At 37.3% G+C, this 72,089-nt stretch overlaps 4 protein-coding genes across 6 annotated transcripts in view; 3 read left to right on the top strand and 1 right to left on the bottom strand.

Annotated features, from left to right (window-relative positions):
* LOC126600254 (serine/threonine-protein kinase AFC2-like) overlaps nt 1–2,614 on the bottom strand; it is a 3,748-nt gene extending 1,134 nt beyond the window's left edge. Inside the window, exons 1-7 of one of the 3 annotated variants that reach the window (XM_050266837.1) lie at nt 2,427–2,614; nt 1,453–1,645; nt 1,070–1,250; nt 904–952; nt 694–808; nt 335–429; nt 45–201 (exon numbers count right to left, since the gene is read on the bottom strand). In XM_050266837.1, the coding sequence (XP_050122794.1) occupies nt 45–201; nt 335–429; nt 694–808; nt 904–952; nt 1,070–1,250; nt 1,453–1,645; nt 2,427–2,525 (889 nt within the window). In that variant the 5' untranslated portion in view covers nt 2,526–2,614. Of the gene's footprint in view, nt 1–44; nt 202–334; nt 430–693; nt 809–903; nt 953–1,069; nt 1,251–1,452; nt 1,646–2,426 lie in introns of those variants that run through there. The other 2 variants (XM_050266838.1, XM_050266839.1) reach the window with 2 other exon arrangements.
* Nucleotides 2,615–33,406: 30,792 nt separating this feature from the next.
* LOC126600947 (cytochrome P450 736A117-like) lies at nt 33,407–35,510 on the top strand. The gene is made up of 2 exons (XM_050267648.1): nt 33,407–34,406; nt 34,663–35,510. The coding sequence occupies exons 1-2, from the start codon at nt 33,498–33,500 to the stop codon at nt 35,272–35,274; spliced, it is 1,521 nt and encodes a 506-aa protein (XP_050123605.1). The 5' UTR covers nt 33,407–33,497; the 3' UTR covers nt 35,275–35,510.
* Nucleotides 35,511–54,213: 18,703 nt separating this feature from the next.
* On the top strand, nt 54,214–56,302 carry LOC126600942 (cytochrome P450 736A117-like). The gene is made up of 2 exons (XM_050267644.1): nt 54,214–55,237; nt 55,498–56,302. Exons 1-2 carry the CDS (start codon nt 54,329–54,331, stop codon nt 56,104–56,106), a joined length of 1,518 nt encoding a protein of 505 aa, XP_050123601.1. The 5' UTR covers nt 54,214–54,328; the 3' UTR covers nt 56,107–56,302.
* Nucleotides 56,303–69,645: 13,343 nt separating this feature from the next.
* Nucleotides 69,646–70,063, top strand: LOC126600948 (cytochrome P450 736A117-like). The gene has a single exon (XM_050267649.1). The coding sequence runs from the start codon at nt 69,655–69,657 to the stop codon at nt 69,976–69,978; it is 324 nt and encodes a 107-aa protein (XP_050123606.1). The 5' UTR covers nt 69,646–69,654; the 3' UTR covers nt 69,979–70,063.
* Nucleotides 70,064–72,089: the final 2,026 nt, after the last annotated feature.

Below are 72,089 nucleotides of genomic sequence, written 5' to 3'. Positions count from 1 at the left end.
GCTTACAGCTCAAAGACATCAGTACGCATTAAGTTCACACCCACCAAGAATAACCTCTGGTGCTCGGTAATGCCGTGTTGATACAATATAGGTTTGATCTTGACGCTCGTAAGTTGTGCTACCAAAATCAATAACTTTAATAGCACTCGACTTTGGTACTCTCTTAAAATAGGAGCTATCTTTGGGTGATCGAGATGAGCTCTGCGGTCAGTAATAGATAGAACATTAGAGAATTCACACCAGTAAAAGAAAAAGAGGGAGAGATTAAAAAATAAGAGACGATCAAATGCCCAAGAGAACAAAACAAAGAAACTTATAAAAAAACAGCAACCACCTTATTGTAATCAGGAACTTTAATATAATCCTGAGAAACAAGGAGTATATTCTCTGGCTTCAAGTCGGTATGAATAAGACGAAGATCATGCATGACTGCATAGAAACCAGAATATCATCAGAAAGCAGGACAACAAGGGAAAAAAAAAAACCAATCCTATCTTGATTGGTATGCCTATTTACAGGAAAATACTTAAAAGAGCGTATCTCAGCTCATACAGCATTTTTTAATGAAGTTTCAATAGCATTGAAAAAAAATCATAGAACAAATTGATTTATCCCTCTCGACAATGTAACAAAAATATGAAGAAAAGCAATATATATTGATTGAAAGAGACTAGCTTAGGTATAACTACACACATGCTACACATTCCAACAGTTGTCTTCCAATCTCACGGACAAGGTCAATCGGAAATGAGCGGTAATTGTTTTTCTTGAGAAAATCGTATAAGCTTGGTCCAAGCTTCTCAAACACCTGTTAAAACCATTTGAATTCACGAACAAGTTTTAACCCCCAAATTATTTGTGAATTGGGGAAATCAATCCATCACATATTAATCTAATACTTACAATACAGATATGGTTACGATAGTCAAACCAGTTCCGTAATTGCACACAACTGCAAGGAATGAACCCATTTAACAAAGCAACCCAGTAATGCAATAAAGTTTAGGAAAAAGCTTCTTCAAACACTCCATGTCAGTAAAAAAGTTGAAAATTAGAAACAACTACTCACCGATTGCCACCTTTATCATGTTTACCAAGCTGTTGCAGCACTTCGATTTCTATCATTGCTGCTTCGCGATATTTCTTGATGCCACGAACAATTTTTATGGCAACCATTTCCCTTTTTTCTCTGTCCCAGCATTCCAACACCTGACCAAAGGTACCTTCACCCATTTTGCTCTGGATTTTGTCTGAAAAAAGTGAAAACAACAATTAACCTCCACAACTAAAATTGTAAAGTTTGCAAAATACGATACAAAAAAACATTCAAAGAACTGTGCTAGAAAACTGGCCAACACTGATATCCACTGAAACATCAGAAATTCAAGGATTAAATAACCAGACAAAAAAGTCTAAAAAGAACATAAGATTATGCGTTGATTGTGTAATTACAGCGAGTTGTTAAATTCTCTCCAAGCGAAAACATGTAATGCCCATCTTTGTCATCTTCTCTCCATGGGGGGGAACCATTTCGAGTCACTTCCTTATCAAATAGAGAAATAGTACTGGTCTCTGAGGGTGCCATCAAAGATGCATAGCTTGTCACATTCCCAAGCTCTTGTCCACAAAACATTCCTACCTGAGCCTACACACAGCCATCCATTCATGTACCACTCAACATATTAAGTCAAAATTTTGCCAACCCCAATACTGCATCGCAATCCACACCCTTGGGTCCAATAAGAATCTCTTAAATCATAACAAAAACTAATAGCTTATACGAAAGACGAGAAAACAAATTCTAAATGCAGCTATAAAAATACCACACAACATACGATGGAAAACACTTAACATGACCAACGAATGTAACCGACCGTTCCCAACAACAACACACCTATTAATATTATAATCTTGAATAAATCGAGCTAATTGTCTCTATATCAACTAACCAAAATTTCTACATCAAAAGGGGTTCTATGGATTTGCTAGTTTTACTGACAATACCAGATAAAACTACAGATTAATACCTAATATTTCAAAAACTAATCTTTCTAAGACAAAATTACTAGCCTTTAGAAAATTTTGGAAGAAAACTTTCCACAATTTACGAATAATCAGTTCCTAAATAAATAGATTTTCTGGAAATCGAACTAAAAAAAATCGCAAATCAAATTATTAGAATATATTATATCAGTATATCCATACTACGATCTAAAATCTTGAAGTTTACATTTAACCTTCCAACAAATTTACCAAATTTAATAAATTCTGAGACTTTAATATCAGATCTAAAAGAATACAATACAGAAAATCTACCCAACCATCAAATATAATAGCATTAAACGGGAAAAAATCAAGTTATCGGATAAATCCCACAAAAAAAAAAATTTGAATCAGACCTAAAAATTAAAGAACAAGGATAATACCTTTGGGGCCTGAGGAACGTCCCAGCCCAAACGCGCCCTCTTTCGAGGGCGGCGATCCAAGTAAGCGAAAGGAAACTCCGTCACGCGCTCCGTCTCCATGATCGCAGATCGGGAAATCGATGATCTCTGAAAAAAAATTCAACAAAATTGACGAGATATCGGATGAAACTCGAGAGAGAGAGGCTAAAGTCCAACCCTAATTTTAACCTAACAATAAAGCGTAAGACTGTTCGATTGAAATCTAGCCGTCCACGTGGTGCTTTCTTGTCCACTTGTTTGACCGATCCTTTTGCTATTCCAGCTCATCGAGGGTTTTTATTTGACTGTGGTTATACTTTTGGGTTGGAATTTAACCGTCGTTGAGTTAGCTTTATTTAGCCGCGGAATATTATTTGAGGGAGAGTTGAATATACCCTCGAAAAGTAATCATAGTCAAACTAGAAAAAAAGGTGAGAGGTTTCGGGTTCGATGTTTCGAGTTGATGAATTTGTTTGACTATGATCATAGGTAGGGTGAAATCTCTCATAGCCTTTTCGAGCTCGAAATAGGTGGATAATCGTGTCTTACCATCAATTATCTTTTTTTTTTAATTTGAAAAAAAAAAATTTTAACAAAACATTTCTGATACTATTTACTTTTAACGAAAAACCACATTTTTACTTTTCCTTGTATTATTTATTACACATTTATTTGTCATTTTTTATGTAAACTAAAGTTGTTTTTGAATTTTTTGTTATTTTCCTAAAAGAAAACCTAGAAAACGATTAATTCATTTCCTTTCATTCTGATTGCGAAATACGAATTATTTACGAGTTATGGCTCATATGTGTAGAAGTATGAGTACAGGTACTTTTTAAATTTTTTAACTATAATGTATTAATCTTTCTCCATTTATACGATATTACATACTAAACGCTAAATCAACTGGTACGAAAAATAGTTAGATGCTCATATTATTCCTTAAGTCTACGCTCTTCCATTCTTTTATGGGAATACACATCTCTTACTATTCGCGAATAACGTATCTTTATTTTATGAACTCCACGATTAGAATCGTTCAATTTTTAAATCTTCATTTGAAAATCGTTAGAAAAATATCATTGTTTAGTCATCCAAGTATATCAAATAAATACAATACAAAATACATTATTCGCAAAGAGTGACGATGTGTACATTCCTTGTAGACGAAAGCAAGTATATTCTTTTTAATTTTTTGGTGTGGCTCACGTACACAAGCCGAGGATTACCCAGAATAATTAGCTGGTGAGACAATGAGTTCAATGTACTAATACTATAGTACCTTAGTTAGTACGATACTGGTCATTTCAATTCATTCTATTTGGAGCTGGTAGGAGGATTTGTCCTGGAATTTAGTTTGCCATCGCAGGTAATGAGATCGCTTTATTAGCAAATATTGTGCACAAGTTCAACTGGGCATTGCCTGGTGAATTTGTTTAGAGTTGGTGTGTGGAGAGTTTGTCCCACATTGGTGAGAGACAAGTCTAGCTAAGAACTTACATAATTTTAGGATACTTCTCATATTGTTAATTGGTATTATGGTGAAACTTCAATTTTATTATGCTATCAGATTCAGAACAAGCTACTCTCATATTGGACAAGTCTAGCTAAGGACTTTTGGACAAGTCTAGCTAAGGACTTATGTAATATTGGACTCCTCCTCATATTGCCAATTGGTTTTATGGTAACCCTAATTCCAGCGGAATCCACTGGTTTAACACGTTGTTCAATGCGAGGCCATATAGAGTCATCGCGAGAGCGAGATCACATAAAGTCATCTTAGGCAGACGAGACCACATAACACATCGTTCAATGCGAAAACTATATCCAGCCAATGTTGAAGCGTGGCCACAACACTCTCTAAGCGAGACAATAGGACTAAACTAAGATAAACTAAATTAAACTAAACTAATCCGAAACTAAACAAAATAGAAAAAATCCGAGAAGGGAATCACAAGCCGGCATATTCTGATGAAGGAATAGGACTCTGAGACAAGGCAACCTGCAATGACAAGCACCAATAGGACCAGCACCATTAGCAAGTCTTGTAGCAAATGAAGAGACATCAAAGTGTCGAGATTTGAAAACATCAAGCGGTGGGGCCTCCAAAACAGGTCGACCCACATTGGTGAGGGACAAAGTCTAGGTAAGGACTTATATGATTTTGGAATACTCCTCATATTGCTAATTGGTTTTATGGTGGAACTTCAATTTCATTATGGTGTCAGAGCAGGTTACTCACCATATTGGACAAGTCTATCTATGGACTTATATGATCTTAGACTACCTCGTATACAAATTGATTTTATGGTAATTCTAATTCCATCAGAATCCACTGATTTAACGATACCAATAAAGTATCCTCTTAAAGCTGTTACTATCCCATATTCGTGTTAAAAGATAGAGCGATGTACATGTCTCAATATCTTACTTGTTCATAGAGCGTATTCATGTTAAACATTTTCATGCCCTTTGGTGAATATAAGTTGGTGTCCCTAGCAGTACATTTCGTATATGTTAAAGAAAAATTGATGAACTCATCATTCGTCTTCCGTCACCTTTGTTACCAACCATACCAGATCACAAGATTCGGTTCCACGATATTATGAGTGTCAGTGCAAGTTTCTTAAATTGGTTCGGTGTGGAATTCGAACTCATGGTTTCGATCCATGGTAGTGTGTTTGTCAAATTCTAAAGGCAGCTGCACGTTATCTCATGGATTTGACTAAATTGGGGGCGATAGTTTGGATTAACGTGCTAGTTAGTTAATGTATTTTTTTTCTTAAAACTTTAGAGACCGGCTGATATGCAGACGGTTGAACCACAAATCTGTTCTTATTTCTAGCATAATAGTTCTGTTTCAGAATTATAGTTTCGGCTGCAAATCGGATACAAGAATGCGTTTACTTACTCATCGGGGATTTGAAGATGAAAAGATTTTAAGTTTAATAAGCTATGGTTAAAGATTTCAAATGGTAAGGCCTTTAACTTTCTATACTAGTCTCAGGATAGAAATTTCAGTGGTTACAACGAATTCCACGAGCTGAAACAGAAAGATCACCATCAAAAGTGAGGATTGCCATCACTCCAGATTCCTATGGACCATCCATCATTGTAGATTCATCGATGTAAATCGCTATTGTTACAGACCTGTCAAACCAAAATCATGAATAGAGTTATCGATCAAAATCCCATCGACCCAAATTTCCAAAAAGAAAAATTACGAACGTTAATATCTCTTAGACAAACACTCAACTTATTAATGTCTTCACACCGAGATTTCACCGATCAAACCCACATATAAAGCCACAAGTAATTGGCAACAACAATAGCTCATGTACTTAAAAATCAAACGCACTGGAGAAAAATTAGTAGTTGTACAAACTCAATAGTTCAATTCTATCAAATTGAATTCAACATGTAGCCATCATTCATTTGATAACAACTGCAAAAATTACAAAACAATGGACACCTCGTCCTCTCTTGCAAAACCAAAAATACTCAAACTAACAACCGATCTTAGTTCGATATTAAGCGTATGTTTTGTGAGAGCAAAGACCACTGTTTATATGGAAACAAACCTTGTGATTTTCCTATTGAAATCAGTGTAGGAAACTGACATACAATTCCAGTCCAACTATGAGTTCTAAGTATTAGCATTTACTTAAAGTTTCAGTCCCAGACTGATTAGGACAACTTTAAAATCTTCAACAAGACCTTTTCATACCAATTTGAAACATTATAGCCGATATCTAGCAGTAACAATTATACTCATATTCTAACAACAGCAGCAAGAACAATGGTCATAATCAATGCTTGCACAATTGGAAGAGACCCCTCATTGTGGGATGAGCTAGAGGAGTTTAAACTAGAGAGGTTTCTAAATTCTTCGGTGGATTTCAAAGGGCATGACTTTGAATTAATCCCTTTTGGAGCTGGAAGAAGGGGTTGTCCTGGATCCTTCTTTGCCATGGCCCCAATGAGATTGTGTTAGCAAATCTTGTGCACAAATTTGACTGAACATTTCCCGGCAGAGCAAGAGCAGCCGAGTAAGCATGACCGGATGTACCGATCTTGTCATCCATCGAAAAGTTCCCCTTGCAGTTATGGTTGCCCTATAATGTTTATTTATATTTATTTGTAGCAATAAACTTCTACGAAATTAGATTGTCGTTTAGGACTTGGTGTTAGATTGGATTTTGATTTTTCTTGCAACTTCAACGGAACTTCGAATTCAAAAGTTAAATGCTTTGCTTTCCTAAAGCACTTCATTTTTCTATCATTCTCCACAAGAAAATTTACCCAGTGGACTAAGTAAATTTGATAACCTACGTGGCAATTTGACATATGTTAACGTTTCGTTCTCCACCCAATATGTTATATTAAACTATTATTTTATTACATTATTTTATTTTCTTAATTTGTGTTGTGTTTGGGATCCTTTTTTCTTTCACCAAGCAAACGTCTATATAAACCCAAACACAACAAAATCTCGTCAGTTCGAACATTAAGCTCTTTCTCTCTAAAGATGGAAAGAAGATTTATCTTTTTTATTCCTGTGATCAGAGATGAAATGTCTCCAGAAACTCACAAGGTTTCTCATCCATATCCGTACACACATATTCCATAAACATTCATGAATTTTCGTTACCAATTAATTAAATCTTTTTTCATTTCATTTTTTTTAATTCAAATTTCAGATCTCTGTTTTGCCTCTCCATAGCTTCAGAAGCAATCCCAGGAGCCCTTCGTTCTCTATCGCAACTCTATTGTTGATTAACAAAAACGAAAGAGGGATATGAACAGATTGCACATTCAACAATCAACATTTATTATAATAAATGATTAAACTAATAAAAAATCAACAGAAACGTTTAATAATTAATTAAAAAAATCACTTGAAGTTGCTGTTAGATTTGACAGCAATCTCCCTTACTGCCAATTAATGTCATCTCATATAGGATCTGACATTTCTGTTGGAAATTATTAGTGGCTATCTTTTTTTTATTGTTATAACTTATATAGACATTTTGACATATCATTTGGAAATGCTCTAACACATCTAAATCTACACTTTAATAGAACTCCATTTGTCTACCAAAAACCAATGAAATTACAATTATAACCTTTAATACATAACTAAAAAATGTTAGAAAAGATAAAAAAAGTGGGCATTAAAGTAATTTCGTGCAAACAAATTTTTGTTGTTTTTTTTTAAACTTCACAGCCATGTCGCCCTATCACTACCCTCTAAACTCATTCTCTCTCCCTCTCTCTTTCTCTATCCTTAACTGCCGACACTTTTTTTTTATGCCTGCTGTAACTCCTACCATAATATATATATATATATATATATATATATATATATTTGAGAAAGAAAAAAATATTTCTCACACATAGAGTGTATGATCTTTGCTAGTAAATCATGTTTCCATTTCGGTTTGGTAGACAAAAGTTTCTTGCGGACGAAGCAAATGAAGGATAAAGATAATGTCCAAGAATTACTTTGAACTACACGTGTGAGCAAGTGCAGAACACATTTTTTGAATTACGGAATGCTACGCGCGACTTATGACATGCCCGACCTTGATATTCTCCCAAACACTAGGGTAGGCATGTGATGGCCGACACCCAATGTGACGAAGTCATATTAGAATGCATGAGAACAAGAAATAAATCAAACTTATAAATTTAAATATAATTAATATACAATTAAGAAACATGTTCAGAGCATACTACTAATTCTAGACACTAAAAAAGAATAACATAAAATTGAATGAATAAAAGAATGGGTCCTACACCGAGAGGACTCGAAGATGCCGATGCGGGAGTGCCTTGATGCCGGGATTGTACGCCTCGATTCTAAGTTCTGAGGGGGCGCAAAACAAACATAAGTGAACCAAGTTTATATATATATATATATATAATACTGAAATAGTTATTCAACGTACTAACCCCCAAAGTTTATGAAAACTCAATAGCATAATATGTAATAGGTTTTGCCGAAAACTCTAGCATGCCATAAAACCTTTCAGAAATCATATATCGTATATAGTGTGCTAACTAGTGGTATCATCATCGACCCATAGGCCCCTATATCACCCGACCCGTAGGCCAAATATATAAATCTTCGTTTGACCTATAGGCCTCTACATCACCCGACCCGTAGGCCAAATATATAAATCTTTGCTCGACTCGTAGGCCAAATATAAAAATCTTTGCTCGACTCGTAAGCCCTTACATCACCCGACCCGTAGGCCAATATAAGTATCATTACCCGTAGGCAGAACAACGACCACTAGATGCACACAAAACATTGAATATAATATTTCCAAAGATACATGCATATATCTCAAAACATCTTTATAGTATATAGTCATCCATCATATATACTACAAAGAGTGTAAAAACATGTTCATAAATAGTATATATGTGACAGCCCGTCCCGGACGTATATTATTTATCTTCGAGTGCGTGGGAATTTCTATTATACCCATGTTATTATTAAGTTGTGTGTGTGTGTATTAACTAAGGTTTTGGACCAATAGGTTCTATCCCTTATTATTTGGACCTAATTAGAACTAAAAACTTAAGATTTTGGTTGGTTGACTGCAAACTGGACCACACACACATACCCTCTGAAGGAATTATTTTGTAAAACATGTTCATTTGAGCAACATCATATAGCATGCAATTAACAATTAAAAGGCGGAATCATGCTTGTATGTACTCAAAAACAAAACATGACCATGAAATTCAAAGCCTAGTAGATTGGTGAACCAATAATCAACTAAAAAATAAGTGAATTGAAATTAATACCTTTGTAGATTCCTCTTTGCATAAGCAAAGGCTAATCACCCAAAGAGATAGGGCCTTCATTCCTTGCTTCTTAGATCCATGGATTTGGATGGAAGAATAGGTTCTCCAAGTTCCCAAAATTGAGAACCTCTAAGTCTCTACACCAAGGAGAGATTGGATGATGAATGAGTGACCTTGGAGGATTAGATGACTAGCTAATCACCTCCAAGGTGTTGGCCTCTTTAGAGAGAAAATGGAGAGACAATTCTCACCCATTTTCCCCAAAAATAAACCCTTATTTCACTTAATGAATATTTAGTTATAAAGTCATTTATATAGTCACTTCTTTAAGTGACCTAAACAACCAAAACCCTAATTCATTTCATCATGGCCATCCATTTAGGGGATTTTGGGCTTTTGGGCTTTAATGAATCTTTATTCATTAAATTGTCATACAACTTAAGTTAATGGGCTTGACGTTCGAAGCCCATTGGGCCTTAAGGTCCAAAACTATCCCGAAGTCTTTAACGAACTTATTCGTTTGATTAATTAACATATTAATTAATCCTTGCCATAAATAAATGATTAAACCATTTAATCATTCTTACTCATTTCCGTTTAATCTTCAATCTCCACCTTTCACGGTGTGCGATCCATTAGGTTCCTTTTAGCGAGGTAGTGGGCGATTAAAACCATTTTACATCGATTGTAAATTGAAACTATTTTCAATTCTCCCTTTAGTGATTATACACGTTTAGGGCTTCCACAAACCATGAGTGACACCTAGCAGCATATCATGGTTACCCAAGCTAATCAGAAGAGGTTAGAGAACCTATTCAGTTCGAGATTACAAATGCAATACGGTCATTCTCTAATCTAATACTCTTGACCACATTGTTTGGTTTGATAGTTTATTTTCTCATGTCTACTATCCAATGTGTGTCTTGTGCTTATATGATTACCTTGAATGTGATTCGGAACGCATTCCCTAATCTCATTCATACTCTGGCCAGAGATTCAAATCATATCAGAGAGTATTCTCCCTCAAACGGTTTGAAGGTTAGAGATCCCTTGTTGCGCATTCACTTGTCTCCATAGCTAAGCGGCTTGACCCCAACGATGCCGTGGACACCCTCCTGGTGGGATGACTTTGACATAATCAAAGATCAAGGTCTTAACCACAAGACAACTATGATGCCTCAGGTCAAAGGACTACTTTGCATTATCCCAACCATGAGTTCTCATGTGACATGGAATATGAGAACTCTTCGTTGACCGCGTTCAGTGAACTCATTCTCTATTGAGCACCTACCGTACTTGTCTTGATGTCACACACACCAATGACTAGAGACTAATCACTCTCCCTGAGAGAAGACATAGTACGTACCGATCTTGACGGACTGTCAACGCCCAATTGGCAATCCTATGATCAGGAACATTTAGGATGTGTCTACGAAAGAATGGTCTCAAGAATCTAACTTCATTAGATTACATTCTCCCAATCACATATTCCTTGGACTTTATCGTTTAAGCATATAACATTTATATGAGACGGCTCAAACAATAATCTTTGCCCTTTATATGTAAAACTAGATTAGTTTAACATGTGAAATGTCCGTAAAGTATCATCACATGATTGGCTTTAGGGCACATTTCCAACAATCTCCCACTTGCACTAGAGCCAATCAGCTTGATCATCAATGATGATATCTCTTCTGTAGTCATTTCATAAATGGTTGAATAGTAGGCCTAGACAGTGGATATCTATATGTGTTATCCACAGAAGCAACCTTGAGAATAACGACGTCACCATTATACATGATTCTCAATCATGTGGTTCAGTCTCTCATTTGTGTTCGGATCTTGATGAGACCTTGATTCCCAGGCTTGAGCTATCGCCCCATTAGTGTCATACACTTTCTGGTTGGAACCGAATAGAGAGTTCATAAATGAACTTTCCCATCCAAACAACATTGTTGTAAACTTCTATATGGCAATATATCTTGCATTCATAATGGAACACACTAAAGTCATTACTTTAATGTTTCCATCCAAATATCTCTTTAGTCATAATAAAGAGATATTCGTTTATCTCTTCATTCATAATGAAGAAACATCCAATGATGGATTAGATTCATAATCTAATACATTTACGCTTCCTTTACGTTACTTTGATTCTTCCTCGATCTTTGAGGAATTTATCCTTTAGTATTTCTTAAATACTTAAGGACTCACTTGACAGTTGCCATGGTTCTGATCCTGGGCTTGCACTAATATCGTCTTGTACCGTTCTAGGTACAACTCATATCAATGTTTTTCATACAATATGAAATACATAAATCACCTTTGTGCATGTGCATAAAGGATTCTATTTACGCATTATTTCTTTGGGAGTCAAAGGGGCACGTTCCCTTTGAGAAGGGCAACTTGCTAGTCTCACTAGAATCGTCCTTCTTATTGAAGTTTATCATCATATGAGAAACTTCCTAGCATCCATTGTCTATTATTAGGCATTGATATAATCCAATTATATCATGAAATATATCATTATAGATTTCCATCCCATGTATATAGACTATATCTCCCATATACATTCTATCGTTTATAGAATGCTTAAAGTCATAACTTTAACGAAGAAGTATTCTTTTCATTTCCAAAATTAATATATCATATATATTTAAATTTTTAGGAACATGATTAACTCCCACTAATCTTTTGTAAAACTAGTAAACAAAAGATTCATTTACATCTTTATGAGAAATCAAACGATTTGAACCTTTTCTCATAAAATGCAAATAGCTCCCACTAACTTGCTAAGATCCATGATGGATGGATCTCTACAACTTACATGTCTTGTGATTTATAGTTTTAGACATATATTATCAAGACTATCTTAATAATGGTTTCGGAAACCCATATTATGTCCAAACATTGAATCACCATTTAGTTGTAGTTAGCAATCTTCGAATTAATTGAAACCAAGACTATCTCAAAGATGGTTTCTTCAAAGTCAACCATTCTCTTTGATTGTAGTCACCTTAAGCTACCAATTAGCTATGAAGGTTTCATTATTTCGAGTCAAATGGTACTTTACCATTTCCTTGAGTATATATAGTATATGCACTCAATGTAGTCATAAGGATTTTCATTCTTATTTCTTTCGAATTAAGAGGTGCAACTCTATGACATAGTCATAAAGTTCAAAACCATTCAACTGAGACGGTTTATAAATCCTTATCGACTACCTTGGAGCTTGTGGTATAGGAACTAGGTTGTTATATTTGTTGATTACTTTCTTGTCTCTCAAAGAACCCATTCTTCGAGTTCTATCTTTCGTTCATTTGCTTTTAGGCAAATCACATTGTAGAATTACAATGAACTACCCAACAAAACAACATTTGTTAGTTGGTTTATAGAAGCGATATCCAAAAGTTATTTTAAGGATATCCTACAAGATTGTTATCAAACAAATATTGTTTGTTAGCACACAACCCCAAATCTTTAACATGCTTAAGATTTGTCTTTCTTTCCAACTACATCTTATGGAGTCATGAAAATATTGGAAGATCTTCTCATTGACAATCATATTGTTTTTAGAAGTATATATCCTATATATGGGTAATAGATAACATCTAACGAACTAAATCTTATTCAAGTTCGTTCTTCTCCTAATGGAGAAATACATTATCTTATGATGCTATTTTCCTTGATATCTTTCAAGGAAACTCATCTAAAGTGTTACCTTTCCTTGGATCAAATCTAAGGAGGTAAATAATTTAGACGTCTTACTCATCAACTTACATTACTTGAATTCTTTGAAACATTTTGCAAAGTATTCGGACTTGTGTTTATTCAAAATAAACTATAGTCCAACCGAGAGTGATCTTCGGTGAATGTTATCCAACATGAGTAGTATTATGTTTGTGGACAAGTGCCACTAACATCTAAGTGAATTAACCTCAACAACTTTGTGATTCTTTCTTCTTTCCAAAAGAATAAAGATTCGAACATTTCGCCTCCATACAATTTTAACAAGAAGGTATTGGATCCGGACCTAACGATCCAAAGCGTCCATTTATGACCAACTCGTAATTTATGTTTTTAGAGGAATCACAACTTAGTTGGGATTAGTCACTTCCTTGCAACCTTTTGGGTTTTAAGCATCATTATTTTCTAAACAATTAACACTACCATATTATCTCTACTATAGAGACAATTAATTAGATTACCATAATCTAATCATTGATTAATAAAGAACATTGTTTTGTCAAACAAAACATTTATCCATTTCACATAGTGACGGAATTTAGTTCCTTAAAATTGGAATACAAAGACAATCTATGTTTTTCCAATTTCTTTGGTAGTTCATATGAGGAAGTAAGTACCATCTGCTTTCGCAGAGATCTACATTTGATTCACGTTTCCGAATGTGAAGCACTTTCTCTTCTCTCATTAATCTTCTACTTCTTATTAGCCACACTTTTACAACGATTGTAAAAAATAGTCACTAATACGGAATCACGCATTCAAGTAGAAGAACCAACTGTTTTGAACTATTCAAGAACAATTTACAACACCTTCGAAAGGTGTGTCCTTGACACTTGCAAGACATTTCTTGCAAATACCCCTTCCAATGTCCATCCTTTCATAAAGAAAGTTTGTTCCCTTGGAGTTATTTATCTTCTTTATTTGACTTTCACCTTTGACTACATTAGTCATTGTCCCTAAACTCCCACTATCTCTCTTGAAACCTTTTTCAATTGTGTTATACACATCAAACAATTTTGGAGAGCATGTGGTTTTTGTTCACTACATAGTTTACAATAAACTTAGTGAACGATTAGGATAGGGAAACAAAGGTGAAGTCCTTGCCTAGTTTCCGTCTCGTTAAGTGGTTTATCACTTCAACACTTAATGATTCAAAATCATCATAAGTCCATGTTAATGGACTATTTTTGTCAACCAACCATTATGTTCTAAACATAATTACAAACCTTCAAGAGTTGTACAAGGCAACTCTCATTTCTTCATACAACAATTGTAAATGAAGAATCATGGCACATTTAGTGTTCATGCCTTTGTGCTTTCTTCTCAAGTTCTTTGTTCATTTAACAAAGAAATAAGCACTAGTGTTTGCATTGACTAAGAGTTGTTCAAAGCAACTCCTATTTCTTCATACAACAAATTGTAATTGAAGAATTATGACATTAAAAGTGTTGTCCTCTTTATGATAGACCTTTTCTAACATATTCTTCTAATGATACATTATCAATAGTAAGATTGTGAGGATGAGACTACTTTGGTACTTTTACAAGCCATTAAAGACAATCTATGGTTTTGTAGTACCAAGTCCGTAAACTAAACGTTCGGCTTTTATTTGTCAAGTGTTGGATAGCGTTTGCAAATATATTGGTAATCAAATACATAACGAATATAGATTGATTGATTTTAAGCCATTTGATTCGGGTCTTTAAATCAAAATAGCACCACCCACTATTTTTGGCAAATTCCATATCCCTCATAGGAATTCGAGAGTTTTGGATGAAACTCCTAGTAGGTTATGGGAGGCTCACTATTACCAAGCCCACCTCACGATGATACGATGTATAGCTAGCAACAATAATAATGAGAGAGTACGCTTACTCATTTGCAACTAATGCAAGTACCCATCTTATTTGGCCTCTAGAGAATGTCACCTCACAATGATATGATGTTGGCTCCATTTCACTTAGTTAAGTTCTTCCCACCATGCTTAGTGTGTGAAGGGGTTCAAGAATAGCCTCACGATGATACGATGTATAGCTATCCTCGTTGCCTACACTCACCTCATCATATGTATATGGATTCCTCCTGAGTATAAGCATGCACTTTGTACTCCCCCATGATAGGGTGAAGCCGGTGTACAAGTCATAAACGATTGGATCCCACCACGGTGGAAGGCCACGAAGAGATATTCTAAACATCTCTCGCTTATCAACTTAATATTGGTTTGGTTGAGGGTTTTAGGTCTCATCACATATAAACATACATTTTAATCTCTATTAAAACTATTTTGGTCCTATTACAACTATTGGTCCATCTCATTGTTTTAGTTGTACATAATACTCCCACTATGCTTTTAAAACGATTTTTAAAGCAAGAGTATATGATACTACTAACATAAACTTTGCATTCATTTGATGGACTACATAGTTGCCTTAGGGCCTAAGGATGATTATGAACCTTTGTTTAGATTCAACACGAGCCTTGTGTTGAACCTCAGTCTAGGAATGAAGATTGATTTTAGTTACGCGTTTAATCACATTAAGGCGTGTTGTCTTATGGGCGTTGGACCCAACTACTTCATTTTCATGCATATCGTATAAAGCAAGAAAGAAGTACTTCAAAGTAAAGGTGAGCTTATGCTCATTACAACATTTGCATATAACAAATTACTTTAAAGTAAAGAAGAGCTTAAGCCCTTTTACAACATTTGATCAAATCAAATTACAACCAAAATCTAATCTACACATTCCCATGGTTCAAACAAATTTGAAACGCCTTTCACATAGCTCAATTATATTAGGCTTAGGTTCATAATCACCCTTTAATTAATTAACACTTTAACTAATTAATGAATGCAACATTTTCATTTGGTTTTTGTATCCATAAAATTGATTTAAATGGAGCTAAACAAAATGAAAATCCAATTCTCATTTAAAGAGACAAAACAATTTTGTTCTCATCCTATTTGGGCCATCATGCAATTAACCTCAACTTTTGGGCCATATTGCAATAACAAAAACTTTTGGGGTCACTTTGTATAATACACAAAAGTCACAACTTCATGTAAATACAACTAGAACCCAAACTTTTAATAATGCAAAAACATCATTAAAGGATCAAAACAATTTGTCCTTTAGCGTTTTTGGACCTAAACGTAAAAACGTAAACTTTTGGGCCAAAGTGCAAATACACAAAAGTATCAAAACTTTATGTAATTGCATAAAAGCCCCAAAAGTACTCCCTTTGAGGGAGTGGCCTGTTTTAGGGAGAGGATAAGGTTGGTGTGTGTGTTGATTTGTGAGTTTTGTCAAAATTAATCAAGTGGTGTAAGATAAGAAATTCTTATCACCATTATTTCTATCACCTTTCATAAAAATAATATATGTTTTGATGATAGATTTTTCTATTGCCATTTAATCAAATATTTAACACTTTAAATACATGATAAATCATTTGAAAAACATATCACATATACTTTATGAAATAAATCAAAACTTTGAATCAAAACACCAAACCTTTTTGTTCTTGGCAAGAACATCAAGAACAATGAAGAACATCCATGAAAAACCCAAATTTTTCCATGAACTTTTTCCACCCAAAAACATTCCAAAACCATTCTTACTTAAGGGAAATAACATCTAACCAAACTAGGGTACTTAGGGGTTCCAAAGAACACATTAAAACACTTTTAACAAGTCAAACAAGAACCCAAAATTTCACCCTTTGATTTTGGCCGAATTTTCCCAAAAGCATGGCACCAAATTTTAGCTCCAATATTCATGCTCATATGAACAACATCTACAACATTTGAGATAGCAAATTTTCCAACAAAATTTACTTTCAAAGAAGCAAGAATAAAGCTTGTAACAATTACAACTTTTAGATCACAAACTTATGAACTACAAAACACAAAAGGATTCACCAACTACTAGACCTAGGCTCTGATACCACTTGAAGGAATTATTTTGTAAAACATGTTCATTTGAGCAACATCATATAGCATGCAATTAACAATTAAAAGGCGGAATCATGCTTGTATGTACTCAAAAACAAAACATGACCATGAAATTCAAAGCCTAGTAGATTGGTGAACCAATAATCAACTCAAAAATAAGTGAATTGAAATTAATACCTTTGTAGATTCCTCTTTGCATAAGCAAAGGCTAATCACCCAAAGAGATAGGGCCTTCATTCCTTGCTTCTTAGATCCATGGATTTGGATGGAAGAATAGGTTCTCCAAGTTCCCAAAATTGAGAACCTCTAAGTCTCTACACCAAGGAGAGATTGGATGATGAATGAGTGACCTTGGAGGATTAGATGACTAGCTAATCACCTCCAAGGTGTTGGCCTCTTTAGAGAGAAAATGGAGAGACAATTCTCACCCATTTTCCCCAAAAATAAACCCTTATTTCACTTAATGAATATTTAGTTATAAAGTCATTTATATAGTCACTTCTTTAAGTGACCTAAACAACCAAAACCCTAATTCATTTCATCATGGCCATCCATTTAGGGGATTTTGGGCTTTTGGGCTTTAATGAATCTTTATTCATTAAATTGTCATACAACTTAAGTTAATGGGCTTGACGTTCGAAGCCCATTGGGCCTTAAGGTCCAAAACTATCCCGAAGTCTTTAACGAACTTATTCGTTTGATTAATTAACATATTAATTAATCCTTGCCATAAATAAATGATTAAACCATTTAATCATTCTTACTCATTTCCGTTTAATCTTCAATCTCCACCTTTCACGGTGTGCGATCCATTAGGTTCCTTTTAGCGAGGTAGTGGGCGATTAAAACCATTTTACATCGATTGTAAATTGAAACTATTTTCAATTCTCCCTTTAGTGATTATACACGTTTAGGGCTTCCACAAACCATGAGTGACACCTAGCAGCATATCATGGTTACCCAAGCTAATCAGAAGAGGTTAGAGAACCTATTCAGTTCGAGATTACAAATGCAATACGGTCATTCTCTAATCTAATACTCTTGACCACATTGTTTGGTTTGATAGTTTATTTTCTCATGTCTACTATCCAATGTGTGTCTTGTGCTTATATGATTACCTTGAATGTGATTCGGAACGCATTCCCTAATCTCATTCATACTCTGGCCAGAGATTCAAATCATATCAGAGAGTATTCTCCCTCAAACGGTTTGAAGGTTAGAGATCCCTTGTTGCGCATTCACTTGTCTCCATAGCTAAGCGGCTTGACCCCAACGATGCCGTGGACACCCTCCTGGTGGGATGACTTTGACATAATCAAAGATCAAGGTCTTAACCACAAGACAACTATGATGCCTCAGGTCAAAGGACTACTTTGCATTATCCCAACCATGAGTTCTCATGTGACATGGAATATGAGAACTCTTCGTTGACCGCGTTCAGTGAACTCATTCTCTATTGAGCACCTACCGTACTTGTCTTGATGTCACACACACCAATGACTAGAGACTAATCACTCTCCCTGAGAGAAGACATAGTACGTACCGATCTTGACGGACTGTCAACGCCCAATTGGCAATCCTATGATCAGGAACATTTAGGATGTGTCTACGAAAGAATGGTCTCAAGAATCTAACTTCATTAGATTACATTCTCCCAATCACATATTCCTTGGACTTTATCGTTTAAGCATATAACATTTATATGAGACGGCTCAAACAATAATCTTTGCCCTTTATATGTAAAACTAGATTAGTTTAACATGTGAAATGTCCGTAAAGTATCATCACATGATTGGCTTTAGGGCACATTTCCAACACCCTCCCCTTATCCCGTTGACTCTCTCTCCTCCTTCTCGCATTTTCTTCCATGTCTGTACAATTGTACGGACAAACCTTAAACCCTCCATTTCACGCACGAATCGAGCTTGTGGTTAGCATGATCATCTTTATCTCATCGTCACACACTCATCTATACCATTTTTAGAACATGAAGACTTTATTTTCCTGAGAACCCAGTTTTGGTTCACTGTTCATGCACTCGTGTTATCAAAGATTTTAAGAGATTTAAAGCTACTAGTGATCTTTAGGACATCTTCACGAAGCTCAGGGAAGAAAAACAAAGTGAATTGGACGTCGGGAAGTCAAGTTTGGCGAGTTTCAAGTTTGGCTGGATTATTGAGGTTCCTCCGGCGAAATCTCATGGATTTCGAGGCTTGAAAGTGGTAAGGTTTTGTGCCTCTCGTCCTAAGCTTCATTTTGGTACAAATTTCATGAAATTTGGTTGAGAAATGAGCGGGAAATGATGATTTGAAGTTTTTTAGTTTTCCGGCGACTGCATCGGTCACCGGAGTTTGAAGGTTGAAGACGACGGAATATTCCATCAAGTTTGACGGAATATTCTGACGGTGTCAGGTTAGTTTTAACAGAATATGCTGCTTCTTGATGGAATATTCCTTAAAGCGGTTAAAGATTCTGTTAGGCGTGCCAGGCACGTGGGGGCGCGTCTGCCTATCCCCTTGTCGGCACGTGGCGGCGCGTGGGGCATCGAAATTTTTTTCTAAAAATATAGGGGTGTTCCTGAGGTTGAGTATGTCATGGTGGTATATTCAAATGCCCCATTTGAGCATTGTATGAGAAGTTAATTCCTAGTTTTGTGTATGTGCTTTAAACAACATTTATTCAGTTATTTCGCATATAGGTAAGACCTATCCTGAGGACGAGAGCCATCAATCGAGGCTCGAGGGCTACGACCCTTTGACATATCAGTGAGTGGGCTTTTGGTTTTCCGTATATACCTATATACTTGAGATTTTTACTAGAAAATGAATTTGAATGATTATACGTTTTGAAATGCTATGCAAAGTATTTGCCTATTTTATTTATGTATTAGTAGTTGCATATACTTATGATTGGTGTTGCGGACGCACAAGTAAGTGCCAGGTGAGTTCATAATTTAAAGATGTGAGATTACTTCAGTTATGCGAGTTATGATGTGATGTGATGAGAGCTTATAAACTTGCACTCGGTGTTAGTGCTCCCGCCCATAGTTAGGGCACAGTCCTTCACATGATGTTCACCTCCCGCACCGTATGTTCACCTTGGATCCAAGTTAGGTCCACATGCTTGTCGTACAAACCACTTTAGGTGGTTCCGACTCGTAGGTGACCCACGATTATTCGCACAGCCTTCACGTGATCATAGCACTAAAGCATATTTACTTTACACATAGTCTTGTCATATAGACCATTGTAGGTGGTTTCGACTCGTGTGCAGGATTTGATTTGATATGATTTTAGATTGGTTATGAACTATATACTCAGTAGTGCAGTTTGAGTTTGAGAGATTTGGCTGATGCGATATTTGACATTTATATATTTTGCCTGGTTTACTTATAGCATTGCATTATGATACTTTGGCATGGTATACTTCTATGGATTTTCATCTTGAGTATGATTTCTGATTCAGATTATTATTTTCTAGGAAGTTATACAGGTTTTACGGCGAGGGGTTAAAACTTTTGAGAAATGAAAAGATTTTCAAAAGCTTTGTTTTTGCCCACTCACACTTTATGTTTTGCACCCCTCCAGGTTTTAGGTAGAAGTGCTTGGTGGATCATAAGGATTTCGACGGGGGTTCTGACAGAGCATCATAAATGTAAGATCACCCTGGGGTGTTGTATAATTAGTACTTGTCCTTAAGGGTGGGTTCAAAAAACCGAAAACCAAACCAAACCGAAACCGAAAAAACTGAACTGAACGAAAAAACCGAACTGAATTGAAAAAACCGAACCGAACCAAATTCTTTTGGTTCAGTTCGGTTTTAGTGATCTAGAAACCGAACCAAACCGAACCGAACCGAATGAATTAAATTAATTTTTTTATTTAATTATTTGTTTTGGGTATTATTTTCTAAACCTAATTTGTAAGTTAAAATGTGCTAACCCAATGTGTTGCCAAACTTTAAGCTCAAAATATTAAAAAAAGGCCTATAAAAACTCTAAACCCTAACCTATTATTTCTCGCCCATATAAGGTTCCGGAACCAAACCTCTTTCCGAAGTACCTACATCCATCTCTATAGCACTGTCTACTTCTGCGCCAGCTTTCTTTTCCAAATCTACTCTCATATAACATGTAACATAATCCATAAACATTTATTTCGGGTAGATTACTTGGATAATTTGTGATGGAAAAGAATCCAACACACACTAAATAAATCCACCCACGCATTACCTTTACTAATCAAGTTGTCAACATGCAGTTACAAGCAAACAACACTGATCTTTGAACAACATCATACAATTTAACTTTTCTAAGTCATTTGTACGATTTTTGTGTGATTTTTGTGTTGTGAGGTTGTTAGTTTGGACTTTGAAAGACTTGATTGATGATTTTAGTTCAACTTTAAATGTTTATTTTCATTGTCTTTGATTGTAGTTAGAATGTTTATGTTATGATTGTGTTGGATATGTTAAAATTTAAAATTTCAATGTTTTTCATTTTTTGAAAAAAAATAAAAACAAAAAACCGAAACCGAACCGGAAAAAACCGAACCGAAAAAAAATCGAACCGAAAAAAACCGAAAAAAAATTGAACCGAACCGAACCGAACTCAAATTTCGGTTTGGTTTCGGTTTTGGCAAAAAACCGAACCGATTTAAACCGAACCCACCCCTACTTGTCCTGCTTGACTGCACTTAGGATATTTATGCTCTAGTTGTGTATTTCACGTTTAATCTAGCACTAACACTTTATCTTAACTAGTTTTGCTAGTAGTTTAGTTTTTATTCCTTCACAATTCCCTTATATCTTTATTGCTTCCGCATTGTGCACATGGTTACGTCACTCCCACGTGACGGCCAACATGCCCTGATTTAGGTCAGGGTGTGTCAATATAGTCATCCATTATATATACTACAAAGAACATAAATTCGATAAAGTATGGTATTCTAAAATATTCTCAGTAAAGCATGATAATCATAAAGTGTAAATCTAATTTACTCATAAAACGTAACCATTACATCATGCTTTTCATGTATGTATTTCTACTATAAAAACATGCATTTTAGAAGGGGTCCACTCACAGATACTCCGTCTGTGAAATCCCGTTCCTAGATTTCACTGTTATAATCTATGTATTTGCATTATTGAGACTTTATTTTAATTTGTTTGAATTTAGATTTTTTTATTAAACTAGTTACGAAAGTGAAGTTTGAAAATTATTTATTTAAAACTCATAGGCATTTTGAGGTCACAATTTATATCTTTGGATAGAGCTCGATCTCATGAATGCGTAGGCGCAAACCGTTCGTGAAACAGAGGAGGAGTAACCAATGGGGGAGGGAGAAAGGATGGGAAAGGAGAGACCCGAAATGGGTCATTTTTGACCTGCGAACCATCATTTTTGACCCAGCCATATCTGATGCTATGAAAGTTAAGCACTCAAATTAAACCCTCTTTTGACAATTGTAGTATATGTATAAGTAGGGATCGTTCTTAAACCGGGGATTAGGAGGGCTTGCTAAAACCTCTAAACTTACTCAAAAACATAAAAATAAATTAAAAACGTTTGAATAGACTCAAGGGACTCAAAACAGATTCTAAAGACTCAAAACAACTTAAAAACACTCAAAACTGCCTAAAAACAAAGACTAGGCAGTTTCTGACTCTAACACAACTTTGGACGAAATTTGGTTTTTGACTTGACTCAAAACACTCTAAAACACAAACAAAACAGATTTTAACACTTTGAAACAAGAAAGTAAAAAGGGGATTTTGGTTTGGATGAATTTGAAATAAACAAGCAAGTTATAAAACTAGGCAGATTATAAAATGAATTTGAGAAATAAAATGATGGATGGATTAGTTAGAGGTCCGTTCTTCACACATGACACACTTGTATATGAATCGATTTCCAATTGCTTTTCAATTAACTATGATGCTCAACACCCCAAATTAACCGTGATGCACAAATTAACCCTCAGATTTTCCTTTACTCATTGAGTTGGATGAATGCATGAAACAACCCAAATCATTCTCTAAAAGTCCCCTATATGAATGCATAATAGAGATACAATCAGAGATCATTACATTCAATGAAAATCATAAGTGTTGATGAGGCAATTATAACTATGAATGCATGATACATTTGCCAAGAATTCAATTAACGCGATTGTGATAAACAACCTTCACTACTCATGAATATAAACTTGTAACGATTAGGTGAAACTCATTTATATTCTAGCATCTAATTCATGCATGAAAACTAAGTATGCATCCTTAATAAACATACAAGAATTAGTTATGAATAAAATAGATAATTGAATTGCAATCACAACTTATCAAATCATAATTGGAGGAAATCAATTCAAATCTCAAGCATGTTCATGGCTTCAAACTTCCCCTTAACTAAATAGGGGTTTAGCCACTCATAATTGCAACAAAATTAGAAAATAACAAAGTAGACATTGAAAGCAAGAACGAAGTACACCTAAAACGCTCCAAAGTTCCAAGTTTGAAACGCCAAGGACCTTTGTTTTCACCACCTTGTTGTAGCACAAGTGTCTAGGATGTGTATGGATATATGGATGGGATGGATTTATGTGGCTGAATTATGTTTGTGAATTGTTGGATAGGGGTCACGGCCAAAGATATGAAAGTGTGTGTTTGTGGGATGTGAGGGAAATGAATGGATGAAGATGGTATTTGTGTTGTGAATGTTGCTCCCCCCTTTTCTCTCCTTCATACCGTGTATATATATCCCTTTCTGAATTTGTAGAATGTGAGGTAATGATGAAAGGTTGCTGCAACACAAGTGTGAATGATGGTGCTAGCTCATCTTTGCATGTGTGTGTATGTCCATGTAATCATCATTTCCACATCTTCATTCTTCATTTTCTAATTTCCTGCTGCCCATGCCGTGTGTTTCCTTGCATTCCCATGTGTGTGTGCTGCCATCTAGTCATCATTTCCACATGTACAAGCTGTCACACTTGCACACACACATGCTCTTCATTATTTCAGCCACAATTCAAAATATTTCCTGCCCATGCCGTGCCTTTCTTTCCCATGTGTGTGCTTCCATGCTTTCTTCCATGTGCCGTGCCTTTCTTGCTGTTTTCTCCTTTGCATGTGTGTGTTGTCATCTTTGTTTCTCCTTTGCACATGACATGTGCTGTCCATGTTTAGATCCCCTTTGCATTTGCACACACTTGCTTCAACATTTCAGCCACAAACCACTATACTTTCTTTCCATGCCGTGTGTGTTGTCTTTGCATGTGGGTGTCTTTGCATGTACCTTGTATGATGTTGTCTCCATCACATGGCAGCCATGATGTTTGTTAGTTGTAGGTCATACACTTACACACATATGCTGAATTCTAATCTTCCAAAAACGTCCATCCTCATGTCTCCAAGTGCATGCAATCCATTTCATCCCAAAATTGCTCCAAAATGCACCAAAATGCACTTTTCTTGCCATCTTTGTTATTAGGACCTACAAACATACGAAAATGGTTTAAAACACTCTTATAAGCAATAACTAACTAAATAAGTGTAAGAAAACATGTTAACTAAGTCGCATAAATATGCTCCTATCAATATCTTCTTCATCCGACTTCTGTTTTGGCTAATCTTGGTGTCCATGGAAAGCTCTTGACGAGTCCTACATTTATGTAGTGTTGGATTTCCATTTTTCTTTTCCATTTTTCTAAGTCGAAGCCACAAAGTTCCGAGGGTTTTCCGGCGAGTTTTCTCCTTTTACGGTGATTTTGACAATGATTACCATTTATCACCATTACCAATAGACTAACCTCAACCCCTGGAGGAAGGCCCAAGCATTGGATGAGGCGTCGGAGTTCGGTTTGGCAATGAATCAAGGGAACACCTATTTCTAGGGTTTCCGGCTGGTTTGGATGAAATTGGAACACTTCCTGGCCAAATTGGGCTTTGTCACGAGTATGAAAATTGCTCCCCTCACTAAGATATACTTGCTTGTAAGATTTGGTAATTTTTGAAAATAGTTGAATTTTCCGGCAAGCCCGGGCGGCCAACCGCCACCCACGGCGGCGCGTGCGGCGATGCGTGGCCAATGGGCCGATAATGTCCTCTTAAGTTCAATTAGATGCCCTGATTCCATAATTGATATATGTATGACATAATTTGATTGTTTGAAGTTAGTTTCATTACGATACATTACTTGGTCAAAATATGAATCACCAATCTGACTGTTGGATCGTCACCAAACCGTACTGTGTTATAGAATATAATATTTGAGGATAATTGGAACTAACGGATCGGGAATCCGATGTATGGATCTTTCCAAATTAGATTTCTAAGTTAGTAAAATTAATTGTTAACCGCCACCTAATTCTAGCAATTGGCGGAGATCTGACCGTCAGATCGCGATAAGATTTTGGTATGTTTTTCTTTGAGCATAATGTGTATCTTAGGAAGTTACGGATCTAGATTATGATGTGCGGATCTTCTGGATTAAATTGCTAAGGTGTGGACCCACTGTTGACGTTTGGTCAACTGGTCTTGAACCATCTGAATTACAAAAATTAGTATTACTGAAGACTCAGTGAAGCTTTGCGGACTTGTCTCGGTGAGTGACTTTAATATATGTGATATGGTGATTACCCGACTCTTATATCAATATCCTTTGTGGATATGACATGATTTTATAAATGTGTTTTATGTTAAAATGTGATTCTTTTATAATTGGCCATCGATCTATTTTTATTAAATGTGATTTGATTCATGGATTGGTAAAATTTGTGAAAAAGTGATTCGAATTGCATATTGAAATGTTTTGTAAATTGAGGGCTAGTAGGGGACTATGACCTTACTTGGTTAATCCGCATTAGGGGGTCACTAGTGGTCCTGCTTGGTTAATCCGCATTGGAGGACCATACTATATATGGATCACGCTTGGTTAATCTGCCTTAGGCCATCCTTATGGCCATTTATACTGAGGGGTGATCATGCTTGGTTAAACCGCGTTGGGTGATCACTGCCTAACAATTCTATAGGTGTGATTCTGTTTGGTTAATCAGCGTTAGGGGGTCACTACCTACCTGATTATCTTGACCCTTCTTGGTTAATCCGCATTGGGGGGTCACTAATTGTCTTGCTTGGTTAATCCGCATTGGGGGACCATACTATATATGGATTGCGCTTGGTTAATCTGCGTTGGGCAATCCTTATAGCCATGTATGCTTAGAAGTGATCATGCTTGGTTAATTCGCATTGGGTGATCACTTCCTAACAGTTGTATGAGTGACTCTGCTTGGTTAATCCGCATTAGGGGGTCACTGCCTACTTGGTTACTTTCTCAAGGGTGGCTCTGCTTGGTTAATCCACTTTAGGGGCCACTTCCTGTTTGGTTACTTATGTAGGCTTCGGCTGAACTGCATCCATCTAGCCCTTGTTTTTAATGCACATATGAACGATGGTTTTTGAGAATCTTGGTGGTTTGAATGGGAAAAGTCGTTGGATGTCTGGGTGACTCCTTCGGAGTTTTCAGCGACTTGATTATGATTTCACAAAACATGATTCTATACTCGATGTTTATAGATTGTGATCGATGATATGTTTTTATTGAATATCACATACTTGTATTATTATCACTCACCCGAGCCTCGCAGCTTATCTGAGTGCCTGATTTGCCCAGTGTACCATTCCTATAATGTAGGCATTGATTTTACATATGACAGGTCTAGGTAGATTATGAGAAACCGCTTGATATTTTGGTTTCGTTGAGTGGTTCGGAACTCGGTGTTGTTGGATTCCGTCGAGTGATCCAGAATCCTTGCTCTTGCTCATTTCCATAAGGTTATCTTAGAATCCTAGATTCAAGTGAATGGGAATTACCCACAATAGATATTGTGAATACAAATTAGAATTACAATATTATTATTCATAATCCAAGTAGGGAATTATATAGAGTTCCTTGGTTAAATTCGTGAAATGATATGTTATCGCATTGTTTGATTAACGTAATTAAATGCTAAGATTGTGCATCTTTGATTCATGAATTGATTAATTGACGACATTGTGGAATGATGCTGGATATGAGTGTTGTTATTATGATTATTTTAGTTGATCAATGTTTCTAGAGAATAATATTGTGCATTGTTAATTCTTTAATATGTTACATGCTATGAATTGTGATTTTATGTGGGAAACAAGATGATTTATGGGATGGATGAAGTGGAAATGTTAATCGTCATGTGGGATTGTTATGTTGGATTTCATTGTTATTGTTATGATTAGATTTGTTGATAAATATGGCCAGAGAATATGATTGTGCTTAGTCATATGTTCTTTGAAATATTGCATGATATGCATTGTGGTATATTGTCGGGACATAACGATTTATGTGATGAATATTCGAGTGTAGTGAAATAATGAACTACGAATGGCTTGTTCCCTATTTAGGATATGTAGGCAATCCAACGAATGTTAGATACAACCATAAAGTCTACGAAGAATTATTGCGTTGTTGGTTCTTAAGTTGTGTTTTGCCATTTCCCGAAGGCATGGTATGTTAGAGATATGGGTAAAATTTATACTATACTAGTTGATTTTAATTTTGGACAAAATACTAAGTAAAATTTATACTATTAATGATAATAAGAAACTCTCATGATAAAAATAAATAAATGAATAAAACTTAATTTTTTTTAACTTATATAGAATAATAATACAAAAATATATATTTAATATAGAATATACCAATATATACAATATGGCTATTGTATTTTATAATAAATTTTTTAGTAATTAAACTTTAAAATTATAATATATTTTTCTTAACAGGTTAAAACGGGTTACCCACGTGTATACCAGTTAAGAATGGGTCACCCGATAATGACCCGATTAGTTATCATGTTGATCCGAAACCTGTTATTTTCGTGTCGTTTTCGTGTTGTGTGACACGCCCCGATCCCGATATTCCTCGAATATCAGGATAGGCACGTGCTGGCTAACATCCGAGGGTGACGAAAGCCATTTATTGAATGCAAATGCTGAGAATAGGAAATAGATAAGACTTAGAAATATAAAAGAATAATGAATATGCATTTAAGGAACATGTTCAAAGCATACCACTAACCAGAATACTAAAAGAAATAATATAAAATTGAATGAACAAAGGAGTAGGTCCTATACCAAGAGGACTTGAAGATATCGCTGCAGAAGTGCCTTGACGCTGGGATTGTATGCCTCGATTCTAAGTCCTGAATGGGGACGCAAAACAAAGGTGAGTGGACCAAGTTCTTATATACAATAATAATAAAACAGTTATTAAGATACGAACCCCCAGGTTTTATATAAAGAAAACTACTTGCATAAAAGTGATAGGTTTACTGAAAACCATAGCATGCCAAAAACATCTTAATGATCATATTGCTGAAAAATATCGTGGATATCAAAATATCAAACGTCTCACAGATTGTCTTATAAGCGCGATGTGCTGCCAGTAAGATCACTGAATAAATATAACTCCAGGCCTTATGCCAGCATTATGGTTTCTGCGCCCGTAGCCAGAGATTACCAACTCCCGACCCAATGCCTGTTCCATGTCCCTCAGCCCGTAGCTAGGGATTATTTCTCCCAGCCTATCTGCCAACAACAGATCCTTGCCTCAGGCGGCAAAGTGTCCACTAGGTACGCACAAATAATTACGCCTCTCATAAATAACCACTTCATAGTATAAAGTCATCAATCGTCTATACTATAAAGAGGGGTTTCTAAAACATGTTCTAGCATCCTTTCGTCATCCATCAGATAGTCTACCAATTCATGATTTTTATAGAAACTACAATATATCAAACTATAGTTTAATATAGGCTAATAATTAATTCCTCACAAAAAACGAGACGATAAACAACATATTCCATAAACATGCTTAACATAAAATCAGTTCATAAACTCGTAAGGCATGCTATACATTTATGCAATTAAACTATAAAATTATGCAAATTTTATAAGGGGTCCACTCACAAATACTCCGTAGCAGCAGAATTGTGTGGAAAAGGACTAAGGAAATCCCCACTAGCAACTTCACCTAAGCAAAAAAATGTACAATTTATCAAACTACCCAACTATAGAATTTCAAGAAATGGAAATGGGTCTTGGGTTTGGATCCGGTTTAGGGTTTAGGTTTAGGTTAAATAGGGTTAGGACTTATTGGGTTTTGGGTTTGCATAGTTTAGGAACAAAAGGGGTGGTTTGGGCTTGAGCCCAAACCCACACAACACACACATACACACGCCAGCACACACACATGCATGACACAACACACACACACACACGACACAACACACACACACACCCGACACAACAAACACATACACACGTGCACCACACACACTCACATGCACTCACCATACACGCACACACCCACACGGACACACACACACACCATACACAAACACTCAGCCCACATACACTTGGCCCGCATGCCTAATATCCAAAAGGGAAAGCTGGGCTTAATCCACTTGAATAAAACCGGTCTGAGGCCCCTTTGGGCTTTTAAAACAATTAGCTGAAATTAAAAGGAAACAGGCTGGGTTTTAGGGTTTTGGGCTGGTCCAAATACGGGCTAAGGCCCGTGGGTGTTTTGAAATGGCTTGATGGCTTGCAGGGTGTCGGTGAAGAACACCGGAAAGTTTGATCGGGATTCGTCCCGATTCCAATTTGGACCTAAAACTAAGTAAAAATAGGAAGTTAAATCATAAAAATGATGCTGAGAGAGAAGAGAAGCAAGATTTTACCACAAATAGATTCAATTAGGGTCGAGATTGGCCGAGTTTGGTCCTGGAGCTCGCCAGATTTTCATGCCAGGTTCTGGAAGAACAAAATTATATGCATGCCAGGTTTAAAATAAAAACTCACACTCAAACTTTATCTCAGGTTAACCATAACCAACACCAAAAAAAGGAGACAATCTAAATATACCTGAGATAGCAAATTTCGAGAGAGCTCAAGCTCTCGGGTCCACTTGTCGCTGCACTCGCAGTGCACCGATGGTGCATGTAAGACTATCATCAGGTTCCCTGAGTTCATTGATCTCGAAAATGTTGGTTTGGAGTTTGATTTGTGAAGAAATTTGGGTGGAAGTGAGGGTTCTCTCTCTCGGTGTTATAAAGAGAGTGAGTTAGAGAGTTTTAGGAAATGGAAAGGGAGGCCACGAGGTGGGGGAAAAGGGAAGAAAAGAATGAGGAGTTAGGGTGCTGCCAAGTGGCAGCTATGGAGTGGAAGAGAAAATAAAAATAAAAATATTTGATTTCAATAAAACTTTGGGAATTTATAAAATTACCTATAAATTCGGGGGTGGGGTTTAACATCGTGTAAGAAACTGCCGGGTCTACATGGCTGGTAGAGCCTTGGCGATTCTAGTCCTTAAATTCAGATCCATTTTGTTGACGCCAGCCACGGTTTTATTTATTTATTTTGTGTCGTGTGCCCTACACACATTCGAGGGACCTAGAGAGAATGGTGCAACATAAATTGGTTTGTGGGACCCACCACAACGGTCGACTGAGCTCCCAACAGCTAGTTCAATGTCTTTATTACATGTGGTGCAATTGTATCGTCTAATTTGATTATAATCCAACAGTTTTTATATTTTCAACTGTAATAAATTTAAAAAATGTAAAAAATAGAAAGAAAAAAAAGGGAAAACGTTTACAAAGGAGAAGGAAAATCAGAAAAACAAAAAATTCCAACCCCTCTTTCCAAATATTTTTTATAAATACCAAATCATATTCTTCACTTCCCATACCAAAACTCTATAATCTTTCATATCCTTATTTTCTACGCTCTTATTTTGTTTGTGCTTACAAAAATGGCTTCTCCTGTCGAAGGTGGAGTCGAAACCAAAACTGCATGGTCATGTTTCTTGTGTTAGTGTTTGGTTGTCGTTTCCCATGATCCAATTACAGACAATGAGAATTCATGAAGATCATACTGGTCTTTTTTTATAACAATCATTACGAAGGCGCACTTAGCAGTAAGACGAAATTTCTGAATAAAGAGTTAGGCATATGGAGAGACGCCAGAAATTGATAAAATTATCAAAGCGGCACCTTGTTTTGGACAAGGTAACAATTTACGTGGCTCCATATTGACTGGCGGGGGGAGTTAAGGACTACAGTAGTCCTAGGCTTACCTGACTTAAAAAGTAAAATTAGTACTACATTTATTTCTATTGCTTTGCAACTGATAGGAGCATATTTATGCGACTTAGTTAGCTTGTTTCTTGGCATTTATGTTGTTAGTTCGTAGTTATTTTAGTATTTTAAGCTATTTTCGTGTGTTTGTAGGTCCAAAGGGTTAATGTGGCAAAGAAGTGCATTTTGGAGCATTTTTGGGCATGGAATGGATAGCATATGCTTGGAGCAAAAGGAATGGATGAAATTTGAAGTTTGTGCATCATCATCTCCCTATAAATAACCATTTTAGCACACTCATTTCACCCAACACATCCATCCACTACACCCATTACATCTACTCATTACCAAACATCCACCCACTACACCCATTACATCCACTCATTACCACAACCCACTACACCCATTACATCCACTCATTACCACAACCCACTACACCCATTACATCCACTCATTACCAAACATCCACCCACTACACCCATTACATCCACTCATTACCAAACACTACTCATTACCACAACACTCACCCACTACACCCATTACATTCACTCATTACAACTCCATACACTCCTCTCCCTAGCCTATAAATACATCCACCCTTCACCATAATTTGGGGGCCATCATCCAAAGACACCACATCATCTACACAACTCTCCACCCTTCACCATAACTCACCTATATCCATCCACCACCACAAGAGACCATCCATTCACCACTCACACCTTGGTGCCGCATGTTTGCAAGGAAAGAGGATTGCTTGGAGTTGTGCTAGTCATTCAATTTGGATTGCTGGAGCATTCTAGGTGTATTCTACTTTGGTTTTCAATGTTTAATTTCAATTGTTTCTGTTTAATTGCAAGTATGAGGAACTAAACCTCTTTTGGCTAGAGGAGAATTCGAAACCATGAATATATTTGCAATATGAATTGATTTCTTCCAATTGTGATTTGATAAGTTGTGATTGCAATTCAATTATCTATTTTATTCGTAACGGATTTGTGTATGTTTATTAAGGATGCATACTTAGTTTTCATGCATGAATTTGATGCTAGGATATAAATAAGTTTCACCTAATCGTTACAAGTTTATATTCATGAGTAGTGAAGGTTGCTTGTCACAATCGCGTTAATTGAATTCTTGGCAAACGTATCATGCATTCATAGTTACAATTGCCTCGTCAACGCTTATGATTTTCATGGAACGTAATGATCTTTAATTGTATCTCTATTATGCATTCATATAGGGGACTTTTAGAGAATGATTTGGGTTGTCGCATGCATTCATCCAATTCAATGAGTAAAGGAAAATCTGAGGGTTAATTTGTGCATCACGGTTAATCTGGGGTGTTGAGCATCATAGTTTATTGAAAAGCATTTGGAGATTGATTTGTATGCAAGTGTGTCATGTGTGGAGAAAGACCTTCTAGCTAGCCCATCATCCATCCAAAATAACCAATTTCGTGCAAATCTGTTTAGTTCTAGTTTCTGTTTTGTTTTACTTTATTTTCGTCCAAAACCCAATCCCCCTTTACTTTAGTGTGTCTAATTAGTTAGAATCTGTTTTAGTTTGTGTTTTTAAGTGTTTTGAGTCTATAGAGTCTAGTTAAGTGTTTTTAAGTTTCTTTTTGTAAGTCAGTTTAGTTTAGATTAGCAATCCCTCCTAATCTCCGGTCCAGAACGATCCCTACTTATACATATACTACAATTGCCAAAAGAGGGTTTAATTTGAGTGCTTAACTTTCATCGCATCAGCAACCCTAAAACAAATTCAACCACTATCTCTTTTTCACCAACAGATCTCATCCCAAACTTAAGTAAATATTATAAAGGGTCATTTATCACAAAAGATGGTGTTATCCACGTACCATTTTTTACCTTCCACAGACCCCTGTTAAGCTTTTGTAGTGCAATATTCTATTTTGCTGCTACAATTCAATCAAAGCTGCAGATTATGTGAATCTTACCAAGTTTTAGCTTATCATACCAAAGCTGCAGATTATGTGAATCTTACCAAGCTTTAGCTCATCATACCTAGTGTTCAATAACAATTTGAAAACTTTTGTCTTAAAGATGTCCTATACACCACCTTGTATACTGTTTTTGTTTTTTTTTTTTTTTTTGTTATGATTATTTCAAAGAAAATATAAGATGACATAGAAACCGATAACTAAGTGAGACAAAGGAAAAGAAGATAGAAGCAAGGTAATGAAATTGAAATTTGCGTTGGAATATACAAATGGAGCAATCTATGGCACATCTTCCAGAAAAAGAAAGCCACCTACCCCACAAAGTAGGATTATATAAACACACAAGCGCAGAGAATACATACACGAAAACCCATTTTCTTTTCACAGGTAGGACAATGATGCTGGTCAATGAAACCACCTCCTTTTTGCAACCTTTGGCCTTCACACTTCTGGCCATTTTCATCATTCTCCTATACAGATGGTACTCCTCCACCACAACCTCTAACAAAACCGCATCACCACCTTCTCCGCCGAAGCTCCCTATCATCGGAAACTTTCACCAAATAGACTTGTACCCTCATCGCTCATTACAAACATTATCTCAACGCCATGGCCCACTCATGCTTCTTCACTTCGGACATGTCCCAGTCCTTGTTGTATCTTCAGCTCAGGAAGCTCGGGAGATCATGAAAACCCATGACCTCACATTTTCTGATCGACCCAAGTCCACCAACTTTGAGAAGCTTCTCTACAACTTCAAGGACGTTGCATCTGCTCCTTATGGTGAGTATTGGAGGCAGGTCAAAAGCATATGTGTCATAAATCTTTTGAGCAACAAAAGGGTTCGCTCTTTTCGCTTTGTCAGAAAAGAGGAAACCAAAACCATGATCAGCAACATAATGAAGTCATCACCATCAGTTTTGAATTTAAGCGAAATGTTTGCGAGGCTTACTAATGATGTTGTATGTAGAGTCGCTCTGGGGAGGAAGTACAGCGGTGAGGGTGGGATGAAGTTTGAGAGACTTCTGGGGGAGTTCACTGAGTTATTGGGAACTACTAACATTGGGGACTATATCCCATGGCTTTCTTGGTTGAGCCGTGTCAACGGTTTGGAAGCCAGGTTCGACAAGGTGGCTAAGAAGTTTGATGACTTTTTAGATAAAGTGGTCCAAGAGCATATGGGTCAGAGTTCAGAGAGTGGAGAGGATGACCAACAGGATTTTGTCGATGTTTTGCTTACATTTCAGAAAGAAAACTTGGCAGGTTTTCCTATTGAGACAGTTACTATTAAGGCTCTCATCTTGGTAATCATCTCTCTCTCTATGTGTTTCTGTTAGAAATCTATTAAATAAACTGATTCGTACATATATTAGATATTAAACAGCTGAAAATCCAAAACTTCGGTGTTAAATCACATACTGTTACAAGTTGAATAGTAAATCAACTCGGATAAGTTGTCATGCTTCCCGCTGCTTATTTTCCTTTAAAACTAACACAATTCTTCCTCTATGTAATTATATGTATTTCAAATACCTTAATCAATAATATTAACTGTTGCAGGATATGTTTGCTGCTGGCACTGATACCACATATACAGTCCTGGAGTGGACAATGACTGAGCTTTTAAGGCATCCTAGGGTCATGAAAAAGTTGCAGAATGAGGTACGAGAAATAGTTCGAAATGGAGAACACATAACAGAAGATGATTTGATTGGAATGCGCTACTTGAAGGCGGTGATCAAGGAGACTCTTCGCCTACATCCACCAGTTCCATTACTAATTCCCAGGATTGCGGCCCAGGACGTGGAAATAGGTGGTTACAAAATTAAAGCCAAGACACACGTTATGATCAATGCATGGCAAATTGGAAGAGATCCCAAACTATATGTAAAACCAGAGGAGTTTGAGCCAGAAAGGTTCTTGAATAGTGAGATAGATTATAAAGGGAATGACTTTCAGTTAATTCCATTTGGTGCTGGTAGGAGGGTCTGTCCGGGAATTCAGTTTGCCATGGCTGTCAATGAGATTGCGTTGGCAAATATCGTGCACAAGTTCGACTGGACGTTGCCTGGTGGAGCAAGTGGGGAGGATTTAGACATGAGTGAATCTACTGGTATAACCATACACAGAAAAAATGCTCTCAGAGCTGTTGCTATTCCATTTTCATGTTGAAAGATTGAGGCTATATCCTGTTTTGAAACAATTGATCAAATCATTTGTCTAAGCCCGCAGCTGCCATAGATGTACCTTTGGAAAAGGACAGCTGCATTATCACATGGATCAATTTAAGGAAAATAATTTATACAGGGTTAGGATTTGATTTCATTTACCGCAAAAGTCAAAGAAACATAAGTTAAAAAAAAAACATAAATAAAGAAGAAGAAATCAATGCCATATCTTGTGCTCAATTAACTGTGTGTAAACTTGTAGATATTGGAAGTGAAGGAAGTTGAGGATTCACCATAAAAGCAATTGGCGATATGGAGAATACGTAGCCGAATTTCTTATAAACACATGCAATATACCTTAACATTCCGATGTCGGACAATACTCCACATCGTCATAGGAAGGCACCTCCTCATACGTTTTAGACGCCAACTACCAGAGAGTATCTTGTGTTATGTGTCGAATTAGAACCAATGGTACGTACTAGCTGAACTGCTGTGAAAGGTTCTGTTCACATTGGTGTAACCACATACACCAAATAGTTTTTTGTTCTTCAAACTACGTTATTAGCACTACTTCAATCTTCGAAGAGTAATGCTATACTTACCACATTTTTTCACATTTATACCACTTCTCTAATAGAGACAGGGCTCATCAACACATGCAGGTCTCACCTCTGTTAGAGAGGTACAAACAAGGTTCTAAAAGTCGTTAGGTGCTAGTTAGGCGGCGGGCTGGGACCTAGTGCCTAGGCAGTGTTAACCAATGCTGAGATTTAAGAGATCAGAGAGAATCTTGGAGAAGAAGAAGGAGAGAGAAACTAACTTTTTTGTTATATTTCTTAATGACCAAGTAATACAAGCTTAGGCTATTTATACATGCATGCATGAGTTAACTAACTAACTAACTGGACCTCTAATCTTCGTACACTTGGCTCAATCTTATACATCAATTACTACACTCTATCATCCCCTCGCAAGCTCCTGCCATCGTTTGAAGCATGAGCTTGTTACAATGAGTGTGAAAGAGAGGTGCACTTAACCCCTTTGTATGGATATTTGCAAACTGTTCCTTGGAACTTACAAACTGCACATCAAGCTGTTCTTTAGCTACGCGTTACCAAACAAAATGCACATCAATCTCATTATGTTTGGTCTTTTGATGTTGCATTGGATTGAATGACAATGCAATTGCTGATAGATTGTCACAAAATAGCACTGGAACACCAGATGAAGGTACATGCAATGACACGCCCCGACCCCGATGTCCTCGGAACATCGGGATGGTCATGTGCTGGCCGACACCTGAAGGGTGACGAAAGACATTTAATTTAAGCAAAAACTAAGAAATATGCTAAAACAGGCAATAGGAACTAATAACACAATACTAAAGTTCAACTCTAACTAATAAAATTATGGTCATACACATAAGTTCAGAGCATACGTCTAATACAAAGTACAAGCGGAAATTAAGATAGAGAAGTGCTATATTACAATAGGTGTCGAAGCAGAGAAGATGTAGCACTAAATCACTGGTAGGGAAATGCCTCGTAGCTCAGGTCATAATCCTCGTTCATAGGTCCTGAAGGGGGCGCAAAACAAACGTGAGTGGACCAAGTTGCTATATATATATATATATATATATATATATATATATAAAATAAAACAGTTATCAACATACTAACCCTCAGGTTTTATGAAAACACATATATAATGATAAACATAGGTTTTCCGAAACCTAGCATGCCGTGCAATGTCTCAAATCATAACTTTTATATATACTAATCACTAGTGAATGTCTGATAACCCCCAAGCCTCATGCTGGCTCCCCGTCTCTGAGCAGACAGTCAGAGGAAAATACACTTCAGGCCCCATGCCGGCTCCCCATCCTTATGCTAAATAGCCAGAGGAAATACACTCCAGGCCCTATGCCAACACCAAACTGTCACCCGGGACAGACCGGAATCTATCCCTACGTCCCGTAGCAGAAATGACCACTAGGTAAGTACAAAACCATTGAACATATATATATTGAAAAACAACTTCATAGTATAAAGTCATCCATCATCTATACTATAAAGAGGTGTTCTAAACATGTTCTAAATATCATATCATCATCCATCGGATATTCTATAAGAACACGGTTTATTGGAAAAATAGTAATAATTCAATCTAGCCTCAATAAGTATATTATCTCATAAAACATTTCATAAAACGTAATCATTAAATCATGCTTTTCATGTATGCATTTCTACTATTAAAACATGCTTTTGAAGGGGTCCACTCACCGTACACCGATGGTGCAAAGCTTACCAAAAAGGAATAACAGAATCATTACTAATAATTGCACCAATTCACATAAGGGAGTACCTTTAGTTAAACTCTATCCAAACGATTGAATTTGGGAAAACGGACTTCAAAAACGGGTCCAGGACGTCGAAATTAGCCTAGGAGAGGTCCTGGATGAAAACCCAAAAAGTCAACTCTAAAAGTCAACGTTGATCGTTGACCGGTCAAAGTCAAAGTCAAAGTCAACTCTGATCGTTGACCGAGTCAACATTCACAGTCAACGGGTCAAAGGGTCAGACTGGGCTTGGATTTGGGTTGGGCCAATTGGGCCCTAAGGGTTTTGGGTTTAAAGGATTAAAGGTTAATGGGTTTGGGAAAGGCGTTGAAAACCCAAGCTCTAATTGGCCCTAAGGCCTTAAATGAATGGGTTCAAAAAACACGGGCCTAAGGCCCTAATCAAAATGGCCGAAGGGCCTTAATTTCTAAAACAAATAAATAAACCTAAAAAGGTTTTGGGTTGGGTCAACGGGCCACAAGCCCTAAACAAAACGGTCCGAAGGCCTTTGGGTCTTTAAAAACAATTAAAACAAACATAAATAAAATGAAAATTGAAAAGGGATAGGGTTTGGGCTTAGTTCACAATGAGCCTAAGGCCCGTGAGCCTTAGAGACGGCCTGAAAGGCTTGGGTGCACTGAAGAAGAATGCCGGAGCTTCTACAGCTCTAGCCGACTACAAACATAGCCTTTAGGGTCCGATCTAGGTATCAAAACGAAGCACAAGACGAGAGGAGTGTGTTTATACATTGCTTTTGCCGTAGAATGGCCGGAGATGAACGGAAAGCTCCTCGACACTCAAGGGCTCGCCAGAGATGGGTGAGCTTTCTCTCGAGTTAATTTCATTCTAAAACTTTGACAATAACAAAATAAAACCCATTAAAACACATTCACACCTCAATCTAGAATGAAAAGAGGGAAATTCGAGGCTTACCTAACCGGAAAATTAAGAAAACCTCGCCGGAAAGTTTCTAGGTTTTTGCCGTTCCTCGCAGCGACGGGAGAGGGAGAGAGAAGGATAAGGTTGACGATGATGGTTATGTCTTCCTCGAGCAGGAAATGTAGATGGGTGCGTGTGGGTGTGTGTGTGTGTTTCGGTGAAAGAGGGAAAGAAGAGAGAGAAGGGAGAGAAAGCAGAAACAAACAGAAGAAGAAGAAGAAGAAGTCATGGGGGTAGGGGACAGAGAGAGAAATGTGAGGTTTGCTAGGGTGCTGCCACGTGGCAGTTTGAGGGAATTTAGGAATCTAGATAAAGGGTCCAGATTTAGTCAAGCTAAGGGACCAAAATGAAATTTTCATTAAAATTTTAGGGACTTACGAAATTATACAAATATCTGGGGGTTGGGTGTAACATGCAAAACTTGTAAGAGTTATTTGATCTAATCGATTTTAGCAGAAGTAGACGAGAAAGCTCGATATCCAGCTTCAGTTGATGATCGAGACACTATAAGTTGCTTCTTTGAAGATCATGAATATCGGGTTAGAGCCAAGAAACACCACCATACCAATTGTAAATTGTCGATCATTCGGATCATCGCCCCAATCAGCATCACTAAATGCTTTTAAAATTAGATCACCTCTGCGATATGAAATACCATAGTCCATAGTTCCCTTGAGATATCAAAGTATTCTTTTGACAATAGTTGTGGAGCCAAAAATAATCATAAGGTGACACGTAGATTTTTGGTAAAAAGGACAAAGTTACCCCTGAGACACACCGGTTGTCCTACGCGCGAGCAGCGGACAATCATTCTTTAATCAAGCCAAGAGTGTCCAAAAAAGGTAACCAATTCCAAATTATTTCATCCATCCTCATCTTAGGTAATTACTTCATAACCTACAAATTATTCCATATAAATGGAGATTAATTGGCTAATTAATGGATTAATTAATCACCAATTAAATCACCCATTTTCACACAAAAAACCTCTAAAGGCCGGCCACCTCCATTCCCTATATATATGACCTTATTTTTTCTAAAAAGAAGAGGACACACTCTTGCAAAACTCTAAAAAACTCTCCAAACACTTTTCTCTCTAAATTCTAACTTTGGCATCGGAGGTTCTTCAGCCAAAGCCCCTCTATTCATTGTGGGTGCGTGAGGCTCTTAGCCTTGACCAAAGGTGTTGATTGTTTTGTTGGTGTAATTTTGTCAAAGAAGGAGAAGGTGAAAATTTGCATCCACAGCAATGAAATGGGACACCATAGGCTGCTGCATGAACTGACAAACTTGATGAACAAAAAAGGCTATATCAAGCCTTGTAAATGTTAGGTATTGTAGGGCACCAACAACAATTCTGTACAAACTAGGATTACCATAGATGTTACATCCTACCCCCGTTTTTAAATATTATTTTTGGTTCTTAAATGGTGAGCCGGGTGGGACCCTTCTTCTTTTTGGTTCCCGGTCTCTTTCCTTTCTACTCTCCCCCGTGTTCTCCCTCTCACAGTACAATCTCTCTCTATTTCTCTTTCTTCCTCACTTCTCTCCCTCTCAAACCTCCCGCACTCTCTCTTTCTCTACAAATCTGACATGCCCCGATCCTGATATTCCCCGAATACCAAGATAGGCACGTGTTGGTTGACACCCGAGGGTGGGTGACGAAAGCCATTTATTGAATGCAAATGCTGAGAATAAGGAGTAAATAAGACTTATAAATTTATAAGAATAATGAATATGCATTTAAAGAACGTGTTCAAAGCATACAACTAACTAGAATACTAAAAAAAAATAATATAAAATTGAATGAATAAGAGGATGGGTTCAACACCGAGAGGACTCGAAGATGCTAATGCGAAAGTGTCTTGACGCCAGGATTGTATGCCTCAATTCTAAGTCCTGAAGGGGGCGCAAAACAAACATGAGTAGACCAAGTTGATATAGATATAATAAAATAGTTATCAACATATTAACCCCCAGGTTTTATGAAAACATATATAGCATGATAAAAATAGGTTTTTCAAAACCTAGGATGCCATGCAATGTCTTAAATCATAACTCATATATATCGTAATCACTAATGAATGTCCAATATTTCTTTAGGCCCCATGCTGACTCCCCGTCTATGTGCAAACAACCATAGGAAAATTATCACAGGCCCCGTGCCAGCTCCCCGTCCCTGTGCTAATAGCCAGAGGAAAAACACTTCAGGCCTTATGCCAACACCATAACCGTCGCCCGAGATGGACCCGAATCTATCCCTCGTCCTGTAGCGGAATAATAGCACCACTAGGTAAGTACAAAACCATTGAACATACATATATTTGAAAAACAACTTCATAGTATAAAGTCATCCATCATCCATACTATAAATAGGTGTTCTAAACGTGTTCTAAATATCATGTCGTCATCCATCATATATTCTATAAGAACACGGGTTATAAGAAAAATAGTAATAATTCAAAATAGCCTCAGTAAGCATGTTGTCTTATAAAATGTAATCATTAATTCATGCTTTTCATGTATGCATTTCTACTATTAAAACATGCATTTTAGAAGGGGTCCACTCACAAATACTTCACCGCTGAAGAGCCACGCAAACTAGCAAAGATGGAAAAGCCACAAATAATTGCCCCTAAGCACATAAATGGTCCAATTAATAAAACTCTATTATAACAATTGAATTAGGGAAGATGGACATTGGAAACAGATTCAGGACGTCGAATTGCCTTGAGAAGGGTCCCGGTTAAATTTTTGAAAAAAGTCAACACGGGAATATTCCTCGGAAGATTCTAAGAATATCCTTGGAAGGTTCCAACCGGGTTTAGGGCTTAGGGTTTCGACTTAGGTTAGGTTTAGGTTTAGGTAGGTTGTTCTTACGATAAAGGGTTAATGGGTTAAGGGTTTAGCTATTTAGGTAGGTTGGGATTTAATGGGTTTAGGATTGGGTTTTGGGTTACTCGGGCCTAGGTGGGAGGCCCAAAGGCTGAGGCCTTAGGTTTTAAAAGAAAAAGACTGAGGTAAGTTGGGTTTAGGGCTTGGGCTCGGGGCCCCCAACAACTCACGGCCCAAAGGCCTTTGACAAATAATTTAAAACAAAACAAATAACAAAAAAGGGCTTGGGCTTAGGTCTGAAACGAGCCTAAGGCCCGATGGTCTTTGGGGTGGCTTGAAAGGCCTGAGTTCCTTGGGTTTCTGGGCTTGGTAGGAATGGCCTGAAGGACCTAGGTTTGGTGGGTCGCTGGTCCTCAAGAAGAAGGCCGAATTTCGGTCGGAAAACTAGATAAACTTTAAACGTTAATAACTTTGTAAATACTCAACGAAATCAAGTGATTTAAAAATGGAAATCATAGATCTTAACAAGAGGAAGAGAATGGTGCCTCACACGACGTCTAACTCACCGTGGTTTGGCCAGAAAATGCCTCGAAAGTCATAGAGGTCGCAGGAAATTGGGTAAGATTCAAATGGATATAACTTCTTCAATACTCATTGAAATTGGGTAATTCTAAAAGGAAAGTTGTAGTACTTAGGGAGACAAAGAGATATCACCTTGCATGCCGGCTAACTTGCTATGGTTTGGCTAGAAATTGCCTCGAAATGGGCAGTGCTCCTCACCGGAAAATATGAAGAAACTCCACCGAGGTGTTTTCACGTCTAACCCTTCACTAAAAACCATTATTTAATAACCATTAAGTCTTCTAAACTACTAGGAAGGAAGATTAATGGGTGGTTTGACTTACTGTCGTTGAAGGTGACAATAACTCGTCGGGAAGGTGTTTGCACAGTGACGAGGAGAAGAGGGAGGTCCATTCCCAGGTGATGAGGTGCTTTTGTTGCCTTTCTGGTGGAGTTCAGAGGTGAGAGGGAGGGTTTGTAGAGAAAGAGAGAGTTCGGGAGGTTTGAGAGAGAAGCTTAGAGGTGAGAGAGAGGGTTTGTAAAGAAAGAGAGAGTGCGGGAGGTTTGAGAGAGGGAGAGAAGTAAGGAAGAAGGAGAGATAGAGAAAGAGTGTACTGTGAGAGGGAGAACACAGGGGATAGTAGAGAGGAAAGAGACCGGGAACCAAAAAGAAGAAGGGTCACACCCGGCTCACCATTCAAGAACAAAAAATAATGTTTAAAAATAGAGGTAGGGTGTAACAATAGATCTCTCTATCATCTTTCAATAAGCGACTGTATGGTAGACAAGGAGTATCACAAGGTTTTGACTTAAGCATCTGAGTTTTCTCTAACAAATCCTTGATATATTTGGTCTGAGACAAGAACAGACCAGACACAGTCTTAGAAATTTGAATTCCCAAGAAATAATGCAATGAACCAAGGTCTTTGATATCAAAATCAGTTGTAAGGGAATCAATAACTTATTGCATAATAGCATTGTCTCTACTTGTGATGATTATATCATCAACATATAACAGAAACACTACAATTGCAGAATCAGTTTTCTTAACAAACAAGGATGAATTCGAGTATGTATTCTGAAATCCCAACTAAGTCAAGAAAGTTGTAAAACGTTCATATCCAGGCGGCTCTAGGTGCCTGTTTTAAACCATATAAGGATTTATGCAGTCTGCAAACTGGATTAGGGTTGGTTGAATCCTCAAAGCTTGGTGGTTGAGCCATATACACTTCCTCCTGCAAAATGCCATGTAAAAATGCGTTTTTAACATCAAGTTGTCTTAGATGCCAATCATAGTGAGCTGCAAGTTCCAATACCAATCTGACAGCGGTTGATTGGACAACAGGACTAAAGGTCTTTCCATAGTCAAGTACTAGTTATTGGCTAAACCCCTTTGCTACCAGTCGAGCTTTACGCCTTGCAACTAACCTATCAGAGTTCTTTTTCACTTTGAACACCCATTTACATCTTACCAAGTTCTTATCAGGTGGCATAAGAACCAATGTCCACGTGCTTTGTTGATGTAGTGCTGCAATATCTTCCTTCACTACTTGTAACCAAACTAGAACTTGAAGTGCTTTCTTGTACGATAAAGGCTCACTCATAGAGAGATCGTATGTAAGAGATTGTTGCAGTGAAGCACTTAGAGCTTTCTTCTAGACAATACCACTCTTACTCCGTGTCTGCATTAGATGAAGATTAAGTGATGGAATATCAAGCACCACTTGTAATGAAACTGGATGAAATGTAGGAGTGACACTTTAATGCTTAGAATCATGAACATGAACCACAGAGATTGGAGAGGATGAATGTGATGTACCAGTAATGGATGATGGTGAAGGAATGGTATTAAGGTTTTGTAATAGTAGTAATGGGGTAGAAGAAAAAAAAATCTATGGATAGTGACACTGGTGAATGAGTAGTTGATTCAGGACTAGGGTTTATATTTGATGGTATAGATATAGGTGATGGTGAAGGATATGAAGTGACTACATTATTTGAAGTAACCACATGTAATGGAATAGGTGACTGTTTATCTCTGATGTGATGTATTTGAACTTAGAGTGAGTCAATAAGTCTACATAAGGAAACTCAGTTTCATCAAAGACAACATGTCTTGAAACATATATCATTTTCTTAGACACTTCATAACAAATATACCCTTTGTACTTGGTGGCATACCCCAGAAAGATACATTTAGTTGTTTTGGATTGTAATTTGGTAGAGTTATACGGTCTGAGAAAAGGAAATCATGTACATCCAAACACTCGAAGATGAGATATGACAGGTACTTGACCAAACAAGAGTTCAAAGGGTGACGTATTGGATAATATTGGATAGGGCATTCTGTTGATAAGGTATGTAGTTGTTTGACATGCATGAAACCAGAAAGAATAGGGAAGTTTAGCTATTTGTAATAGGGTAATGGCTGTCTCAACAATGTGCCTATGCTTTCTTTCAACAGGGCCATTTTGTTTTGGTGTCCGTGGACATGATTTATGATGTTCAATGCCTTTACTCACCAAGAATGATTGAAAGGCTTTACTAATATACTCTCCCCCCATCACTTTGAAAAACTTTAATAAATGCAGAAAACTGAGTGCAGACATATGAATGAAAAACTTGAAATGTAGCATACAAATCCGATTTATTAATCGAAGGGAAGATCCAACAGTGTCTTGTATATTCATATATGAAGGTTACATAATACCTATATCCTTCAATAGAAACACAAGGTGCAGGACCCCAAAGGTTATTGTGAATATAAGTAAATGGTTGTACAGACTTATTGACACTAGGTTGAAATGGCAGTTTGCAGAACTTGCCTTCCAAGCAACTGTGACACATCATAGGTATAGAGTTCTTAGAGGTTAAGACATTAGACCTATTTAACATCAGAGACACAATACTATTTGTTGGGTGTCCTAATCTATTAGGCCAAAGAGTGGAGGTAACAAGCTAACTAAGAAATGCAGTGGCTTTGTAGCAGTTGGTTGTAAATGCAAGGGAAGGTATAGGATATAGACCATTATTGCAAATTTCTTTGTAGAGAATCTTTCCTATGGCTTTGTCCTGAATCCAAAAGCAAAATGCATCAAAGATTAGCCAACAATTGTTGTTTAAACAAATTCTATGCACTGACATTAAGTTTTATGTCAGTTTTGGAACATAAAGCACATAATTGAGTTTGATTGGATGTATAAATGGCTTAAGTATAGTACTGCCTATATGAGATACTTCCAAACCTTCACCATTGGCAGTTTGAATGACTTCATTTGTTGGATAAGGAGAAGCCAATGATAGAGTGCTTAAATCAGCAGCTATATGGTTGGTAGCTCATGAATCTACAAGCCAAACTTGAGATGTAGATGGAGTTGTCGAGGGACTTGGCGGAGACATCATAATATGTAGAGCCTGTGGATGAGACTGATGTTGATGAAATGGAGTATAAGAGTGTGAAGTTGCCATATGTGGATATGGAGAATAAGACTGTATTGATGAATCTGTCATATGAGATTGATGAGTAGAATAGTTGAAGCCAACAAAATTAAGACCTTTTTCATTGTAAAAATAGTACCAAGTATGTGATTATGTCTACCATAGATGTTACAAGTTGATTTCTCATAGGGTTTTGATTGACAAAATGCTGCAATATGTCATTTAGAGTTGTACAATTGGCATGGAGATAGTGGAGGAGCACTGGGAACACCATAGTACTGTGTTGGAGAATGACTAAGTACACCTGGAGTAGGTGTAGTAAATACATGAATCTGAGTTGAAAACATTTGTTTAGGTGCAAACTGCCTCGAGCTGTTATGATATCTTCCTATGCCTCGATTCTTATTCCCATTATATGACTTGAAACCTTCATTGACAAAATTAGACTGGTTATATCCTCGATACCCATTGGACTGATTTGTGGCTACCATTATAGTAATTAATGAGGCAGTTGCAGAATTTTCAATAATGATCTATTCAGCAAGCAATTGAGATCGAAATTCTTTGAGAGTGATGACACTTTCACGACTTCTAATCACTGTTTGAAACATATTGTATTCAGGAGGTAACCCATTTAAGGCAAGAATAACAATATCCCCATCAAGAAAGTATACCCCAGCGGCAGACAGGTAGTCTCTAGCTTCCTTGATTCTATGCAAATATTGAGAAACATAATATATGCCCTTCTTGATATTTTAAAGATTGGATTTCATTTGAAAGATACTAGTTTTGGAAACAATTGAGAATTGTTCTTTCATTTAAATCCACAAATCTCTCAAACTAGTACTTCCAATTGCACAAGATGAAGCAACAGGTGAAAGAGTGGCAGTAATTAATTGCATAATGGATCTATCATGCATTTTCCATACGATAAACTCATCAGTTTTAGTAATTAGGGATGAATTAGAAGAATTAGTACCCGAGTCACCTGATGCAGATAAATGTTGAGGCGGTCGAGGCGTTGAACCATCAACGAATCCAAGAATGCCATTGCTTTCCAAAAGAAGCTGTATCTGGAATTGCCAATTTACGTAATTGGAATCATCGAGTTTAACACTAACCGACGTTGAAATCGTCGAGATTAGAGCTGTAATAGAAGATTGAATGAACTAAAGTTATGATGCAGTCACCATATTTCGTCAAGATCAGAACTTGTAGAAGTCGATAGAAAACCCTCGAAACCACCGAGATTGAATATTTTCAAGAAAGTGAAGAAGAAATCCAGAAATTTGCAGAGGAAAACAAAGAATTGTAGAGGATCGTAGAGGAAGACAAAGAAAAAAGAGAGATGAAGATGATGATGACAATAGTGGAAGCAATGCAAGGATTGAAAGAGCTTGGTTAAGTGATCATGGCGATTGATACCATGTTAACCAGTGCTGAGATTCAAGAGATTAGAGAGAATCTTGGAGAAGAAGAAGGAGAGAGAAACTAACTTCTTTGTTATATTTCTTAATGACCAAGTAATACATGCTTAGGCTATTTATACATGCATGCATGAGTTAACTAACTAATTAACTGGACCTCTAATCTTCGTACACTTGCCTCGATCTTATACATCAATTACTACACTCTATCAAGTGGACTATGCAGATTTTTAATTTTTCAGCAACATATAAATATAAATGTCAACTTATACTTAAAACAATACATAATTATATTGGGATACATAATTTGAAAAATAGAATGATATAACTATAAAGTATTAGAACATATGGAAAACATGGGTAACATGCATATAATGAGTATTCATTCAAGTATTTAACAAAGTCCCTTACAATTTCTTGAAAAAATAAATTGCAAAATTAAAGTTATCTATTTTTTGTCTAAGTGGGAGTCGCGACTTAGGCGAGCTAGGCGGGCCCTTAGGTAAGTCGAGGTGTCATTTCGTAATTTTCAAACGTCTAGGGATTAACCATAGCTGTGGTTAGTTGCCTAGTGCCGTAGCAGTGGCCAGCCATCTAGTACCGTAACGGTGGCTAGCTGCCTAGTGCCGTAACAGTGGCTGCCGCCTAACGCTTAGGCGGCGCTATGTGAATGTAAGAGTAGCATTTTTTATCTTCTAATAGGTTTCGGTTGGGCATTTGATGTCAATTTTGACTACTATGGAGGGCGTCTATGTTCCCTAAAGTTTCATACATAAGCAAAGATAGGGAGAGACGGAGTTTTGCGAACTCTCCCTGGAACTAGAAGACCATTTCGAGATCTTCAAGATATTCGATAGTTCAATGTATCTATTGTCACTTCGGCCAAAGATGATATCCTCACGACCCCTCTTTTTGTACTGTTAGGAGTGCTTAATGTCACTTTGCCAATTGGCATTACCTGCGCTTTTATATCATGCCAAGTACCACAAATGTCTTTATAATATAGTCTTTATGAGCAGCATGCCAGCGTATTTAATGATTTCTTGTGATGAATATATTCTAGCTACCTTTCTTCAGCTAACATGTGCTCTAAAGTTTCATAACATAAGCAGAGATAGGGAGACACGTACGATTGTGATTGTTTGCATACATGCTCCAGCACTATATTTTGTTTTGTCTTCTCCCCAAGAAGATTAAACTGGTGGACTAGCTAACCAATCCCTTGAAGAAAAAAAAAAGAAAAGTTAATAGTGTTTGTCAATTGTTTCTTTAGCTGACAAGAATCGACAGGCCGGATGTTGACTATGGTGAACGAGGAGGATTTTGCTGATGTTCCCAAATTTCTTTGAATTGACGTGTTGGAAAATAGTCTGTAATATTTTGTTTCTTGTGGGTTAAGGTTATGTGTGTGCACGTAGATTATAATGTTATATTTCTGACTTATTCGCCCTACGACTAAACAAAAATATTAATAACTATTAATATCGGGGACACATAAACGGTAGTTCAAAGAGGGGGATGATGACGAAAAGGATTTTGTCGACCTTTTACTTTCAATTCAGAAAGAACACTTGGCTGGCCGTTTTCCTATTAAAATAGTTACCTATAAAAGCTCTCATCTTGGTAAACTCTCTCTCTATCTCTCTCTCTCTCTCTCTCATCTTGTATGTCAGAGGTTAATATCTTAATCAAAACATTTCATTCTTGTAGGATATGTTTTCTGCTAGCACTAATACAACATCTACATTCTTAGAGTGGGTAATGACTGACCTTTTAAGGCATCCAAGGTGCTCAGGCAGGAATTTCGCTGGGAAGGGTCCCTGACTCGAGCATATAGCTCCCCGAGGACTTGGCACTTTTGTTGCTTGTCGGGATACTGCAAGAGGAGGACACAGTTGGTTCTAAAAGGTGCCTTTGTGGGGCCTTATGTATAGGCCTTGAGGCTCATAATCAAAACTAACTGAGTACGAAGGCGTGCCATTGCCATTTCTGTATGACAAATGTAGAACAAGTGTATTTAAGCCAATTACTTGTGCCCTAAGTTATTCTAACTTCTTGTTATCAAAGGATAATCGTGGATGAGTTAAGTCCACATTAAGTTCTTTTCTATGCCTTGAGACCAAGGACTTTTAGTTTGTTATCTTGTATGCTTAAAGGGTGAAGGTCCATATCTGATTAAGTCACCAGTTTGGTTCCTATTTAGCCTTTTTAATGATGGTAAACCACTAAGTAAGCCAGATCTGAGTAATGATGAGACTTTGGATCATCAAAAGACTTGAATAACTTGAACATATATTGGGAAATACATTATAACACCAGATCTATTGATTTAAAGACAAAACAAATAGAATTGGGCAAGGTCTAAACGTTGCGGTCTCTTCTCCTTGTGGTTACAAGGGATCGAGTACTAAAACGGGATGAAAGATGAACAAGTTTACATGAAAGAATCGATACTACAACATTTGGGAAAGGTAGTAGAGCTTTTACACTAGACAAAAGATGTCTTTCTAAGGGCAATCTATGGCTAAAAGGGTGCAGAGTTTGGACAAAGCATATCTTTCTAGGTATTTGCTTAACTGAGAGGCAAGTTGTATATTTGTTTGTTTGATTGGTTGAGTGTCCTTGTCTCTGGGCCCTCTTCCTCATTTTATAGACGAATTAGCCCGACTATCTGTAGCTTTGTTCTTGCCTGAAAGCAATTAAAGGGTAGTGACTCATCAGTTTTTTACTTGTATTGTCATTGAAAAGTACTTTTGGGCTGAAAGTAGGTTGATTTCAATCAGTTGTCACTTCTCTTGTAAGCACCTAGCCTTTGCATTAATGGGGAAGTGCCAATTGGTCTTCAAATGGACGATTTGGGCTTAGTGCTGGGCTTTGAGCAAGCCTTATTTCTTTAGTCTTTTTGGGCCCTCCTTCCTTTCGGCCCAAAGTTTCAAATGTTAACCCAAACAGTGCCTCTTTTAATCATTATTGAGTTGGCACCTCGAGACGCTAATAATGATTTGAAAAACCATCTTTTATCAACCATCGTGGCACGCCCTCTCTCGGAACTTACACTGTTCAAAAGCAACCATTGGTCTTAACAGAGACGTCCCTTACATTAACCCACGAATTCCACCATCAATTAACTGTTCCCTTATATAAATCTTCCTCTAAACCTTTTCAGCTAAATACTTTAATCTTTCCGAGCCTTCATACCTTCCAGAAACCTAGGTCCCTCAAATTCTTCAGATTTTTTCTTATTCTTTATCTTTTACTTTAGTCATTTGTCCAAACTTAACTAATGGCTTTTGAAACTATTCAAACTTGCCCTTCTTATGAATCTGGTGAGGGTATTACCATTTTGCATCGTCTGCTTAATAGTCTTCATCGCTCTCTGGCAGATTTGTGTACATAGCTTTTCTTTGAAGAAGACGGAGTACATTCCTTGGGATCCGCATAGATTTCCCAGATCCCAACTATCGTAGAGACTAACATGCCTAGGGACAATTGGTTCACCCCTAACCCATTCCTGTCTGAGTCAGGCATTTCTTCATCTAAGTGGTCACAATACCGTCGCGGTTTTCCTCTGATGAACGACCCAGCTTGGGTCCAGTGGATAAATGAGCTTGAGCTAATCTTCAAAAGGAAATGGATGAAAAATGGTATCTATGAGTTGATAATGCTTTCAAAGACTACCGTGGTTGCTAAGTCCGAGTTACTCACCACCACCCTTCTTTTCTGGAATTCGGGCACAAATACCTTTGATTTCAGGATGGGCCCTATGTCCCCAACTATTTTGGACATGGCACAAGTTTTCGGGCTAAGGCCCTCGGGCATAATTGAGGATGTCACTCATGACTAGTCTCCTCTTTCTCGCCCATCTGCTGAAAGTTCGAGCTCCTCCACTTCTCCACTCTCGCTGGAATACAACTTCGCAACTTTTAGGAGTTATGGGACCTCTTTTAAGGGTTTTATCCCTTTCGTGAAGAAGAGTTTTGGTGCAGACTCCTCTCATGCCAATAGAGATCAAGAGCATATGTATTTTCCTTCTGTATTGGCTTAACAAGCATGTTTTTCCAAATAAATCCAAAGGGGTGAAGGTCGAGTGGATCCTTTTAGTGGAAGCTCTTCATAATTTCGATGATGTCGTTATGGACCCATTCCTCATCTCTCACCTCTACCATTTCTTCTTTGAAATGACTTGGGGATAACCGTTTGAGACCAACCTTAATGGACTGATCTGGATGATTCAATTATGGTTGCAATGGTACTTCCTCGAATTTTGGGCTGCCAATTTAGAGTTTCCAGAAGGTGTGGCCCCTGCCTGAATTCCAGCTGAAGCTCTCCCCACCGATAATTCTACATTTGCATGTTTTTATTTTTTCAGAGTTTGTAAGACTTGGTCAGACTTGGAATCGGGAGATTCCGTTTTAAGAAGATATCCTTGGTTTTCTGACCAAGCCTTTCAAGATGCATTCAGAGAAGACGCTAACCCTCTCCACAAAGAGAGATTCATTAGCTGCATCTAACCAAGGGATATAGCTTAGGGAGTTCGTAGTGACCGTTATGAACGCGGGCTGGAAGTTTAGCACCCGAACTTCTTTAGTAGGCAAATATTCTTCAAGCAAGTCATTCCAATTCCGTTCTTTCATTCAGTACATTGTGGCACTTCGTATCGTCTTCATTCTCCTTCAGAGGTCACTTTCTGAGCTGCCTGACGCAATCTTGAGGTTATGAGCAAGGCCGTCCGGAAATCTGTAGCTCTCAACTTTGAATGTTCCTTAACTTTCTCCACTTGGTGGGAAGCTAAGTAGACTAAAAAAATATGGAGGAGACCTACGAAAGGCTCACGACCGTCTCTTCACCCAACTCTCTCTCAAATTTTATCCTGGCTCGGGTGAGCTTGAAAATTGGAAGGAAATGATTAATCAAAAGAACCAGCTTCTTTTGATAGGTATCTTTTGTTTCTTCGATTTGTATTTCATGAACCTCCTCTAATCCTATCCTCCTCCTTTAAAGGCAACTCCAATTTCTCAGTTTGATCATTCAACTGGGAAAATGATGCACTATGTGGAGGGCGACAATAATTTAGTAAGTGCATAATGCCCACTTTTAGCATCCTCAAGCTACGAGTCATTTCTCTTTGTACTTATCATCTTTTATTCTTTCCAGCCTTCCCTAGCATAAGAATTTCATCAAACACCAGTTTCTACTTTTGGGGAGCCTATAGTTCTTGAGATTCCCATAGTTTCAGAGGTCACTAATCTGCAGTCTTCCCAAGTAGCTCCTACTGACGCACACGAAGCCTCTGAAGTGCTTGCTTCCCAACCTCAAGTTCTTCCTCAGGTACATTATCACTTAATCCTCATTCTTTTCTTCATAAGTTAATTACTGATTTTTATCCCCACTTCTGTTATCTGTAGGTTTTGTTGAAGGTTTGGGCACCATTTCTCCTTTTATAACAAATGAGGATAATCCTTTATAGCAGTCACAGAAAATTACTCCTCCTCCATCTCCCTCTAAGGCTCCGGGCTTGACTCGGGTATATTGGCTTTTCGTACCTTGCCCTATTTTGATTCAAACACTTATTTCTTTATCAAATTCGTCTTGGTTGTAATAGGATCTCAGAGAAGGTTCGAGCAAGTCTCCACTGTGCTTGGTTCGTAAAAGAGATCTTCTTCATCCCGTTTTGGCTTCTGGGGTCACATGGGCCTCTATCTCTAGGCCTAAAGAACAGGCCAAGACTACTGCAGCTGCTACTTCTATTCCTACTCCTGCTCTTGCGATCTTCCCTACTTGTCTAGCTGATGTTGCCCCTACCGTTGGTGAACCTTTCAGATTGTCAGTATCATCCTTGCCTGACTTGGTAAAGAAGTTCAGGCAAATTAAAACCAAACTGCAGTCCCCTCCAATATCTTCCAAGTTCCCTTCTTTTCAGCATGCTAGTCAGATCTTCAAAGATTGGATGAAAAAGGACTTCACAGCTTCTTTCAGTTTTAAGACCCTCCATAACACAGAGAAGTTCCTTGTTGAGCTGTACCAAACTCAGTTGTTGTCCCAGGTTCAATATAAATCTTTTATGAGTTTTTTTGAAAATTTGCGGGCACTAAGGGATCAGCATCAGAAGGCGAAGCGGGCAGCAGATCGAGTGAAATGCTTCCAAGAAAAATATGTGAAGAGTACATCCGTGCTTCAACAGTTGGTGGAAGAAGGGTTAGTGACTGAAGAAAGGATTGCGGTGGTTGATTCTGAAATCCAGCGTTTGGAAGAGCAGTGGTTGTCTTCTCTTAAAGCTGAGAAAGTGACCCTCACCAACTACCTTTCCCAAAAAGTAGAAGAGATGAAGAAGATTTCTCAAGAGGTTAAAGATTCCAAGAGTCAACTGGTGAACAGTAACATGTATTTAGGAGAACCAGGCTGTATTTTCACCATTATGCAAACTTACTTTTCTAGGCCAAGAAGATCAGAATCACATAATCTGCAACTTTGTTCGAATTGTTGTAGCCAATACAAAATACTACACTACAAAAGCTTACATACATATTTGTAGGTTTTCAAATTGCTATCGAACTAAGTTGCAAAGGGATAGGCAGATACTTATAGTCAACTATGCAAAAGGGGTAGGCACAGATCCGTCTTTACATATTTTCTGTGCTCATTTCATATGCTCACAGATGGATAAGGGTGTTTGATGTATCTATTTTAAGTTAGATCACCTTACACATTCAACATTTGAGATTTGATTCTTCGGGCAAATTTTTTCTTTTTTTTAATTAATCTTATTAAGATAAAAATAGAAACACAAATGAGGGGGACATAAAGCCAAACCTCATTGATGGAAATAACATAGCAAGTCACACGATAAGGGAACCCCACTTCCAAAGAAAACATATGAAAAAAATCATTTGAAACGATAGTTGGTAGAAGCAGAAAGATCATGAATATAAGTAGACGCTGCACATGAAGGAACATTGGACCACTAGTAATATGCATCGTGATTTGCACCAAAGTTAGCTAAGGCATCGGCTACACAGTTGCCCTCACGAAAAATATGGGAAACAAAAACATGCATATGCCTAATCTGCCACAAGCAATTGCTCCAATCAACATGTAAGTAAGCTTTTGTAGTGCAGTATTCTATTTGGCTGCTACAATTCAATAAAAGCTGCAGATTATGTGAATCTTACCAAGTTTTAGCGCATCATACGTGGTGGTCAACAACAATTTGAAAACTTTTGTCTTAAAGATGTCCTATACACCACCTTGTATACTGTTCTTGGTTTTTTTTTTGTTATGGTTATTTCAAAGAAAATATAAGATGACATAGAAACCGATAATTAAGTGAGTCAAAGGAAAAGAAGATAGAAGCAAGGTAATGAAAATGAAATTTGCGTTGGAATAAACAAATGGAGCAATCTATGGTACATCTGCTAGAAAAGAACGCCACCTACCCCACAAATTAAGTAGGATTATATAAACACGCAAGCGCAGAGAATACTTACACGAAAACACATTTTCTTTTCCCAGGTAGGACAATGATGCTGGTGAATGAAACCACCTCATTTTTGCAACCTTTGGCCTTCACACTTCTGGCCATTTTCATCATTCTCATATACAGATGGTACTCCTCCACCACAACCACCAACAAAACCTCATCACCCCCTTCTCCACCGAAGCTCCCTATCATCGGAAACTTTCACCAAATAGACTTGTACCCTCATCGCTCACTGCAAACATTATCTCAACGCCATGGCCCTCTCATGCTTCTTCACTTCGGACATGTCCCAGTCCTTATTGTCTCTTCAGCTCAGGAAGCTCGGGAGATCATGAAAACCCATGACCACACATTTTCTGATCGACCCAAATCCACCAACTTTGAGAAGCTTCTCTACAACTACAAAGACGTTGCATCTGCTCCTTATGGTGAGTATTGGAGGCAGGTCAAAAGCATATGTGTCATAAATCTCTTGAGCAACAAAAGGGTTCGCTCTTTTCGCTTTGTCAGAGAAGAGGAAACCAAAACCATGATCAGCAACATAATGAAGTCATCACCATCAGTTTTGAATTTAAGCGAAATGTTTGCAAGGCTTACTAATGATGTTGTATGTAGAGTCGCTCTGGGGAGGAAGTACAGTGGTGAAGGTGGGATGAAGTTTGCGGGACTTTTGGGGGAGTTCAATGAGTTATTGGGAACTACTAACATTGGGGACTATATCCCATGGCTTTCTTGGTTGAGCCGTGTCAACGGTTTGGAAGCCAGGTTCGACAAGGTGGCTAAGAAGTTTGATGACTTTTTAGATAACGTGGTCCAAGAGCATATGGTTAAGAGTTCAGGGAGTGGAGATGATGACCAACAGGATTTTGTTGATGTTTTGCTTGCATTTCAGAAGGAAAACTTGGCAGGTTTTCCTATTGAGACAGTTACTATTAAGGCTCTCATCTTGGTAATCAATTCTCTCTCCCTCTCTGTGTTTCTGTTAGAAAGCTATTAAATAAACTGATTCGTACATATATTAGATATTAAACAGCTGAAAATCCAAAACTTCGGTGTTAAATCACATACTGTTACAAGTTGAATAGTAAATCAAATCGGATAGGTTGTCATGCTTCCCGCTGCTTACTTTCCTTTAAAACTAACACAATTCTTCCTCTATGTAATTATATGTATTTCAAATACCTTAATCAATAATATTAACTGTTGCAGGATATGTTTGCTGGTGGCACTGATACCACATATACAGTCCTGGAGTGGGCAATGACTGAGCTTTTAAGGCATCCTAGGGTCATGAAAAAGTTGCAGAATGAGGTACGAGAAATAGTTCGAAAGGGAGAGCACATAACAGAAGATGATCTGATTGGAATGCACTACTTGAAGGCGGTGATCAAGGAGACCCTTCGCCTACATCCACCAGTTCCATTACCGCTCAGGATTGCTGCACAAGACGTGGAAATAGGTGGTTACAAAATTAAAGCCAAGACACACGTTATGATCAATGCATGGCAAATTGGAAGAGATCCCAAACTGTATGAAAAACCAGAGGAGTTTGAGCCAGAAAGGTTCTTGAATAGTGAGATAGATTATAAAGGGAATGACTTTCAGTTAATTCCATTTGGTGCTGGTAGGAGGGTCTGTCCGGGAATTCAGTTTGCCATGGCTGTCAATGAGATTGCGTTGGCAAATATCGTGCACAAGTTCGACTGGACGTTGCCTGGTGGAGCAAGTGGGGAGGATTTAGACATGACTGAATCTACTGGTACAACCATACACAGAAAAAATGCTCTCAGAGCTGTTGCTATTCCATTTTCATGTTGAAAGATTGAGGCTATATGGAATAGCAACGGCTAACACGTTATTTCTATATATAAAATAAAGGAATACTTTGGATGCGATCCTTAATCCTTAGTATTCTTTGACTAAAACCTTAATGATATTCAAAGTTTGATCAAAGTTTCTTGACTTTGTACACCTCATTATATTGCAATTAATATTTATATTTTTATAGTTTTGACATTAATTGTTTGATATTTTATGAGATTTATAATTCTGTAAATTTAAAATCCCTCATTATAATACTATTAGAAACGGTTACAATAAAAAAATTCAAACATTTTGATTGAATAAATGGATAAAAACTATGTAAAAATAAGAAATAATAAATGACAAAAGAATGTATCCATAGTATTAAAAAAATTGGTAAATTTTACAAAAAAATTGGTACATTTCGCATATAACAATGTGGTACATTATAAATAAATTAGGGTGCAAATAAAAGATTAAAAAATTATGAGTACAAATGAATTTTAAAAAATATAGGCACTAAAAGAAATTAATACATGAGTACAAAATAAAACTAAAAAGAAAATACTACAAATTTAAAAAAAAAATGTTGCAAATTAAAAGTGGGTACAAACTAAAAATATAAATATATGATACAAAGTTTAGGCATAAAACATAAATATACCATATTTAATTTTTCTATCATTAATTAAATTTACAATGTCACTTGACGGTATACACATAGGTACAAACACAAATAAAACTTTAAAAAATATGGGTACAAAAAGAAACTAATACATGGGTACAAATTAAAAATGAAAAAAAAATTGGTACAAATTAAAAATAGGTACAAACTAAAAATAAAAATGACACATCCCGACCCGGATTGTCCACTAGGACTCTGAATCGAGTTGTGCTGGCCGACACCTGGTAGGTGACGAAGCCATAAGGGGTAGTGATGTGGAATATGTGAATAAATTTAAACCTAAAAGTGCCTAAATACGAAAGTGCACTGTGAGCGGGAATGAACCCATTTCACACGTGACGTCAGAGTATAAGTAAAGTACAGTAGAATGGATTGAAAATCATACCATCGAAGGTAATCTCCAATACCAAGATTTGCCACGAATCCTCGTCGATACGAAAACTTTGCTACTAGAACCTGGAGGGATAAAAAAAGAACAAGAGTGAGTGGGCCTGAAATAAAGCTTTAATAAAGACCTTCTAAACGTTATAACCCCTCACTGTAATACCTGTATAGTTTCTAGAAAATCATACTACGTATAAGTATGAAATCAAATGTAAATCAACAGTAAATCCAGAAATATTCCAAATCACTACATATCGGCAACAACATAATAAAATCAGGTGCTCATCAATCTATGATAACACACGAGTCGGAGTTTCCTAACGCAACATGTACGACTCATAAATCAATCTATGATAACACATGAGTCGGAGTTGCCTAATACAACCTATACGACTCATAGGCAACTTGTACGACAGTGCCAGAGTTGCCTATTATTGCAACCAGTACGACAATGTCGGAGTTGCCTAATGCAACTTGTACGACAATGTCGGAGTTGCATAAAACACAAATATAGTCATGCCATAACTCAATCATTTCAAATAACACCATACACTTACTTGAACTTACTTGCACGTCTCACGTTCACCTTAGCACTTCAAAGCATTCACAATAATTATATGTAGGTAATATGCATATGGATATGCCATGATGCAATCTAAAACTCATCCATATCATATTATTTTAGAATATAAAAATATATATATGACATGGCATAAATCAATTTAAAAGCATTTGTGGAACTATCAATTATATATATACGATAAAAAGGAAAAGACTTACTCACCTGAGGTTTGCGCTACAACTCCCTAGCATGAATATCGAGACGTCACGAACGATCATCACCTAGAACAAATATTCAATCACATCTCAAAACTCTTATCAATAAAACACGTAACTTACATAAAACACATCCCAAGGACGTTCTAGAATGGTTTGAAACCCATTGACCAAAAGTTAGTCGTCGGTCAAAGATCAACGGTAGGGTCCACAACCTTACATAACTCAATCCTTTGCATCTCGGATTTCCAATCCGTAACTTCTAAAGATCCACATTATACTTCTAGGACATCATACTAAAGTTTCATTACGATCCAACGGTTGGATCTCCGCCAATTGCCAATTCAAGTGGCGGTCAACGTTTTATTTTACGAACTTACAAATCCAATTTGGGAAGATCCATACGTCATATTCCCAATCCATAAGTTTCTAATATTCTCAAATATTACATACTATAATGTACTAAAGTTTGGTGACGATCCAACGGTCGGATCGTCAATTCACATAATGTTCAAGTAGCAGTCTTTAACAAAACTATGTTCAAACAATGAGATTTCATCAATCAAACTTCGCCTATGGAATTGGAGTGTCAAACTTATCTTAGGAAGGTCAAGGGGTTGACTCGACTCAAGCGCCGCTGTAAACGACGGTCGACCGCCTAGATTCACCGGAAAATTCAACTATCTCCAAAAATTCTCAAATTTTACAGAAATGAAGATATCAAAGAGTAGAGCAAGTTTTATACCTATGACCAAGTCCAATTTTCCCAGGAAAGGCTCCAATTTCACTGAAACCCGCCGGAACCCTAAAATGGGTGAACTTCGATGCTTCTACCTCGGTGTTTCATTGTATCTACCATTGGTTGGGTCTTGTTCCTGGGTCCAAAGGAAGTTGATTAAGGGTAGTTTTAGATGGTGGAACTCGCCAGATTGGAGGAATCACTGTCGAGCACCTCCGATGCTCCAGTGGAGTTCCTCACGGTTTTGGACATAAAAACCCTCAAATATGGGTGGAGATGGTAGATGGGAGGTTATGGAAGAGGTTGCAGGTGATGGATGGGTGAGAATCGCCTGAAAAATGGCGAAGGATCATCGGAATCAAACTAGGTCATCGCCGAGTTTGTGGTTTGACAGGAAGGGAGATCAAGTTCTTCTCTCTCCTTCCTGATTGGTCCTTTTTTCCTCCTCTTTTCTAAATGGTCCTTAGTTCCATTTAAATTGATTGGTCCTTTATTCCCTTGTTAAAAGTTGATTGGCTTCCTTCCCACAAGATGGGAGCTCAAATTATTTAACTAACTTTAAATAATCAATTTCAAACGTCTGTAACTATACCGTTATAATCCGGACTCACAAATGATTTTCGCCTACGCGTTCGTAGCTTCAAAATCTATTCGGAAACATTAATTGTGACTTCGAACGGTCAATGAAAGTCAAACATCCGCGCCTCTAAGGGCATTTTCGTAAAATCACTACTTTAAATTTTATAAAACTTACAATTTGGGACGAGATGTCACAAAAAATATATGATAAAAATTTAGCCATAAATATAAATATACTAATTGTAAGATTTTTAACACTAAAGGAATATATTTAAAAATAAAAATATTTTTTTATTCAAATAATTAATGACGTTATTAATACCAATGACCTTGATCAAAAATTGAAAATCAATAGGATTTTAATCAATGAAGTAGCAAAAAGAAGGATGTGAATCTAATTTCTCCTAAAATAAATAACAGTCGTTGCCATTCCATATATATATATATATATATATATATATATATATATATATATATATTTAGGTTTAATTTTTCTTCACCTGGCAAAAAAGGGTTTAATTTTCTTCTTTAAAACTATGATGCTGGTGAATGAAACGTCCTCATTTTAGCAAAACTTTTTTTTTTTTTTTTTAAGGAAATCTCGACTCTATCAAGGCAATTTTATTGATATCGGGAAAATGGTACACTAAGATAGGGGAATATAAACACATAACCCCTCATAATAACAAGAAAAAGCAGATAAACTAAAATACATGAACCTTACTCCTCTAGAAACAAAAACAACAAAGATACAAAGAAAATAGGGGGATATGAAACCTAACCCCTCCAAATCAGAACAAACAAGATCACAAGGTTAAGAAAAGAAAGAAAGCAAAAAGTGAGACAAACTTGTATGCCGAAATGCACATTAATTTGAGAAGAAAAACCCTTCTACAACGCAACCTTTCACCTTTACATTGCTGGCCATTTTCAGGATCCTCCTCCTCCGCTACAACCACCAACAAAACCCATATTGGAGCATTTGTGTCTGTCGAAACTGTTTTTCTCTTATATGGTGTTTATACCATACTTAAGGCCTCCGTATTTAGACCTTGTATAAATACTCGGGGGACTCAAATGTAATTATGTAATAAATGGAAGGGCAAATATGTAATAAGTGAGGATCCCTTATTCTATAAAAGGGTCTCCTCACCTTCACAAACCTTAAGCTTCTCATATTCAGAGCAAAACCCTCAAGTCCTCTCACCCTCACAAAGCTCATCTCTCTCAAGCTTTCATGCTCACAAACAGAAAGCCCTTTCAAACTCTCTCTTTTTTCTGGGGGACTCCCCCTCACCCTTGTAATCCATACATACAGTCAGAGAAATACAATCAGTGTGGACGTAGCCCAAACATTGGGGTGAACCACAATACATCTTGTGTTCTTTACATTTCTTGCAAATTCACGGTTGGATTTACGTTGTTCCAAGACCTCCGGTTTTATGCATCAACATTTGGTGCCGTCTGTGGGAAACAACACAAAAAGCTATGTCGGTTTTCTTTCATTTTTTCATCTCACCACCGTGAAACCTCACCACTGTCCACCGTGGATCTGCAAAACCCAAAGACGCTCAGCTCTCTCTCTCTCAAGTCAATCTTAATTAAACAAAACCATTTTCAAGTTCGACACCACATTGCGAAGAAATTCTGTGGGGAAGAAAGAGAAACTACAGAGAGAGAGAGAGAGAGAGAGAGAGAGAGAAAGCAGAAGCTCCCAAAAACCATTTTCAAGTCCTAACTCTATCAGACCATAACTCATGACCGCCATAGCCACCACCTTCTACATTCCTTCACCAATTTCTCCAATCACCCATCATAAAACCAAACTAGAGAACCAAAAACAATTACTTCCAATCGAAATGCTCGGACATGGAGAAAACACCCCCTACAGATTCGAATTGCTGAGTATGGTGAAGAAGCACTTCAGCTTATTGGGGAAAACAATGATCGTCGCGGACGAGGATGACACTTCCGATGTCGAATTGGACCACAGATTTTGGCACGACGTGTTGGATTTGTACTTCGTTGGCGGTAAGATTCCAGAGGACGCTAGGACGATGATTTCGTCTTCTTCGTCAGAAAATTGATCTCTTTTGGGTATGGATTCAGTGACGACAAGGAAGGTGTTTCTCCGTACTTTGGACGCAGTGGCTATTTGCAGTCATCAAGACCTCCGGAATCATCAAGCTGAGCAAGTTGGACTTAAAAAAGGAAGTAGAGACAACACCTACTTATCCAGGTATTTGTTTTGCAATCGATAGGGCATTCGTCCTCAGACTATGCTAAGACCCTGTGCCATAAACAAGGTCCTCACATCCCAATGTTGTGTTTTAAGCAAAATAGGATATTTGGGGGCACCGAGTTCAAGCTTGTTCTCTCGGGACACTGAGCAGCTCAAAGCTTCCAACTCGGCAGGACCAGCTCAAAGCTTCTAACTTGTTCGCATCCCTAGAAAAGGGCGACTACTTGGTCCTCTGCTAGCGGCGATTTACTGTACTTGGGCCTGTTCGACAACCCGGATTTGGGTCTCTTTCTACTGAAGCTTGCCCGAGACACTATCGGGTCGTGTACAAGAATGGGGCTAGGGAGATGCAGTCTGAGAGAGAGAGAGGGGTTGGAGATGGCGTTGAGGTTGAACATCGAAAACAGGATGCGGGTCAGGCGATATGAGCTAGTTCGGACTCTCGGGGATGGCAATTTCACCAAGACCCACCACGAAGGCGATGGTGCGATTGCCAAGAGAGCCATTGGAAGCCGCGAGTTGAGGGACTTGGATCATTTTCTGATGCTGGATCACTTTTCACTATCCCCTCCTGCTGGATTTCCTAACCACCCATACAGACTGTCACATACATGTTACAGGGAGGCTTTGCTTTTGAAGACCCCGAGAGTCACGAGGATGCTAAAGTTGGCGAATCCAATGCCACTTTAGAAAAAGAAGCCACGCACTCAGAATACAAGGAGACCTGGCGATGCCGACACCGAAAATGAAGAAATTATTCAGATTCCTTCACATGGGTATTGTTCACTTTAGCTTTAATCATGTAAGCTACGGTGAGCATGTAACTAGGGTTAGGTTTGTAAACCTAAGTGGTTAAATCGTCTATATGCAAAAGCAGAAAGGGAAAAGAGACACTCCACATGATTTCCTTGTCTGCCATCTACAAAAAGGAAAAGAGAAAGTAAAAGCAGAAAGCAAAAGAAGATAAAAAGAAGTAGACATAATTGCAGTGGTGATGGCATTATGGGCATGACCCATTGAGCAGAGGGTCGGATTTATTTTTGAATGATGTAATTTATTTTTCTTATCTTTCGGAGACATCTGTATAACCCCATCAGAGGGTAATAAAAAAAAAGCCCAAAATAATGGGCTAGAATGTTATGTGAAGGGCGAAGGCCCATATGCCTAAAAGAGTTAGGCCCTCTATTATCACCAACCAGGTGATCAAAAGTACGTCCCGTACTACAAAAAATTATTCGCCACCGTGCCACTATTACCACCAACCAGGTGATCAAAAGTACGCCCAGTATTCCAAAATTATTCGCCAGCCTGCCGCTACTATCACCAACTAGGTGATCAAAAGTACGCCCAGTACTCCCAAAATTATTCGGCAGCCTGCCACTATTATCACCAACCAGGTGATCAAAAGTACGTCAAGTACTCCAAAATTATACATAAGCATTACTCATGTCAATCATACATAAACATTCATGAGCATCACTCATGTCAATCATACATAAACATTCATGAGCATCACTCATGTCAATCATACATACATTCATGAGCATCACTCATGTTAACATTCATGAGCATCACTCATGTCAATCAGCTTCAAAAGCTTCATTTACAGAGCTCTAGTTTCAAAAGCTTCATTTACAAAAGCTCTAGCTTCAAAAGCTTCATTTACAAAAGCTCCAGCTTCGAAAGCTTCATTTACAGAGCTCTAGCTTCGAAAGCTTCATTTACAGAGCTCTAGCTTCAAAAGCTTCATTTACAGAACTCTAGCTCCAAAAGCTTCATTTACAAAAGCTCTAGCTTCAAAAGCTTCATTTACAGAGCTTTAGCCTCAAAAGCTTCATTTACAGAGCTCTAGCTTCAAAAGCTTCATTTACAAAAGCTCCAGCTTCAAAAGCTTCATTTATAGAGCTCTAGCTTCAAAAGCTTCATTTACAAAAGCTCCAGCTTCGAAAGCTTCATTTACAGAGCTCTAGCTTCAAAGCTTCACTTGCAAAGCTTCACCTACAAAGCTTAAGTGCAGGGTATACAAATACCGCATCCGAATAACCGCCACTTCGGCCCATACATGGATTCAATTTGAAGTCTGCAGCCAACAAACTCTATTGACTGAAGACTTAGGGGACTACACTATGTACCATATATTGGGCCTCATGAAAAATACTTGGGGGAATTAGCCCATTATTTATGTACTGCGGAGCGAGCCCTTATTCTATAAAAGGGACTCCCTCACTTTCATTAGAAAGCACCCATCACTTATGTATTGAGGAGCGAGCCCTTATTCTATAAAAGAGACTCCATCACCATCATTAGAGAGCATCAACTCTAACCCATCATTTATGTATTGAGGAGCGAGCCCTTATTTTATAAAAAGGACTCCCTCACTTTCATTAGAGAGCATCGCCGCCAGCTGAGCAACCGCCTCGCTACAAGCATTACTCCTAACCCATCACTTATGTATTGAGGAGCAAGCCCTTATTCTATAAAAAGGACTCCCTCACCTTCAACGCCACAAACCGAGCCAACCAAGGCAACATAAGCCACAAGCCGAGCAGCCTCGCAACATGTGCTACTTCTAATTGAGCATCATTGCACATTAAGCACCGCCTCATATCGAGTATCAGTTCTAGATGACATCTAGTTACTTCGGCCTACACATGGACTGAATTTCAAGTCTCCAGCCAAAAGACTCTCTTGACTGAAGACTTGGGGGACTACTGTTTATACCATACTTAGGGCCTCCGTATTTAGACCTCGTATAAATCTTGGGGGACTCAAATGTAATAATGTAATAAATGGAGGGGCAAATATGTAATAAGTGAGGAGCCCTTATTCTATAAAAGGGTCTTCTCACCCTCACAAACCTCAAACCTCTCATATTCAGAGCAAAACCCTCAAGCCCTCTCACCCTCACAAAGCTCATCTCTCTCAAGCTCTCATGCTCACAAACAGAGAGCCCTCTCAAACTCTCTCTTTCTCTGGGGGACTCCCCCTCACCCTTGTAATCCATACATACAGTTAGAGAAATACAATCATTGTGGACGTAGCCCAAACATTGGGGTGAACCACGATACATCTTGTGTTCTTTACATTTCTTGCAAATTCACGGTCGGATATACGTTGTTCCAAGACCTTCGGTTTTGTGCATCAACATATGGAATTGTTTGGATGAAAGAGTCTTAACCCTTTTTTTTTTCCTATTTCTTTCGGTCCAATACCTAGTTTGTCTTAGGTTCGATTCTCGCCAAATGCAAATTTGAACCACATTATTGCTAACTCATTATGAGGTTAGGCTCAACCCATTCTCCTTAATTAGTATAGATAATATCGTTTGTTAAAAAAAAAGACTCAATAAGCCATACACTAGCAAAAAATAAAGAAAACATATCGAAAACGGTTAAATTTAATGATCATTTTATTCAATACAACATAATTTTAGACACCAAATGTGGTCTGAAAATGTTTAAAAGTAAAGTTTAAAAGCGGTCTGTTCGGGAAGAAAGTAACCTATTTGTAGTTGACGGCTAATTCATGAATCTTGGTTCTTTTTTTGGGCATTGTGAGGGTTTTGAAGGTAAAGTTTTTACTATTATAGCCCGAAAATTAAGCCTTATGCGCAGCTCCTAATCCATTATCATCCTTCGAAAAAAAAAACAGAGGGAAGAAAGAGAAAGTCACCTATGCATACAATTCAACCAAAGCTTTATGCGTAGCTCCTAAGCTTTTGTAGTGTAGTATTCTAAATTGATTGCAACAATTCAACCAAAGTTGCTATTACGTGACTCTTATTTCCTCTTATAGACGGCATATTTAGGCGAAGAACTGTAAAGTTTTGGCTCATCATATCGATCCAGTGGCCATCAACAATTTGAAAACTTATCTCTTACAGATGTCCTATACATCGCCTTGTATTATTTTTCTTATGTTTATTTCAAAGAAAATAAAAGATGACATAGAAACCAATAACTAAGTCAGTCAAAGGAAAAGAAAATAGAAGCAAGGCAAGGAAAATGAAATTTGCGTTGGAATATTCAAATGGAGCAATCTATGGCACATCTGCTAAGGAAAATGAAATTTGCGTTGGAATATACAAATGTGCACGTAAGATTTTGTAGTGCAGTATTCTAAATTGGCTGCAACAATTCAACCAAAGTTGCTATTACATGACTCTTATTTCCTCTTACGGACGGCATATTTTAGATGAAGAACTGTAAAATTTTAGCTCATTATATTGAGCCAGTGGTCATCAAATTTTTGAACCCTTATGTCTTACAGATGTCCTATACATCGCCTTGTATTATTTTTGTTACTGAAAATATGACTTTAGTCCTTGAAACTTAAGTTTCTCCACATAAAACCCGACATAAGTTTTTTACTGGAATAAAACCCATATGAAGCTGGCAGCTCCCACTACCGTGCTATGACCAATCAGGGTAAAGGAATAGCATTATTACTTGATGTTAGGGAGACTCCTATATATGTCGACCTCCATCCCCAACGGACAGGCAGACCTGCAAAAATACTCAACCCTTCCTCTTATCTGAGAGGGCACTCCCGACGAAGCCTTTCGAAATATTCAGCTTTCTTTCCCCCCGATAATACCTCTGTAAACAAGCTATACTAGAGCAAGAATATCTCATATCATCAGGGTTAAAAGCAAGAATATCCCATATCATGCTTTTTCCCTGTCTTTTCCTTTCACCTTGTTCTTACCTGCAAGACAAGGAGAAAGAGAGCAATCAGTCAGCACTTGGAATCAAGCTTCTAGCCAGGAACTGACTGCCTGGAACCCCTTACCTGATTACTTACCTGGCATTGCTATCAAGTACTCATCTTCAACATCTTATGCTTCCAGGGAAGATACCGCATCTGCTTGATAGGGCAAGTGAGAAGGATACAAGGAAGCATGTGGAGACAAGCGTAACAGCACACGTGCCGATACATCCACTACTCTGTCAAAAGCAAAAGTATCCCATATCAGCAGGGTCGAACGTACTCTAGATTTGATGGACTTGTTTTGACCCTCAAATTCTTCAGTCGGCCTTATACTCTGGAGGAAACTAGAAAACCCTCCAGCCCAGTTCAAGAATAAGCCTGTGGAAAGTTACTTCTTCAAAAGCAAAAGTATCCCATATCATCTCTTCTCATTTTTCTTCTCTTTATCCTTCATGCTGCCTGCAAGATAGGGAGAATGTGAACAATTAGCCGGAGCTCTGATTGCTTACCTTGTCTGTCACCTCTTTCAGCAGATCCCCTAGCTCGGCGACTTAGGGGACTCCTACTACATGGTTTGTATCGCGCTTGACCAAGCCTGAAACTACAAGTAAGCTTCAAGTGAAATTGATACATTACCTTGTGCATCTCCACCAGTTACAGATACCACCCCTGGATGGAGGAAGAGTACTTCCAGAGAATATGCCACATCTACCTATGAGACAGATAAGGCAAGTTAAGACGATACCACACTCCAGTACTTAGAAGTTTCGTGGTTACGAGATTATTCTCCCACAATATTTCCTAATGTCATTTGTACTAAATCATTCACTTGTACTCACTAAAGGAGAGCTTGAACCTATGTACTTGTGTAAACCCTTCACAATTAATGATAACTCCTCTATTCCGTGGACGTAGCCAATCTGGGTGAACCACGTACATCTTGTGTTTGCTTTCCTATCTCTATCCATTTATATACTTATCCACACTAATGACCGGAGCAATCTAGCGAAGGTCACAAAAAGTGACCGTTTTCGCTACCTAGGATCTATCTTGCAAGAGAACGGAGAATTAGATGGAGATCTCAACCATAGAATACAAGCTGGATGGATGAAGTGTAAGAGTACATCCGGCGTGTTGTGTGACCGTCGTAGGCCACTGAAGCTCAAAGGAAAATTTTATAGGACGGCAATAAGGTCAGCGATGTTGTATGGCACAGAATGTTAGGCGGTGAAGCATCAACACGTACACAAAATGGGTGTAGCGGAGATGAGGATGCTTCGTGGGATGTATGGGCACACGAGAAAGGATAAGATTGGGAATGAGGATATCCAAGGTAAAGTAGGAGTAGCCAAAATTGAAGGAAATATGAGAGAAAATCGGTTCCGGTGGTTTGGACATGTGCAAAGAAGGCCTACTGACGCTCCGGTTCGAAAATGTGACTACGGGACAGAGGTTCAGGGCCGAAGGGGTAGAGGAAGACCTAGGAAAACTTTGGAAGAGACCCTAAGAAAAGACTTGAGTACTTGGATCTAACGGAGGAAATGACACAAAACCGAGCGCAATGGCGTTCTAGGATTCATATAGCCAACCCCACTTAGTGGGAAAAGGCTTTGTTGTTGTTGTTGTTGTTGTTGACTAGATTCCACATCAGCAAATTCCTTAATTATTTTTTACTTTACACATTTAAAAAACTTCGATGCCCAAAACACCCCTATTTGAATGTTTGATTTACACAATTAATTCCATACAAATTGTAAGGGAAAATTAATGATTTTATAAAAATAAAAAAAATAATAAATTCATTGCATAATATATAATAACAATAAAACATGCCTAATAAATGTATTAATACATGCTTAGTTAAGTCAATAAAACTATATTTTACGTATAAATGTACGTAAATTATTTCACACACACACACACACACATATATATAACAACAAAAAAAAGCATGCTTGACATACATAAAATTCATGCAAAATAATTTACCTACATAATAAAGCAAACCCAAATATATGCAAAATAATATACCTACATAAAAATGTTATTATTTTATTTAATACTAGTTTACCTATTATTTGTACATATAATAATAAAATGTGCCCAATATATATGATGATACATAAAAAAATAAAATACCTACATAATGAAGAAATGTTATTTGATTCAAAATTAATTTACTTACAAAATAAAGCAATTTTTTTTTATTCAAGATTAATTTACCTATTATTTGGACATATATCTTATAATAATAAAATGTGCCAAATATATGTAATAATACATGGAAAATAAATTACCTACGAAATAAAAGAATGTTATTTGATTCAATATTAATTTACCTACAAAGTATATGTTATTTGCTCATCATAAATTTAAATATAGGTAGATTAATTAGTTTAATATGTTTGATTATATAGGAAGTACTGTGCATGTATATGTATATGTACATGTGTGTGTGTGTGTATATATATGTGAACGTTTAGTAATATTATATATACATAGGTAAACTATATATGTGTACATATATATATATATATATATATATATATATATATATATATTGAGCTTATGGTAGTAATATATACATTGGAACGTATATGTGTGTGTGTGTTTGGGATAATAATATGTGCAATAATTATATTTTCATTGTAATTAAGGTGAGTAATAACATTTATTTATTTTTATTTTGAATATTGTGGTACAAACTGTAAATATTTTGTATATAGGTCAATTACTTCTATACTTGGCAGTCATTTTTAAATTTGGGTTTTATTTGGATATTTATAATTAGGTGCATTTTTATCTAAGAAATAAGAGTTGTAAGGGTTTATATCTAAAGAACCCTTTTTGTTATGATTATTTCAAAAAAATAAAAGATGTTTTCAAGATATTGTATTTGAGTCAGATTCCCTCCAGATTGTGGAGGCTTTGAAGGATCCTTCCCCCAATGTGTCCTTAATTGGTTAGGTTGTCGAGGACATCAAGGCCCTTATCTCCTCAATCATGGAGCTTTATCCACCCACGCTCGACTCCAATCGAATGGAGTTGCTCACCGGCTTGCTCGTGTCGGTATTACATCTAGTCATGCTAGTGAATGGTTGGTTTCCCCCTCCAATTGTAATCGTTGATTTACTTGTCGAGGATTCTGTACTGCCTTAATTGGCTTTTGTAACCCTTTGAAGTTTATCAATCTACTAACGTTTCTTTCCAAAAAAAAAGAAAAAAAAAAATGTAAGTCAAAGGAAAAGAAAACAGAAGCAAGGTAAGGAAAATGAAATTTGCGTTGGGATAACTATGGCACATCTGCTAAGGAAAGAACGCCACCTACCCCACTAAGTAGGTTTATATAAACACACAAATCAGCCACCAGTTCCATTACTAGTGCCCAGGATTGAGGCCCAAGATGTGGAAATAGGTGGTTACAAAATTAAAGTCAAGATACACGTTATGATCAATGCATGGCAAATTGGAAGAGATCCCAAACTATATGAAAATCCAGAGGAGTTTGAGCCAGAAAGGTTCTTGAATAGTGAGATAGATTATAAAGAGAATGACTTTCAGTTAATTCCGTTTGGTGCTGGTAGGAGGGTCTGTCCGGGAATTCAGTTTGCCATGGCTGTCAATGAGATTGCCTTGGCAAATATCGTGCACAAGTTTGACTGGGCGTTGCCTGGTGGAGCAAGTGGGGAGGATTACATGACTGAATCTACTGGTTTAACCACACATAGAAAAGATCCTCTCAGAGCTCTTGCTATTCCATATTTATGTTGAAATATTAAGGCTATAGCCTATATGCCGTATTGAAACAATTGATCAACTCATTTGTCTAATGCTGCTGCCATAGATGTACCATTGGAAAAAGACAGCTGCATTATCATTGTAGACAGTGAAATTTCGGTGAAAATAAATGTTCACCAACACATTAAATTTTGACATGCTAGGACTTATGTGGCATGCATGCAGCATTTGTCTCACAAATCGTATACATAACATGTGACTTAACAAAACCAGACGACTCATTAAGAGGGACACATGTCAATACTTGGCTGCAAGGGATTATTTGATTTTAATTTAAATAAATCAAATATCAATTGATTGAGCCAAGTCACGAATCAAGCCACAAATCAAGTCTTGATTTTTTTCATCAATTAATCAAGCCCACAATCAATGCCAAATCCATTCGTAGGCAAGGCTTGGAGAGCCTATCAATAAGAGGCTCCAAGACAAAGAAGGGAGCCAAAAAAATCATTCTCACACTGAGACGTTGAAGCTCTCAAACCCTCAAGTTCCCAAACACTTAGAAGATTTAGAAAACTCTCTGCATTCTTTGCCACACTTGTGAAGAACGTCCAAGCATCCATACACGTGTCGGTTCCTCCATTGCCAAGAGCCAAAACCTCATGGCATCCGTTCATCCAATATCAAGTCATCGTGACTCTTGGATCAACAACACACACTTTATATCTTTAGAGATTGAATCGAAGGATTTAAGTTTTATAAATAAAGATTGTAACCCTAAACTTACAAATTCAGAAATCCAATTTATTACTTTATATACGTGTTCTTGTGTTATTGATCATAGAAAATTCACGTTTACAATCACGTGAATTAATTTGAAGTAAGCAAGATAAATTAGACACGGTTACGATTTGATTTCATTTACCGCAAAAGTCAAAGAAACATAAGTTCAAAAACAAAAAGTAAAGAAGAAGAAATCAATGTTTGTGCTCAGTTAACTGTGCTTAAACTTGTAGATAATGGAAGTGAAGGAAGTTGAGGAATCATCGTAAAAGTAATTGGTAATATAAAAAATACGTAACCTAACTTCTAATAAGCACATGCAATATCCCTCAACTTTTCGATTTCGGACAAGAGAAGTTTCTAAATTCACTTAACCTGAGAGTATTTTGTGTTACGCGTTTGTTCGAATTAGAACCAAAGCTACCTACTACCTGAACTGCTCTGAAAGGTACGAGTTCACATAGGTGTAACCATATACCTTCGAATAGTTTTTCGTTTCGTCAAACTACAGTATTAGCACTACTTCGATCTTCGAAGAGTAATATTATACTTATCACATTTGTACTACCTCTTTAATACAGGTAGAATTCACCAATATATGTGAATCCCGTCTCTATTAGAGAGGTGATACAAATATATCAAGAGTAGCAGTTTTTATATTCGAATATTTTTCGATTGGCCGTTTGAAGATGTCAATTTTAACGGCTGTGGAGAGCTCCAAAGTTTCATAACATAAGCCAAGATAGGGAGACACGTAAGATCGTGACTGTTTGCATGCATGCACCGCTCCAATTTTTGTTGTCTTCTCCCCAAGAAGAGTAAAACTGGTGGACTATCAGACTTTATCTCTTGAAGAAAATAAAACGTTAAATTAGTGTTTGTTTCTTTAGCTGACAAGAATCTGCAGGCCTGATCTTGACTATGGTGAACCAGGAAGATTCTGTTGATGTTCCCAAATTTCTTTAAATTGACGTGCTGAATAAAAAAAAAACAAAAAAAACAAAATTGACTCGTGACTTGTATGTGGATCCAAATTTGCCATTGCTATTCAAAGAATATAGCAAAAAGTTGTCGGTGATTTTTCGTTTCTTGTGGGTTGAGGTTATGTGTGCGCACCTAGATGATAATGTTATTTTTCAAACTTTACTCGTCCTGCAACTACTGTAAATATTGTTTTAAAAATCCTTGTTTTAAAAATCCCCGCCTAGACGTTAGGCGGCTAGATACCGTCCCGATTAATACCTAAACGTTTGAAAATTAAGAAAGGACGCATCGTCACCCGCCTAGCCAGCCCAAACCCGCTTAGGCACTTGTCTAGGTTGCGACTCACTTAGACAGAAAATAGATAACTTCATTTTGCA

This window comes from Malus sylvestris, chromosome 14 (genome assembly GCF_916048215.2).
Source record: "Malus sylvestris chromosome 14, drMalSylv7.2, whole genome shotgun sequence".
NCBI classification, from domain to species: Eukaryota; Viridiplantae; Streptophyta; class Magnoliopsida; order Rosales; family Rosaceae; genus Malus; species Malus sylvestris.
Note: the sequence above shows the minus strand (reverse complement) of the source record. Positions and strands in the feature narration are given on the sequence as shown.

Excerpts from the sequence above, each read along its gene's own strand:
- LOC126600947 (XM_050267648.1), top strand. The coding sequence starts at position 33,498 with ATGATGCTGGTCAATGAAACCACCTCCTTTTTGCAACCTTTGGCCTTC. Across the intron at positions 34,407-34,662 it reads CTATTAAGGCTCTCATCTTG|GATATGTTTGCTGCTGGCAC; the intron begins GTAATCATCTCT and ends TAACTGTTGCAG.
- LOC126600942 (XM_050267644.1), top strand. The coding sequence starts at position 54,329 with ATGATGCTGGTGAATGAAACCACCTCATTTTTGCAACCTTTGGCCTTC. Across the intron at positions 55,238-55,497 it reads CTATTAAGGCTCTCATCTTG|GATATGTTTGCTGGTGGCAC; the intron begins GTAATCAATTCT and ends TAACTGTTGCAG.
- LOC126600948 (XM_050267649.1), top strand. The coding sequence starts at position 69,655 with ATGATCAATGCATGGCAAATTGGAAGAGATCCCAAACTATATGAAAAT.